The following is a 72,089-nucleotide window of genomic DNA, read 5'->3' as shown; positions in this document are numbered from 1 at the left end:
TTTTAGTTGATCTTGATGTTATGCCTTGATGAAAAGGCTACCCCCTTCTCTTCCTTAAGAATTCAGCCTTTCTTTATCCTAAAATGAGTAACAAATAAATTGATTTAAACTTTTTTTATTATTTACTCTTTAAAAAGTAAAAATTGAGTAGATTAAAGTACTTTACTTCAAATTGGGATTAATTTTAAATTGATATTAGAATGTAAAAATTGAGAAATGGTCAGCCATACAAAGGAGGTTATGGTAAAACTTTCTTAAATTTTATGGAAAATAAAGTTTATCTTTATGTTATTCTAAAAAGAGTAATTCCCACCGTTTGTGCCTTCTAAAAGAAATATTTTTATTTACTCCATGTACATATTCACCTATGAATATGCATGGATATCATTGATATTAATTATTGAAATTAAATTCTATGCATAGAAAGATGCATATTGGAAATCTTTTTATTATAAAAGTGTTGTTTTTATTGAATTTAAATTCTATGCATAGAAAGATGAATATTAAAAAATTTTATTATAAAAGTGTTACTTTCATTAGATTTAATTTCTGTGCATGGAAAGATGCATAATAGAAATTTTTTTATTATAAAAGTGTTATTTTCATTGAATTCAATTTCTATGCATGGAAAGATGCATAATAGAAATTTTTTATTATAAAAGTGTTATTTTCATTAGATTTAATTTCTATGCATGGAAAGATGCATAATAGAAATTTTATTATTATAAAAGTATTATTTTCATTGAATTTAATTTCTATGCATGGAAAGATGCATAATAGAAATTTTTTTATTATAAAAGTGTTATTTTCATTGAATTTAATTTCTATGCATGGAAAGATGCATAATGGAAATTTTTTTATTATAAAAGTGTTATTTTCATTGAATTTAATTTCTATGCATGGAAAGATGCATAATGGAAATTTTTTTATTATAAAAGTGTTATTCCTATTAAATTGATTTTATGCATAAAAGGATTTTCTTTTATATAAAAGTGTTATTTCCATTAAAGTTGGATTTTATGCATAAATAGATGCATAAAGAATTTTTATATCAAAATTAGATTTCTCTTTAATTCTATGTTTAATTTCTACGAGTATTTGATAAGTGAATAAGTAAATACTCTGAGAGAGGAATTTCTATTGTTTTATATTCTCTCAGATTGTAAAGAGAAAATTCAAGAAATCTATCGAAGTCATAATATTCATATAAATGATTAAATCATTCCTCATCAGAATTCGTGATTAATTTAGAAATTGAGTCAAGCGAATATTTAATGAATGAAATTCAGTAAAATAGTAACTGAAATATCACCCCCTTTGAGAAAGATAGCTCAAGAAAAACCTTATCAGACTCGAACCCAGAATCAGACTATGACCAAGACCAAACTCTTTCGTCAGTTTCGAGGAAAGAAGATGTGACCAGTTCAGGAAAATACACTCAAATCTCCCACCAAATCTGAAACTGAGTTGCGACCCTTTGAATGGATCTGAGGATCAAGGTTACAGAATTCGAGGAATTTTGTTTTGGAATTCAGACCTACGATTATGAAGTTTTGGGGATACTCATTTAAGATTTACTCATTGTATTCAAAAGAAAATCAAACTGAAAACTTGCATAGAAACCCTGTTTTCTTAAAGGACTGTCTTATGCTAGAATGCTGGAGGGAGCATTTGGTATATGTGTTTTTCTAAGGGAAGTTCAATTGCAACAGCTGGCGCGGGAAGTGTTCAAAGGACAGCTCACGCGGCAAAGCCTGCCCAGGCCTCGGTACGGTTAAAATGGTGCGCTTCCGGTGGTACGATGGACGAGGGCCGACGAAGCGGTCCCTGAGTGAAGTGCGAGGACACCTAAGGAGGATCCTAGAGGGTTCTAACCAGGTGATGCATGGGCTCGCGGTGCCTAGGACACCCATGTGTATGTTGTGGAAGATATTGTATGATGGACCAATGATTATTATATTCTGTTACTGGATCTTGTTTTGCTGACCAGCTGGTCTGAATGGAGAGTCCAGAGTGATACTGTTTTTTTTTAAGAAACAAGGATTGGATGGAAATTTTGAGTTATGACATCTGTAATCAATAACTGTTTGTCAATGGATTGTTTTATAAGTTAAAGTTTAAAGAGAAGTGTGTACGTATCTGTATTCGAAAGCAAAAGTTAAGAAAGGCATTCAATTATGGGTGGGTGAGTAATTGTCTGGTCCTGTCGATTTCAGTAGTTGGGTGGTGGCTACCGGATGGGGTTAGGCTGGAATCAGTGGAGTTTTAATAATGAAATTGATTAATAGGAATACGCTTAGAATTCGAGTAGTTAAATAATAACCTGAAGACTTCTCAACGGCGGTTGTGCCTGATTTCAGTTTGGAAAAAAGCATTGGTTTCTTCAAGTTAAGTCTGTAATAGTTTTCCTTCTATCTGGTTTAATCAGGTGAAGGATAGCTTAGTCTCTTGACCCCGTTAGTTAAGAAAATCAAAAAGGTGGAATCGTCCCCGTTTTTCGGGCAAGGAAAATTTTTTTGGTTTCGGTTTCGGAATGACCACCAGATTAGTCCCATCATGTCCGGACATTCCAGGGCAAGGCCCTGAGTGGGAAACCCTACCCTGCGCGCAAGAAGAAGCTACTTCCGCTGCTAGCAACCGGGAATCGAGTGCGCGGAGGGGGCAGTGGGATCTCACAACACCCTTCTCATCAATATAACACACACCCACATGCCAAATTTTTCACCCAAAAAAAAAAAGAAAAAGAAAAAGAAAGGGGGACCACATGCTCTGACCAATCATTATGACTGACATTCTTATTAATGTTACAGATGTCGTCCTCTACGACCCCAGAACCAGAAGTCGAGGAGACTCCGGCAATCACCCAGACAAGTACCACATGTTCACCTATGGACAGAACAAAAAGAGCAGCACAAGAGGCCCAAATCTCAACTATGTGGGGCAGTATACACAGGTGTACAAGGGCTCCATTATCAGCAAGGATGTCCAAAAAATACACGGCAAGATAACCTTACAATACCATAGCCCGGAATGTCTACAGATTTTGGAGGAATCAGATGTCAAGGAGAAGCTAGAGAAAGTTGGGCTAGGATGAATGTCTGAGTGTCTCCCCCACACAATCAACACGAAATTACGTGCGGAGTACTTGAAATCATATGACAAGGCCACTAAAAGGGGACAAGTAACAATGGCAGATGGCACAACTAAAAAGGTTCTACTCTCTGAAGAATTGATCCATGAAGCTTTGCAGCTACCGCCGCCAATCAAAATCCATACTCATAACTTTGAAAAGATGCCCTTGGATGCGATGCTTAAAAGGAGTTCATACAATTCAAACGGAGCAGAGTATGAGAATATCAAAAATGAACTAATGAAAAAAACATGCTATGCAATGTCCTTAACTATGCAAGTCAAGCCAATCGACAAGTACAACAGAGTGCCTCTAAACAGAATAGCTAAAGTACAAGAGGAGAAAGAAGACGACTAGGCTTGGTACATTCATAGAGAAATGGAGAACTAGAAGGTACACCAATCCAAAGTATGCAATCCGTACTTGCTTTCTAAGGTGTTGAGTCATGCAGCAAATCTTTGGGTTCTAGAAAACATGCCAAAAGAACAGGAACAACAAGCAGCGTAGTTAGAGCCACCCATACTTACCTCTGGAGAGCTGCAAGAAGGGCAGGCATTGTTAAAAGATACAAAGGAGATTAAGGAATTGAAGAAGAGCAGAAGAAAGAAAAATGATAAGAAGATGAGGGGAATCATTCCAGGAGGAGTCACTGAGGAGTCCGAACACCTGGAAGCAGAGCTGGCTCAAGACATCACCTCTTTCTAGAAAGTGGTGGAACGCCAAGAAGCATGGGGGATTTGCCTTTTAGAAATACTAGTATGCACAGCCTCCGAAGTACCGCATCTAACACCTCCTCCTAACCCTGCTCATATCATTTTCAAAAACCTATCTCCACTTTGTAATTCTATTATATCATATCAGAATGCATCAACAGGAATTAGAAAAAAGAAAGAGAACAGAAGAAGCAACAAGCCCAAGCAAGCGACAAAGGCTGGATGATATGCAGACAAAATCTCGGTCAATTCTTTATTACATAATCTAGATTACGAACGCTTCCTTAAAGAAACTATTGAGGGTCTGCATAGTTTTCTACAATTACCACTCTATGATCTAGAAGGCACAGCTGCAAGAAGTGCTTCCATCTGGGAACAGGAACAGGAGCAGAGGGTATGGCGTTGCCACTTATTAACCACTCACATGCCTAGTGATTGAAATGCTACATTATGGAGACAAGTCTAAGAAGCAAGTGACCAGGTGCAAATGCTCCAAGAACAAATGGCGACGGCAGCTACACATAAAGATGTCATCCTCAAAGGCTTAAAGGCTACAGAAGAGTAGGAAGCCATGATACCAGGTCTTAGAGGGTAACAACCATTGTGCAGAGGATAAAAGAGGATACAGAGCTGAGAGCACAAGTAGAACAAGCAAATAATCAACTCCAAAAAGGATACAGAGCTGAGAGCACAAGAGAATACAGAGCTGAGAGCACAAGTAGAACAAGCAAAGAATCAACTCCAAAAAGAAGTCGAACATACTCAAGAACAAGCAAGGCAACATGCTAGGTAGTTTCAAGATGCTCAGGACAAGTTCCATGCCAAAGAAGAAGAATTCACAAGGACCATTGTTACCACCAAGGAAGCCCTCACAGCTGCAAAACAGAAAGTAATTCATCTTCAGACCAAGAAGGAGCAAACAAACAAAGCACATGTAGAGAAAATTAAAACCTTAAATGAAATGACCACTGCTAAGTCCTTAGAGATGGAACAGATGTCCACTAGTCATCACAATTAGGAAATGGAATAGCTCACACAACAACTCAAAGCCAGCCAAGTATTGGCAATAGAGAGGCTCAAGCGAATATAAGAAGATCAAGCTTTAGAGGCATCAACACAAAGGCCACAGGAAGCTGCCACACGAAGATATGAGGAATTAGATGCAGCTTGAATGGTTCATGAAATGATCATATCAGCTCTTCTGTCAGACAAACACTCAAGAATACAGGAATTGGAGCACCAACTTGCTGTAAGAGAAAGAAGTACAAGATAAGAGCCACCAAACGAATTGAGACTACTGATTGAACGAGCCTCGGAGATAGGTTTGTTGCCAGTGACTCCTCAGGCCCCTCCTCAAACTCTAACTCTGTTTTTATCTACACTAACCCTCTCACTCCTTCAATACGAAATTAACTTATCTGAAGACCTTATCTTAGGTGATTTAACACTAATTAAGCAAAATATAGAATGAGATGCAGACCCAACTATAATAATGGGTATTCTTTGGGGGGGGATTTAGTACTAACAGACCCTAGTGATATATTCTTTTATCCCCTACATCCCATCGTGTTAAACCTACGTAGTTGGTGTTGGGTATCGCAAAACTCATATATCTTAGACAACAGTGTCGACAAACTTGACCTATTTGTCTATGGCATTCTTAAGCTTTATCGATATATGCATAAACATTTGGAAGCCATGATGACTACGGTCATATATCATTTTGATAAAGGACATATCGAATATCCTGATATAACTCCTAAAGGAATCATAGAACTCCAAGAGTTTATGAAAGTTAACAAGCCTACCCACCCACCCTCTAGTTTTGGAGAGGGTCAAGAGGAAACACAAACTTCTACTCCTACCACTTATCTTGTGTTTTCCTTTGTAGCAGTAAACTACTACACCCTTATCCTAGTGTTTCTCCTACTAACCAATCTAAGGTGGGTTGCATTTTCTCTTGTCTCCCTTCTATCCCTCTAGAATTTCCCACTGACACTCTCACCCTCGAGGAGTTACCGGCACCCCACCCGTCTCCACCAAGGCCAATTCAAGAGTTACATCCAATTCAATTGTGCACTTTATTGATGGTGTGATTTATAATGGCCCTAAGGCCATTCTTCCATGCATAATCTTGATGTATTTTTCATTCAAATGTAAAGATTATCCCATGATTACTTACTTGGATATTATCAAAAATGGTAAACAGTGATGTATTTTAAATGTTATCCAAAACCGTTGAGGATAAGCTTGACGGGACCAACTACCCGTTATGGTCCTATATGATGCGGCACGTATTAGTAGCCAAAGGGCTATGGAATGTTGTGGTTGGTACTGATTGAGAAACGTCCTGGTTTCTCTAATGAACATGATACAGAAGGCACATCTACAGACACGGACTCAGTTTCACATGGTGTATTACCACAGAATAGCATACCTCCTACGTGGGAATAAACAAAGTGGGATAGAAGAGATGCATAGGCACATGCGTTGGTTGCTAGCCAACAGGAGGTAAAGATAAATCCTTTCCTTAGTGTCATCAAGCAAGCCTACTAAAACAAGGAAGTTAAGAAAAAGGGCAAATGCAACTATTGCAGGAAACTTGGTCATTACATTAATGAGTGCAGGAAACGGTTGGATAAGGAGAAAAAAAAAGACTCAGGTATGGTTGTAGCTAATGCATTAGCATCTAATGTAGAAAACAAAGAATCTACAAAACTATACACATGATGATTGGGCTTTCATTATGGAGTGCAAACGTGACCCTACGCATAAGGATGTATGCGTGGCTATACATATGTACATGTTTGGTATTTTTATAGTGCTACTAGTAAGCACATTACTTCTCATTGCACTTTGTTCTCATCACGTGAATCTGATCCACAAGAAAACATTGTTATATGTGCAAACAACTCCTCATACCATGTAAAAGGAGTTGGTAAAATTGTTCTCACTGCTACAAATGGTAGAACAATCATGCTCTCGAATGTATTATATATACCAAGGATCAAGAAGAACTTGTTATCTATCTCTGCCATTACTAAGGATGGCTTAGCGGTTGAATTTGTGGATGACAGATATATTGTTCATGATCATAATGACAGCAATACAATTGTTACTTCTGGTACTTTGTCTCATGGCCTTTATAGGCTAGCTCCTATGGGTTAGCTAGCTTGTGTTAGAAGCTTATGCCCTAATTCTATGTGTGCAAGGTGCTAGAGATCCTCCACTGGCTGGGGGTGAAGGGGAAGAAGAAAAACTCACTAAAAATTGATTTTTTTGCTAATTATCTACTAATCCTAATTAATTAACTAATGGGCTCATAAACCTAATTGATTCTAGGCATGGCTCTGATACCATGTTGAAATTTGAGCATAATGATGAGCTATGGTGGATCAAACACTAGAATCAACATCATTAACAAAGTGATTAGCAAATGATTAAGACGTAATTAGTGAATAATTAGCAAATAGATTAATGTAGGCATGGATACTCAAAAACCAGCAAATTCTCATTAGGGCTATGCCTCAATTTATAGAGTTTATATCAAGCATCAAATCCCATTGATTTCTCCATAATTCACTCCCATAATATCTCCACCTTTTTCCTGATTCTCTCCACCTCTTCTCTTTTCCCTGATTATCTCCCAGAATAACTCCACACTCCTAAATTCCCTCATGCTACCCATTATTCTCTCCCAATAGATTCTTCTAACCTTTTCACAGGTTCTTTCACAATTACATCTCCTCTTTTACAGCCTCTATCCAAGAGCTTGTTCCCACACACACCCTATTCACTTGTATATTTCAACAAAAGGCTAGTCACCAAAGCTCAAAAGATACAAATGAAGAAGAAATCTTGGTAGAAGAAGCTAATAGCCGTTAGGCTAGAGAAATAGAAAAGAAGCTAATCAAATGCATAGAGTTAAACCTAACATCAAGATAGATTACTTGGGGAAAAGAGAGATCATCTTGGTATTCATGTAAGAGCTTTTGAGCACTGCTTTCTTATTTCCTTATATTGAGAAATACAAGTGTATAAAGCAATATCAATGTTTGGGCTTCAAAGTACAACCTTAATAGGAACAACCCATTAGCCTACTCATTAGGCTAGATGGAGCCCACACATTATTTACGAAGGGTGGAGCAATCATTTCTATCAAAGACATGTGAAAAAAAAAAAGGCTACAAAGCAATATCAATACTTGGGCTCCAAAGTGCGACCTTAATATAGGAACAACTCATTGGGCTAGCTAGAGGCCACACATTACTTATTAGTGAGGTGGAGCATTCATTTCTAATGCGAGATGCTACATAGTGTCATTTATGCTGGTCATGCACCTCTTTTGAAAACATGTATGTTAAAGAAAGCTATAAAGCAATCTCATTCAATTAATAGGAACAACTCAATACAAACATTCTTAACCTCGGTATCATCATGCCACTTTAAACTAAAAGATTTAAAAGGGAAAAAAATATCTATATCCTCGTTTTAGTTTTTAAGCTTAATATATTAAGGATGATAAATAATCAATGTAAGGCTAGAGTTGAAGTCAAGGAAAAAATTAGGGGCTATTTTAAAGGGGTCTTTGATATTGTCAGACTATTTCACCAGAATTTTTTTAAGGAAAAATCGCTAAAATTATTCTAGTTTTTAGTGGGTTCTGGAGACAAAAAGGCCCATACCTCCTCTATCAAAATGAATAAAAGCAATGCAAACATATAGGAATTAATAGGATTTAAAATTTTGTACATCTAAACTCCTCCAACTTGAGCCATAATCAATGGTTGCATTGCCTACATGGAGGATCAAGAGGAATCATACTAAGCATTCCAAGAAGACATTTGGCAACCTCCATCAATCTAATGCAAAATAAAATATGTGTCCTTGTGTAAACTTTCAAAGAGGAAATTTATATCTCAAGAAAGTGAAATGTGTCCAATATTTAGGGTAAAGCCTTTAAAGGACTAATTGTTATGCGTGAAGATTTTTTTTTTAACACAGCCAACTATTTGCAATTCTTTGTAACCTCAACCCACCACCCCCCATGATGAGGGGTGAAGTTTGCAACATAGGAAATCATGTCCCAATGTATTAGTTACGAAGAAAAAGTATAACCAATTTCCCTTTGATCTTAGCATGCTAATCATAGTTGCTTTTTGACGAGCATCACATCTATTTTTGAGCATTTTGGCTGTAAAATACTTGCAATTTTTAAAAATACCTATAAAAAAACACACTATAATTAAAAAAACTTGCTATGTGGGTAAGGGTGCTTGTCAAAAATCAAGTTTGGTGCCAATCACATGTTAAAGGGGCATGTTTTTTTCCTTTGATTGATAAATTTGAATGGTTGATGCTTTAAAGCACAGTGAGATTGTGCTTGAAAGGGCCATGTTTTTTTTTCTTTGATTGATATTTAATGGTTAATGCTTTTAAGCATAGTGAGGTTGTGCTTGAAAGGGGCATGCTTTTTTTCTTTAATTGATATTTAATGGTTGATGCTTTCAACAAGCACATTGAGGTTGTGCTTTTATTTAGTGATCATGATGGCTATAGCACAAGCAATTCAAAATTTATGGTAGAAGTGTTTTTTTCCTAAACATGAGGTTCTTTGACAAATAATTTTGTGAGAGCAAAACACATAGTTTTCTTGTGGGCCTTACCTTTCTCGCCACGATTTGGTCACATGAAGATTCAAACGGCAATGTTTGTGTGGCGATGTGTCACTCACTTTTATTTCATGATTCAATCTAGTGACATGTAATCTAGCCTTAATGCTTCTAAGTTAGCCATGTGTGTGATCTAGGGTTGCAAAGGCTTATTCTTTCTTGCATCGATCTCTCGCCAAAGAGATTCATTGGCATAAGAGCAAGGTGTAGTTTTGGTGCACTTTCTTTTGGATAGAGCTCTAAGATGATTAATTACCTCTTCTTAGGGTGTTACAAACTATGGGCCCGCCCACAAAAAAGGTTGAGAGCTGTGGACAGGTAACTTTTTGATAAACAATTGGTGGGTGACAATACCCTTTACAGATTGCGGGCATGCCCACGGAAAAAGCATCCTGCAACTAAGAGCTGTGGGTAGGCTATTCCGATCGGAACTGGAACGGTGGTTGTTAGGCTCCAGTCAGCAACACATCAACACTAAGGGTGCGTGGACGTAGTCAGTCTATAAAGAAATGTCAGACGAGCAGGTGATTGTGGTGGGCAAAACTTTTTCATGGGCTTCCACCCAAGTGTATAAACACCCTTAGGTATGCACATCTTAGGTGACCAATGCTAATTTTGGTAGTGCATTAACGCTCACAAAAGAGTTTTACTCTAAAAGAAGAGAGAGAATCTAAGACGTCGATGTGGGGCGAATCTAACGGCAAGTGATTTAAAATTCAAACATAGGGTGATCCGGGGAACGAGTGTGTCAGCCAATGAGGTCACTCCAGGCTTTCCCAAGTGTACTCATCTTTCACTACATAGTCTGAGTGTTGACCTCCTCTGTAGTTAATAGTTGCCCTCCATAGCCAGCACAGAGCTTCTCTCTGCAGTCCCTAGTTTTCCCCTTTTGGGTCTTCGTCCTTTTCTAGCAGCCATGGCTTCCTCCGATGCGCCTCCCCCTGTCTCCGATGCTGCAGCCCCCCCTGCTTCTGATGCTGCACCTGATGTCAAATCTGATGCCAAACCCGAGAAGCCCATTAAACCTAAGAAGGCCCCCAAAGAGAAGAAGCCCAAAAGCCACTCGAAGCCTGCGTCGCACCCCACCTACATTGAGGTAACGTCCTTGGTGTCTAAGATTTCTTTTGATCTAGCTTTCCGTGTAGTCGTTTTGTAGATTTTTTCACTTGATCTGTATCTTTTTTCTGAAGGGACCTGTTCGCTGGTAAATGAGCGTTGCTTGGTGTCTACTAGTTGAATTTAGCGAGGAAGGGGTTGGGGCAATTTGTTTTGGTGTGGGTTCATTTACATTTTAGGATGTTTTCCTTGGACTTTTAGGGTTTACCCCAGATCTCACGTGAAACCCTAAAATCGTTTAGGGGTTTCTCATGTGGGGATTCTGGGGAACGTCAGAGCATATCACTGTGTGCGTTTTCTGATGAGTTTAGGGTTTCATCAAGTGGATTGAGGGTGTCATCACGAGGAAACCATGTGCGTTCTGAGAATTCAGGGTTTCCTGTTGTGGGTTCTGGAAAATTCAGGGGTTTACAGAGTGGCGTCTGGGAAATTTAGGGTTTCATTATGTGGGTTTTGGGAAATCTCGGGTGTCATCATGCAGGTACTGGAATGTTAGGGTTTTGTCTGGGTTAGGGTTTTGTCTGGGTTAGGGTTTTGTCTGGTAGGCTGTGTAATGTTGGGGTTTTATCATGTGATTTCTATCAAATTTGGGGTTTCACTATGAATATTTATCTCTTTATGTGTGGGATTTGAAGCTTATTGTTTTTTGGGTGGATTTTTTTTTATGATGATGCCATGCTCTTACCTGTGTGATTATTTCATGTAGATGATTGTGGAAGCCATCCTTTCACTTAAGGATAGGACCGGATCTAGTCAGCATGCCATAGCCAAGTGCATTGAAGCAAAGCACAAGGCTGGCCTGACTGCCAATTTCAAGAAAATTCTCTCCATCCAGTTGAAGAGGCTCTCACAGACTGGCCAGTTGGTGAAGGTGAAGAACTCCTTCAAGCTTTCGGACAAGCTGAAGAAGCCAGTGAAGCCTGCTGGGAAAGCTGCTGCTGCTGCCAAGCCTAAGCCCAAGAAGCTAGCAAGTGTTAGCAAGCCAAAGGCCAAGACACCAAAGAAAATTAGTATGCCAAGGACTGCAAAGGCAGAGAAGCCTAAGACCCCAGCTACCAAGCTTGAAAGGGCTTCCAAGATGGCCAAGAAGCAAGTAGCTGCTGGGAAGAAGACCCCTGTACCTAAAAAACCAGTTGTGAAGAAGGCCCCTGCGCCGAAGAAGGTCAAGTCGACCAAAACTGCTGCTAAGTCGGCAAAAATTAAAGCCCCTGCAGCAAGTAAGAAGTCTCTGGCCAAGCCTCCATCTGCCAAGAAGGCCAAAAAGTCTACAAAGTGAGTGTAGTTCCTCTACACTTGCAAACAACAATGGTGTTTTTTGACACCCCCTTTCCTTGGGTATGTTTTTCGACTATCTTGTTTTTAAGCTTAGCTAAAGCCCTAGAAAACTTGGGGGGGTATGAATTTTGTTGCACGTCTACCTCTCCCCTGTCTATGTAAAGAATGTGTCTATGTGTTTAGTGTTGGCCCTTATCTGAATTGTCTCTTTTGGTAAGCTGTCTGGTCTGTACATAATCAATCAGTAATGCCCTTGCTTCTTATTAGCAGAGACTGATTTTGAGCTTTTTGATTAAATTCTAGCTTACTGTAAGTGGGTTTGATGATTGGAAGTTTATCATGTTTTGTTTTTGCTTGATTATTGTGTGGACATTATATCGGATGCAAGATTTTTCTATCCTCATTCGTACCTCAATTGAAAATCACTCGTTGCATGGGAGAAATTGTGTCTTCTTCATATGACCTTGCCCCATTACTTTTGAGATAAACCAATTGAATAACTTTGAATGTATAAACATGCCTTGAATCAACTTGTGTCACTTTTTCTATTTATCCATATTACTAAGGAAATTGTAAAATCTCACCTCTAACTTTTGAAGGATTAGAAATAAAACTTTGTTAACCTATTTATTACTAAGCTATGCCTTGAATCAACTTCACATTTTTTCTATTTATCCATATGACTAAGGAGAGTATTTATGAAATCTTTCACCTTCAAACCCTCAGAGATTATAGAGATAAACTAGCTTAATTTTGGATGGAAACCTAGCTTATTTCTAATCTATACTTTGAATTAACTTCTCACAACCTCTGCCTGTATGAGAGTCTTTTAGGTAGTAGTTAAGTACTTGTGGTTGAAGACCCAAGAAAGTTTTTGCAGGGTGGAAATTAATATCTCAAATCAACTTATATCTCCATTCACTACTCTTGTGTCTCATACCACATGAGGTTATTTATTAAGGTATGTAATTGAGTACGATATGGACAAGTTTTTCATATAATTTGTGTAATGTTAAGGTATTTAGTTGAGTAAGACAGAGACATGTTCTTTCACATAATTTGTGAAACATATGTTTAACTAAATGTTGGATTCTATGAACACTTCTACCACATGATAATCCATGGATTGTCTTGCCATTTAAACATCGCGTGGGCAACTTGATCTTACTAGTTACATCAATTGTGCCAGATGTAAGCAATTGATGCCCAATCTTGCTCTCTAGTATTAGATAATTGAGACATTGTTTGATCCATAGAGTTCTATTGTCGCAACAAACCCTTATTGGTCCAAAATGTCTTGCACTCCTTATTATAATGCTCATGGGTTGTCACAATGCATTAAGGAAAACCCTACTCCCCCATGCTTGTTAGGTGTGTACAAATACAAATGCCCAAAGGCACAGTGATCTTTCTCTCTTTGAGAAAAAAAGATGTGAAATGACCCAGTTGGGGTTGCCCTATAGACCCAAAGCTAAATATAATCAATGTGACCTATGCCATGGAGGAAGATAATGAAGATTTGATCGAGTTTTCTCAAACTTGAGCCAAACCGGTTCATGGCATTTTGCCAATAATATATATTTTTTCAAAATGAAGACATGTAAAGACTTCGATCCACACATCAAATGATTTTAAAGGTTAGAAGCTGTGTAGTGAATACAAGGAAAATATCTAAATCCACACCACAAAAGATAATATTTTCAATAAATATGTCCATTAGTTAGCCTTTGTACCAAAAGCTACAAGTCATTACTCAAGGAGCATAGTGCCACCAATAGTATAACTGTTAGCATCAAATGCATAGCAAATGTAATAGTCCATATTACTTCTGTATATTATATAAAGGAAGAGTTTCACAAAGCTGCCACCCAGCAAGAATTTGGAGGTTCAGGAAGAGGAGAAGGAGAAATGAGGAGGTTCGAGTAGAATTTGAATTTGGAGGTCTCAAAAGACGTGCAAATCACGGGCCCACTAGTCAGCCATAAAGGAAAATGTCCAAGCGATTCACATCATTGATCCATTTCCAACATCTCTAGCACATCTTGAAGAGATTTGCGTGGATGTTTACTTTGCTTCCATAAATATCTAGCAACTTGCTTTGCAATCTCACTTCAACAAGACTCAACCAACTTAGTTACATTTTTAAATCAATATGATTTCTCCCCTACAAAAGGAGATAATCTAGAGAGTAGCTCCCAAGGAAATACACCTGGGAATTCAACAAAAAAATCACATCTTCTATAGAATCCTCAAAAGAAAGAATATGAGGTTTCAAGTGCATGGCCAATCTTGTTGCGTTTACAATTTGCTTAACTGGGATTGTAATTGCTCTTTTACATGGGAATCCAATCCATGTATGCTTTCATATACATTTGTGCAAGTTTGGAACCCATTGGCTTCAACTTAAGAGCAACTACAACGAAAATCTAACTAGTTATCTATACTTTTTTGAATCTGTATTACCACACGTCACTTCACATAGCTAAATCCCTTTTTTGTCCCCTGGTTGTGCTTCAATGATCGCTTAGGCATGGTGCTTTTATGTGGTTAATTTAACTTTGTATAAGCCTCCTCTTGTTCCTTGCACAATTCTCTTCTTTACCTTGGGTAGCCTAAACGGCTTGCAAAAAAACAAGCGAGTACAGCATGCCATGTGGCAAGTAACAAGGTAACCAAGGTAAAATAAATAAAGCACATGCTTTATAGTCGTGAAGGAAAAGCTCACTAAGAATATAGCAGAAAACCCAACTATAAAAAAGAAGCTGAAGAACTTAGAAGGGTCTTTGTGCACCTGCAAAATACTATACTCTGCAGAGAGCGAATGAAGCTCCAAGCGCATACAAACAGCTAGGTTTTTTCCTCACTACAAGAAAGCAAGAAGGTGGCAACAAGGAAGAAGAGTTGCTACACCACCTGCCTACTATCACCTAGATTTATCGCCATCTTCAAATAGAGAGGGAGAGGGATGTCTCATCGCCAGCATCAAACTCATCCCCCTTCAATTAGTCCGTTGCATTAACCATCTTACATATACGATTTTATTATTTTTGGTCACTCCATAATCACCCTCTGTCAACGAGCATCAATTTGTATATTTTTTAAATGTTTTTTAGCTTCTCCATCTTTAGATGTTTTCCATTCACCGCCAAGGGGAGCATTTGTCCCATCGCCATCTTCAAAGATAGAGGGAGAGGGGCATCTCATTGCCATCATGGTTGCCAACATCCAACTCATCCCCCTTCAATTAGTCCATCGTTACCCAGGTTGGCCATCTTACATATATGACTTTATTATTTTTGGTCACTCCATAATCACCCTCCGTCAACCCAACATCGATTTGTATATTTTTTAGCTACTCCATCTTCAAACGTTTTCCATTCAAAGTTGACTGTCAAAAACATTATATATATATATATATATATATATATATATATATATATATATATATATATATTCACACACATTAAACTTTAAGTTTTATATCGCCCATCTCCTTGATGCTTTGATTATCAGAACTCAATATATCGCACTTGAGTTCTGATAATCAAAGCATCAAGGAGATGGGCGATATAAAACTTAAAGTTTAATGTGTGTGAATATATATATATATATATATATATATATATATATACTATATATACTATATATTAAAACCATGGACAACCAAGGCACAAGGAGAGCAGAGAAAAGAGAAATCTTGGATTTTATAAAAATAAGAAGAAAAAATCCCTTAGTTTAACCCTTTGTATTATGCCTTTCATTCATAGGTAAATATATATTTATATTGTATTCAACTTTGGTTGCTTAGTGATTACAAGAGACACCTAGGGTAACGTAGAAGACACTCGGTGCCCACACCTTTATTTAGTTTCTCCTTCACAATGGTGCTCGAGGTAAGGAGCCATAGCTCTGCTTCTCTTCATAACTTTAACAAGCCTGTTCTTATGTTCAATGGGGATTCAAAAGTACCTCGCAAATTAGAAAATTACAAATTCTTTACCACATTAAAAAATAAGTTTTGTATCATGAATCAATAAATCAATACATAGGAATAATGGCCGCCTTCAACACTGAAGGTGTTTTGGTCCACTTTTGATATCAGAAGTGCTATTTGGGAAATGGGTAAAGGGCACGTTCTCCTATATTTATAGAATTTCGGGGAGGACTGTGCCAACTCCTCGCCATACTTTATGTATGGTTTTTTTTTTTACTTCACTCACACAAACGAGCACGAAAATCCTATGACTTGGATGTCCATCGATTCCTCACATTGAATATAATCATAGCCTTGATGTTCATGCTCGTTCGAGCTAAGTTGTTCATATAAGAAAGACACGTATATGAAGAAGATGTGCTACAGAAATGGTATGGGTTGGAGTGTCCATCTTCATTCAAGCACTTCAAGATGTTTATATGAAGAAGATGTGCTACAGAAATGGTATGGGTTGGAGTGTCCATCTTCATTCAAGCACTTCAAGATGTTTATATGAAGAAGATGTGCTACAGAAATGGTATGGGTTGGAGTGTCCATCTTCATTCAAGCACTTCAAGATGTTTATATGTGAACAAAAGGACACGTTCTTTCAAAGTATGTTGACAATGCATAGGTGCAAGCAATTAAGAGGATAAGGGTATCCAAGCATTTTAGTTTGATTGTATATCTAACATTCTTGTTCATCAAATTCTATGTGTAGACCAACATCTACCATTGTTACTACTGGTAATACGTTTTTGGTAGTCAATGGGACAACATGCAAGACATTTTGGATTATTCTATGTACTACATCACATACTTAAAGCCCCCACTGCCTCTATGGTGTGAGGGCAAAAGGACAAAAGGACCACATATACAAGAGATTAGAGCAAAACCACACAGCATGAAATATATGAGTGAATATATATATAATGGTGAGTGCAAATATGTACAAGAGCCCTCAAGTGTAAGGTGACTCTAAGTAAACAGACCAGTACAGAAGCAGAGATGATGTCGAAGAGCTAAAGTTGCATCAAAGATTTCACTGTGGTGAAATGGTCTTTTATGCTTCTTAAAGCAAGCTTGAAACTAATATATGACATGTCTGTTCTGCTCAAGGTGCTTTTTTTAAGTTTAAAATTCTTGGTTTTTTGAACCTTTTTTTTTGCTAGGCTCACGTCTCTAGGTTCATGCCTCTAGATTCACTTGCGTTGACTCATGTTTGTTGACTCGTGTATGTTGAATCATGTTTGTTGACTCATGTCTCTAGGTTTACCTATATTAACTCACATCTATAGGCTCATACCATTTTGGTATGAACTAGACTCATGTATCTTAGTTTTTTGGAATAGGCCTACATGTGGCACATACTTTTATGAAATAGGCCTATGACAAGATTTGTATAATTATTAGGTAATAATTCTATGTAATTAATAAGCTTATGATGATAGGGTTTGCATGTAATTAATTATTAGGTAATAATTATGCTTTAATGTCCAATAATTACAAAGTATAGGAATTTACCTTTGAATTTATAGCCTCCTCAAAGAACATCAGTAGGTGTGGCCTTACATTTCTTTAAGATAGTAATAATTGGTTGGTACAATATTAGGTATACCTATCTCTAGACTCCCATCTAGTTGTTGACTCATGTTTCTAGGCTCACATCTATATATTGCACCATGTCAAACTATCAACACTTTTGGAACACGACTGCACAGTAACGGTAACACACTGATCTTTATCTGAAGAGATCTAAATCATCTTTGGAACGTGATTGCATGCTACCGTAATGTGCTTTGCTCTTTATCTAAAGAGATCTCAATCATGAGAATGATGAGATAAAACCCCCTTAATGAACTCTAGGCTCAAATGTGTTGACTCACTTGTTTTGCAAGACTATGGGCTCACGTCTCTGTTATGGGCTACCGCACCTCCCAAGAAGGAACTCCACATAGCCACAAACGGGAGAAGCAATAGACACAACAACCATTGGGTACTTACCAAAGCTTCAAGATCGCGTCGTCCCTTGAGGCTCCCCAAGCTCACTTTGGAAGCTCCACTCCTGCAAACACCACCTCCACATTGTCGGCACAAAGTCGCTCACGCCACGAATGCAAGAAAATCAACCTCTCACTCTCTCATACACGTATGCATGAAAGAGGCACATGTACTAGAGCACTCTCTCTCTCTCTCTCTCTCTCTCTCTCTCTCTCTCTCCAAAGCACAAGAGTTCTCATAGTACAAAGGGGGATTGTGTCATTTCATTATGAGAATTGTCTTTTATACAACTGGCCCTTATTCACACTTGGGCGCCCAAAACTTACTAACTAAGGCCTTGGGTGGCCTGAATCTCAATACAACTTCTATAGTACCTTTTCATGACACTTATTAATGTCCTAAATTGGAGGAGCATCTTCGTGTTGAGATATCAAGCTCATCTAGTGAGGCGATGGACACTGATAACCTGCCTGGGGGATAGGCCCCACACTTACACCACTGGCATGGTTGGTGAGATCATGGGTGATATGCAGCCAGTGGGATGACAGGCTGTGTGACAGCCATTCTAGAGACTGGCATAGTTATAGCGCCAGCTCATTTAGTTGGGTTCACACTATAGAGAACCCTATTATGTATTTGGTTGAGTACCTTTCATATGTGAGTACTCTTATCTTTGTTTATGGTGTGTTGAGTGTTGAGTGAAGAAGAAGATTTCAGCCTCTCACCTTGTGTGTTCTCTATTAGGGTTTTGTGAGTGTGTGTGTGTGTGCTTGCAATAGCTCAAGCTCTCTTCTCCCCTGCATCTTTTCATGGTATCAGAGCCTGGTTCATGCTAAGGGCTGAGCTGCAAGCAAGAGAAGCACAGGAAGTGGTACAAGGGTAAGAGCTTCAACCACTCTTCCCTATTTGTGTTGGCGACTACACCCTGTCGGGAGCTCTACAGGAGGCACCGGCAAACGATCTCTGATTGAGGAGCTTTCTTCACGGGAGTAAAGCTATAGGGCAACTATAATGTCCTATTGGACCAAAATTTTGGGTCAAAAATGCGTTTCGGGTGCGTCTCAACCTCCGTTTTTCAGAAAGCAGGAGATTTCGAGCACTACAGGTAAGTCATTGATTCTCTACAGAACTCTGTTTTAAGAACTATAGGAAGACAGATTGGTTGTGCAGACAACACTGTGTGTGTTGCAAGGAGGTCAACAATTGCCATTGGGTGTATGTATGCACATTGAGGTCACTGATTGTGACATTTGAGTGTAGTACAGTACCGGTGCAGGAAATACAACAGTTTATGCAGGACAAACCAGAGTGCTGTTTTTGGTAAATTTGTGTCTGGCAAGATGTCAAATGATGGCATAAACCAGATAGTTGCTGAGAAGCTTGATAAGAACAACTTCCATGCTTGGAGGTTCAGGTTGACGAATTTCTTGATGGGAAAGGGTTATTGGGACTATATAGAAGGTGAGCATGAGGAGATACCGGACATCAATCCACTGCAGATGTGAAAGAGTTCAAGGATTGGAACCAACGAGCCAGAAAAGTTATGTATTGGCTCTCTATCAGTATACAAGACACCATGATTGGGCACATAAAGGACACCAAGTCTCCCAAGGAGGCGTGGGACACCTTGGTAAAACTCTATGAAACGAATACCAAGGCGCGAAAGGTACAATTGAAGAATGAACTTCGTACTGTGGAGAAAAAGAGTATGTCTGTGAATGACTATGCATTGAAGATAAAGGGTATTGTGGAATCCCTTGCATCTATTGGTGTTTCAGTAGATGATGATGATGACAAGGTGGAAGTCTGTCTACGTGGTCTTGGGCCACAATTCAAGGCATTTAAGATGTCTATTTAGAGACTTGGGAAAACATTCCCAATTTTACAGATTTGGTGTCTATGTTGATAATAGAAGAGAAGAGCTTGGGTGAAGACCAACAGTCTTCACAAAACAAAAACAGTTCAGAGCAACAGGCCTTCTACACAAGTTTAGGAAGAGGACGAGGTAGAGGAGGCCGTGGACGCGGTCAAGGAGGTGGCCGAACAAGTAATCACAATTATGGCCAACAGCAGCAACAACAACAGTCCCAGAATTCACAACAACACGCAGCTGGAAGAGGCCAATTCAGAGGCAGGGGGAGTCAAAGAGGTCGTGGAAATTGGCAAAGACAGTATAATGATACACGTGAATGCTTTTATTGTGGTAAGCCTGGACATGTGCAGGCAGATTGTTATAAGAAGCAGGCTGACATGCAAAATAGGAAATTGCAGCAAAACAACTATGCATTCTCGAGCAGAAACAATGAGGATAATGAAAGGTTGTTTGTTATGCAGCATGTCGTTAATGCCATGTCTGAAAATGTAGAAGCAGCACATAAAGATGATGTATGGTACGTTGATTCAGGTGCTTCGAACCACATGACAAGTCATGGGGAGTGGTTCAAGGAGATGAAAAACCCTGAAAGACCAGGTTTTGTGGAAATAGGGGATGACACTGCTCATCCAATTGCCCATGTTGGAGATGTGCCATTGTCTATGCAGGATGGCAAAGTGAAGTAACCTTGCAGATGTACTTCATGTTCCGAACATAACAAAGAATCTCGTTTCAGTTGGCTAGATGATTGAGTAGGGTTTGCAGGTTCGGTTTAACCCTGATGGTTGGTTGTTATGTTGAAGACTTTAAAGACAAGTGCAGGTTGGTTGCAAAAGGCAACAGAGTGGGCAGAATGTTTACGTTGTTATGTTGAAGACTTTAAAGACAAGTGCAGGTTGGTTGCAAAAGGCAACAGAGTGGGTAGAATGTTTACGTTGAATGTAAACATTGAATGTAAACATGCCTGAAGTGAGTGCTGCGATGTTTGCAAATGGTTCAAGAATTGTTGCAGACACAGACATTTGGCATAAAAGAATTGGACATGTGAATGTGCAGAGAATGAAGTCTATGCAGACTAAAGGAATTGTGACAGGGCTGCCAAAGTTTAAAGTTGAAGGTATGCAGAAAATATGTGAAGCATGCCAATTTGGAAAGCAAACAAAGCATGTATTTCCACGTAACAGAAATGTGAGGAAAAATGCACTAGATGTTGTGCATTCAAATGTATGGGGTCCTGATTTGTCTCATCTGAAAGTTTTTGGATGCATTGCATATGTGCATGTGCCAGATGAGCTGAGAACTAAGCTCGATCCAAAAGCTGAAAAATGTGTGTTTATTGGATATTCCCTTGAGCAAAAGAGATACACGTGTTATAACCCTGCTACACGTGAGTTGAGGGTAAGCAGGGATATTGTTTTTAATGAGATGAGCAGCTGGTATGCTGCTGAAAAAGAAGCTGTTGGGGCTGATGTGAGTGGAAATGTGGTTGCACAGAATGCAAGTCAGCAATCACAATCTTTGAGTGGACCAGGAGAGTCCTCATCTAGTGGTTCAGTTGATAGATCATGGAGTGGCAGGCTGCATCATAATACCAGTCCTGCAAATGTGATTAGTACATCACATAAAGGCAAGGAGAAAGTGGTTGAGCCCCTTAGTATGCTTGACATTTCTACAGGGCATTCTCATGTTGATGGAGAGTCTAGTGGCTCAGAGATGAGCCTTCATGAGGAGCTTGGGATCCCAGCTATGAGAACACTTAGTGTAAAGAAGGCTATGGAAGCCATGAATGCAAAGCTGCGAAGATCTGGGATAGTGAAGAACCCTGTGCAGAGGTTTACCTATGATGGTTATGTGGCACATCACTATGCATACATGGCAAAAGTTGTACATGTTGTAGAGCCCACATGCATTGATGAGGCTGTTGGAAATGTGTGTTGGGAGAAAGCTATGGATGAGGAGATGGATGCACTATATGGAAATGCGACATGGGATTTAGTGAAATTGCTTAAAGGCAAGAAAGCCATTAGATTCAAGTGGGTGTACAAAGTAAAACATAACAGTGATGGAAGCATAAGCAGGTACAAGGCTAGATTGGTAGCCAAAGGATATGCGCAGACATATGGCATTGATTATGAGGAAACTTTCAGCCCAGTTGCCAAGATGGCAACAGTGAGAGTTGTGATAGCAGTGGCTACGTCAAAGCAATGGTCTTTACATCAAATGGATGTAAAGAATGCATTCTTATATGGGGATTTGCAGGAAGAAGTGTATATGTTGCAGCCACCTGGTTATGAGGATGTGAGTCACCCCGAGCATGTTTGCAGGTTGAAGAAAGCCTTGTATGGCTTAAAACAAGCACCAAGAGCATGGTCTGACAATACTTTTGAATATCTTGTCACTATTGGCTTTCATGTAGTCAATGCAGATTTCTTGCTGTATGATCATTTCAATCTTTAGAATCTATGAGTCCTTTCAAACATACACTTGATCTAATGCCTAATCATGAACCAATTTAGCTTCCCTCATGAAAGGTGTGCTATGTCATATGAATCCGGTTGGCGCAGAAAGTCCATTATAACAAATGTATGATGGTCCTTAAGTCTTACATTTTTCAATAACCCCATAGGTCTTGAAGATGTTATGTCTGCCATTTTAACGATTAGATCTGCTCTTTCCAATTCTGGTTTACCCCAGTTTTCCCAACATCGTTTTGTAATGATGCTCACCCCTGCTCCTCCGTCCAGGATAGCCAGTGCTTGGTATTCGTTATGGTGAATTGGGATCGTATCATTTGTATCATCACTCTCATAATATTGGCCCAGTTGATTAACAGGTATTTTGACGAATCTGGGAGTTCCTTCCTCAGGTACTAGAATTTCCTCCGCTAGAGGTGACTGAGTCTCCTCTGCAAACAATTGACATTAGGTTTAATCTTCCCTCTACCCATATCTGCCCATAATGCCCGCGCATTGCGTAACAATGGTCCCAGCGGCATTTTGACGATGGTAGACAATATGGTTGCAAGATTGCCTATGTCTCTAGGCTCCCTAGCAAGTGATGGTTCCTTCCATGTGTTTGTCGCATATTCAATCCTAGGGATTAAAGGGATGAACAATTCTTCCTCTGTTTCCTCAAACATTCTTGCCATGAGGTCACTGTGAGTCCCTTCCTCAAATTCTTCTAGAAGTGGAAAAGGCACATGCAATTCTTCTAGAATTGGAGTAGGCACATCCAATTTCCTTTATCAGCTCATTTCTTGGATACATTGTATCCCTAGCCCTGTTAGCCCTTAATCTGGCTTTGTGATTTCATTGGGACTCCTCAACTAGAGCGTTAGCTTCCTCAAGCTTCCTTATCTCCTCTCGTCAGCGTTTGGGTATTTCCCAATCCCTTTAGGGGTTGCTGGTGTCTCCCTTGTGGTTTCTTGGGTGTGCCCATCCTATTTCGGCACTTGGTCATCTCCTTCCCTTGATTGGGTGTATCCGGTGTCGATGGTACAATGAGTTTACCGAACCTCAAGTGCATGAGAGTGTATTTTGACAGGCAAAACTACCACTCCAATGTTTTCATCTGGTTTGAGAGTAAGGTCATCTCCAATGAGTTTACCAGACCTCAAGTGCATGAGAGTGTATTTTGACAGGAAAAACTACCACTCTAATGTTTTCATCTGGTTTTCTGCCAAACAGTCTCTTCAAGCCATGAACTAGTAGTAATCCATGAAACTGCAAAGAATGGTTCATGTCGTGACGTAGCAGAGAGCAATTCACATCGTGAAGTAAAGGAAATGGTTCACGTCGTGAACTATTTCTCGCACTACATGACTAAGGTTTCACGTTGCGATTTTTTAAGCTCTAAATTGCTTCAATTTGAGTCGGATAGACCCAAATAGTGCAATTAGAGTACCTCTTTTACAACTAGTCTGACAACCCTTAATTCGTGAACTAGCAGTCCGTGAGAGCTGAACTCTCATGAACTGCTAACGCCTGAACTGCTAGGGCGTGAAGTGTTAGGCCATGAAGTAGCAAGTAATGGTTCACGCCGTGAAATAGAAAATAGTTCGTCGCTCATGAAACGCTTCACTGCTATCTCACGTGATAAGATTCTTCAATTTTGTTGTGTAAGATGTGTCATAATAAGGTGCCCTATTTTTAGCAAGGTAATCTTGAAAATCCTAGCACTGATTGTGAAATGCGCTTCACATCGTGAAGTAGCAAGAAATTGTTCACGCCGTTAACCGTTTTTTACACTTTCACACGTTTAACTATCGTTGTGTCAACATAATGATGTTTTGGAGTGTTATTTCCCTATCCAATTGATCCAGAATGGTCGTGCTAAGGATTGGAAATGCAATGCAAGTTATTAACACAACCAATGGCTCTTTATTTTTGTAATTTTTTGTGAGATTTTAGAAAAAACCAAAAAAACAAGGTGTCACCCCTACTAGCTCACGGTAGCACGATTGGTGACAAAAGTATCAAAATTGAAAGAAAAAACCAATGTAGCTTTCCTCTAAGCTCTTCCAAGTACTCACCCACACATTCAACACGCAATTTTCTATAATTTCTTCTCTACCATTCAAACCTTATCTACACAGTTTCTTCACATTGCACCTTCTAAATGTAAAGGCAATGCCGAATCTTGCATAGTGGGAGCTGAAGCTCTATGAGGTTGGAAGAAACAAAGGTGTTTCCCCAGTAGCAGCGGTACCAAAAATGTTATGGCCTACCACACCTTTTAAGCACAGTTAGGTTTCCCTAAAATGCCAAGGCAAAGAGGAGGCTTTTACTTAAGAGTAGGAAGGAACTCCACACAACTACAAATGAGAGAAGCAAATAGACACAACAGTCATTGGGTACTTACCAATGCTTTGAGTTCGTGTCCCTTGAGTCTCCCCCAAGCTCACTTTGGAAGCTCCACTCCTCCGAACACCACCTCCACGCTGTCAATGCGCGAAGTCGCTCACACCACGAATGCAAGGCAATCAACCTCTCACTCTCTCACACATATGTATGCATGAAAGAGGCACATGTACTAGAGCTCTCTCTCTCTCTCTCTCTCTCTCGTGGCACAAAGGAGGATTGTGTCATTTCATTATGAGAATTTCCTTTTATACAACTGGCCCTTATTCACAATTGGGCGTCCAAAACTTGCTAAGGCCTTGGGTGGCCAAAATCTCAATACAACTTTTACAGTGCCTTTTCATGATATTTATTAATGTACTCAATTAGAGGAGCATCTTTGGTAATCCAAAATGGGATTAAGAGTCTCCCAACCCAAGAGCTAGTGGATATAACCTAGTTTTTTAAAGTCTTTTAAGGTTTTTTGTCCGACTTGATGGGGAGTGATCAAGGATCCCAATCCTATAGTTAATGGTGGTTATGTAAGCAACTAAGGGTTTTTTGTTTCTTTTTACTGGATTTTGCATGCTTCTAAAATACCAAGCTCACATGTGTTGACTCACGTGTTTGACTCCCTTCTTTTGTGAGACTATGGGCTCACGTCTCCCAACTCGAGAGCTGGTGGAAGCCCTCCATTGAACCCTCTGGAGTTAGCATGGAGCAAGGACATCCTTCAAAGCCCTAAGAACCCACCATAGTCTACATGAATGGTAATTGACTATACAAATACTAGTACCTATCCATACTTATGGCAACAAGCTAACCAACTCGTGTGTTTTGTAGTTGGGTTCATCATTGAAATGATGTTAGCCTCAACATAATATCAACACATTAGCTACAATGTTTATTAGTTATAGTGCCTAGTGTGTCTCACATTGGGATTTCAAGATATTTATAAGATATATCCTTTTTACTAGTGTGAAATATATGCCATTTCCTTTTAGTATCCCCTCCAAAAGGAAAACATCGAATTTCATGCACCATTCTTTTTTCAAGGATAGATCTTGGGTTCATCCTTTCATCCAAACATCAATACTTGACATTCTTACACATTTTGAGATTAGTCAATTGTTATCTTGATTCTACCTTATATTTAATCCATATACCATACAAATATGATAATTTAGCTATTGACTAGCGGTTTACCAAGAATTATATTATGGATTTTGATTAATAAACCAAATTAGTGCAAGATTAACCATTATATAAATTGAATGTTACTTGCTTTATTTGGGATCACATCCATTTCATACATTCAAGAGAACCCATATTGAGCTTTAATCTTAGGAACCAACTTCCAATATACTCAAGGGAATTATTGCACTACTAATCTACGACATTCTAGTTTGTTCCAAGTAATAAACTATATAATCCAAATTGTATAGAAGCTCGCCACATCCTTGCCTCTCAATAAAATCATATGCTAATTGAAACATTGTCATTAGAGAATAATCAAAGATTCCTAATGGATTTTTTTTCTAGATTTATTTTTGAGGACTATAAACCAGTCACTAGATTCTATTTAACCATATGCTAGTTAAAAGATTCCTTATGGATTTCTTATAGATTTATTTTTGAGGACTAGAAAATAGTCACTAGATTCTAACATAAGTAATATAAGCCCTATCTAAATGTATGACCTATCAGCATTATTCTCAAATTTGAATGTCTTGCTACCTATTTTCAACTCTACAATTTCTACAAGTATCTATTAATAAAGACAAATCAGCCCAAGTCATCTATAACCAATCATACAAATCAGAATACCTTTTTCACATCACCCTTTCAAATAACTTTCAACTCCAAAGTATAATCGGATCATTGCCATACTAATACATCCTTTCTTCCCCACCAGGAAGATATTATTCAGACACTAAGAATAATAAGAACACTATGATGTTTAATTCAACTATCCTTGAATATGCAACCTAGGCACAACAAATCCGAGTAAGTGCTTGAGCTTTCCATTTGCTAGCTTAAGAGGATAACGAAACACACAAATCCTTATATCAATTAAGAACAACTTCTCATCCAAATTTTCTTTAGCTATTCAATATAGTACCTGAGATTTTCAACCATAGATACTCCTCGTAATGGGGACCTTGCAAAAATAGGGGAGCTAGAACACATTGTTGGAAATCAATGCTTCACCCTCGTCACTACAGGTGATGGGTTGCTCTATTTTGTAAGGAGTAGCCATTTTGTAGAGGATCAAGTGCCCACACTAGCCCGCGGTTTAGACACTGGATCTTGGCCATGTGTGGCAATTTATGATGCATGTTATTGTGGGCCAAGCGGCTACACTCTTGGGTACAAGGAGATCTTCCCGAGACACCTAGTCATAGTATATATGAGTGCCTAGATAACCTCGAATGGGTCTTAAAGCTATGTGAAGATTGCAGGTCTTCATTGTAGTCTAATATGGTTCTAGTCATTTGATGTGGTTTGTTTGGCTCATATGGACCAATGGCCAACATTGGTTGACCTATGATGATACGACTAACCATGGCTACTATATATAGAGTAGTTCGATAATCTTCATATCATATCAAGACCATTGAGTTTAGATCATTCTTCATTGCATTGTGCGGCCTTATATGTGTATGACAATCTTTCTCTAAAGTCTACCAGGATCACCATCAAAGCTCCTTGCCAGAGTGCACGAGTGGTCAGATGCCATCAATTCATACCTTGGTTTGCAACCGTAATTCAATATTAGCACATCAACCCAACTCAAACAAGACAATTGAGCTTGAATATGGGATGCAAAAGTCTCAAAAATCTAAATCTCTAAACTCTTTAGTGCAACGCTCTTTGGTTTTAAGTCATTCAATACCATCAAAGCTCCTTGCCAGAGTGCACGAGTGGTCAGATGCCATCAATTCATACCTTGGTTTGCAACCGTAATTCAATATTAGCACATCAACCCAACTTAAACAAGACAATTGAGCTTGAATATGGGATGCAAAAGTCTCAAAAATCTAAATCTCTAAACTCTTTAGTGCAACGCTCTTTGGTTTTAAGTCATTCAATTTTTGTCAAGCTATAGTTGTCTTGTTTTATTAACATCTCCATTGTGATATACATAATTTTTTCTTCAATGTTGTAATTATGGAATCCCTAGTATAAAACTTTCCACTAAACAGAAGAGGAGAAGTCTTTATTCGCAAAATGTGCATACACTAATGTTATAAAAGATTATGACACTAGCATTAACAAGAAAAGTGAAGTCTTTATTCACAAAATGTACATATGCTAATGTTATAAAAGATTATGAATTAATCTTTTATTGCACATGCTAATGTTATAAAATGTAAATATGAATTAATGATAAGAAGTATTCCATTTCTCAAGAATTACGCTTAAATTTCCTAACAACATTCTACGTTCTTAACTAAGTTTCACTACTGTGAATATCTAAACAACTACTCAAGACACACAATTTAATATTGTGACAATTCACATTCTTGGAATTTTTGTATACAAGGCATCATTCCATCCTGACAATCTTATGGATTAAAAGTTTTAGCCAATCCACATGGTCAATTTTCAATGTTATTCCTTTCAATTAGCGTGCATACCCAAGCAAGTCTATCCTCTAATTAACATATAGCTAACCTTCTAACTTTCTAACTTGAGAGGCAATTTGAGATCAAAATCTATTTCTTGAATCTCAAATTAACCTAGAGCTAACATAAGGAATGATGGCACTAATTCCTTAATATGAGTGGAGGCCAATTAGGGCCCCTTTAGGTGGAGCGTGAGAACAGCCCCTATGTTCGTGGGGTGTGAAACTGTTTTGGGCCTAAGCAAAGACAAAGAGCCTAGAGTGGGGTGGGGAGGAATAGGTGGGTCCGATTTCTCTTCTTCCAAGTTCCCCCCATAAAGAGTCTCTGTCTTTGAATCAAAAACTCCTCACGGCGTAGGCTGTGTAGCCTGTCGCGTTCAAAAATGGCGCCCCCTTCCTTCCCCTCACACACACTCTCTCTTTCTCTCTCACTCTCTCTCGCACACCCCCGCGCGCGCACACAAAATAGTCTCCTTTTCGCATGCTGCAAAAGAGGGCTTTCTTCACAGAGCTAGAGTTCGATGAAGGAATTCTGAAGACGGTAAGCTCTCTCTCTCTCTCTCTCTCTCTCTCTCTCTCTCTCCCCCCGCGCGCGTGGGCTGTTTTCTTTTTGCAACAGGACACACCATTTCTCCTTCTCTTTCCCTTCACTATATAGAAAAAGGCTTAGTTTAGTTTGTGCCCTTAGCTTGTCGGTTAGAACCCACGAGTTCAAGCCCAGATCTAAACAATTTTAACGATTTTGTCTAGGCCATAAACTTTGAGAAGAAGCCTAGAAACCTGGCTCGAGAAACACCATTAGCTGATCCGATAGTACAGGAATTGCCGCCTTCAACTGCAGAATAATCCATGAATGGAAGATATTTTGTTAAGGTAGACTAATTTTGCTTCTTAGTGGAGTCTGCTCATGTTATGTGTAAGGCTAGATACAGAACAGTTACTAGCTGGGGTGTTGGACATGCAAGATTGCCGATTGATCTAGGACAGGCAGCCATGATGGCTCTCCTTCTGACGCTTGGTGTTGTTTTGTATCCACCTGGGATGGACCCCATGATGGGTGGACAGGCAAGATTGCCTATTGATCTAGGACAGGCAGCCATGATGGCCCTCCTTCTGAATATCCACCTTGGATGGACCCCATGATGGGCAATTTTGTCTGCCCAACACCCCAGCCCGTGACTGCAGAACAGTTCCCAGCTGGAGAGTTGTACAAGTACATCCTGGACGGGCAGCCACGATGCCCCTCTCTCTGGCAGGTAGCCTTGTTCTGTATCCAGCCTAAGCTGACAATCATGTTTCTACCTTTCATTCCGGCAGGTAGCCTTGTTCTGTATCCATCCTAAGCTTACAGTCATATTTCTATTTTTCATTTGTAAATAAAAAATTTAAGAAGACATCTGTTTTTTCTACTCATGCTACATATTTATTCCAAAAAAAAAAACATTAGATAATTATTTTTTCACTATGTACAACAGGCTTCTGGTTTTTTGGGTTTGTGGAGAACCTTTGTGAATACATTCACCAAAGAGCATTGACCTGATTTTGAATGATGGGTTATCTGGAGTGGCAAAATATATGCTCCAAGCCAGTGGGAACAGATGCAAACAGAGAGCTTGAAGATATTGTACTTTCTCATCTCAAAACCAAGGATGAAACCTCTGTAGGCAATGGGATGGACAATGAAGAAATGCAGCATGTTGAGTCCAGCGATGACAAAAGTAAGAAACTCATCGTGTAAACCTGCACATAAAGGATATTCATTTTGATTGTGTGCAGCCATCTTCAGGATGATGGGCAGTAGAACTGATCATGATGTTGGTTGCCCATAAGCAGATGGCTTTAAAAAACTTTCTCAGCACTCAGGAGAATTTGCATCAGAGTGGGCTGCCGAGATGATGTGTGGCTCAAAACAAGGTAATGGCAATGACGAGGATTCTTCAGGAGAACTCTTGGAACAACATGTAGTATGCCTATCTAAAGAGCCGGTTGCAAAGGTGAGTATGCATTTTATATGTCTGAGAAGGAATTGTCGTGTGTCCCATGTGTGTTGAAATCTATGCTTGGCTATGCTTGCATTAGGATAATGGTGATGCAAATGAGATGATTTGACTGTGTATTAGCAATGAGGGGGATTAGAAGATAGAAGGCTTTTCAAAGAAACATGGGCTGTGCTACTGTAGGTTCTATTGTTTTGTCAGTCCCATTATGCATTGCATTCTGGCTTGCCCTCAGTCCATCCGTCATGCCTTCGTGCCGTCTCTCCTTGGTTGTGTGCTCACTCTGCAAGGATCCTTGCTGTGCCCATATTTTTGTGCCTCAAGAGTCTCTCATTGTGCCTCAAGGTGCCTTCAGTGGGTCTCTCCTATTCCGAAGCCTGTTTCACTGTTCTATGTGTCATTGGTCCTTGACGTCTTGGCCATTGATGCTGTGCCCAAGTGTTACATGCATTTACTGTGCACATGTGAGCTCAGCATTTGTGACAAATGCTTCAAGGCAGTAGACGCACATCCAAGGACAAGGCCACATGCAGTATGAAGAGATCAACAAAAGAAGAGATGGAGATTTGTATGGGCCCTTTTTTTAACGAGGGCTGGTAGGCTGGCCAGTAGTATGTAGGCGATCAGTGCCAGGTATGACTGTATGCAGGGGTTGGAGGGCTGCGGCTATACAAGAAGTCCTTTGCCTTGCAATCAGCCCTCCTTTCAGCTGCATATTGTGTGCTGTGTAGTGCGCAGTTGGTACAGCAAGACATGATTTTCCTCATATCATCTAATCTTTATGTGGAAGTAGTTTAACATAGTCGGTGTTGTAGCTTTGCAAGGACCATTCTTTGGGGGAGAGAGAGATATGCTTGAAAACATTTTAGTTTAAGCATAAATGTAAAGTTTATGTGAGGTGGTTGGTTCAAGCTGAAGGAGGCCATAAAGAAGGGCATAGGAAAGCTGTGAAGAAGACATGAAAACTGTTGCCATCTCCTGAAGGGTCCTTGCAGTAGATCACACAGTATTATTACAGTTCCAAACTACATGTGGTGTGTTGTAGAGTGTATGCCCATATGTTGTCTCTTGCACCTCTATTTCAAACCCCAAGAACCCTCAAGAATTTTGAGGTTCCTTGGAGCTGCTGCATCAGCCCATTCGCTTGTCTATGCTTCTTGTACTGACTTTTTACTAATGTAGCATACTTCATATCCAATTGAAAAAAAGACAATATATCAGGCAACATAACACATCCTGATCAGATTGTCATTAATTGAGTCAACGTTTTCTTTGAAATTGTGGTGTACATTTGAACCTTTCATGTGCCTTTTCACTCGTGTATGTTCAGACTGCTAATGGCTTCCAAACATTAACTTGCCCTCATGAGCAGGCACTCAAAGTGTATCTACTTGAAGGAATGTTTATGCTTAAGATGCAACTTGAGTTTTTGAGCACGTGTTTGTTTTGATTCTCTTCTGGTACCATAGCTGTAGGATTGTTATGACTTTTGTTATTGACATTTAGGAGAAAGAGAGTCATGTCAAGGCTGAGACAAAAGCAGATGAGGAGGTTCCATTGACAAAGCCAAAGAAAATAACAACACCAGATACATTCAAAGGAGAAATACTTGCATCCTCATCCCCCTCTTGTTTGAAATTTGCATCAAAATGTGCAGAACAAAACATTGCAGGAGAAAGTTGTCTACACAAGAAGACACAAAATACTGAACAAAAAAGGCCTGCTGAGATCAGGAACAACATCAACAATGCATCATTGCAGAGATCGAACACTGTCGGTCCTTCTCGTTCAAAATTCACTATTGTGAGGCCTTTTGCGCTTGCCACCGAAAGGAGGGCCAGAGGGGGATCTCTGGATAATGAAGCAGGCCACAAGGCCTATAGAATTCATGGGCTTGGCCCTTCTAAAAGTCTGCCTTGCAAAGACTCTCAGGTGAGCTTCATCTGAGGTGGATTTTGGTCACTAGTGCAAGATTGTCTTTTCTATGTTGACCTTAGCTATGTCTTTGACCACATGAAAGCAAGGGTTCAATGCCTTTCTCTTTATTTATCTTTGTGAAGAGGCATAGGGACGTCAGTTTTCAACTTTTGTGTCGTGATCTTCTTTCCAGAGTTTTAAGTGTTTGGTCTGCATTACTGCAGGTCCTCAAAAACCTTGGTCAGAATTTTTTTGTGGCAAAGTCAATTCATTCAGAGAGTATCAAGTGAGTCTATCTCACGTTGTACCTGCTTGTGCTTTGGTTAACATTATCCTTTTTTAAAGGCATACATGCTGCAAGAGTTCACAATATATGCATTTCTGATGCTTCCAGCTATAGAACTATTGAAAGCTGAATTTAGCTAGCTTGTAATGGACTTAAAACCATGACTGGCCGATTGCATAGACTCATTTTTTGATACAATCGCACTAGATTGGTGGGGCTACAGGTCTATATGATATGCTGGTGTAGGTTGTGTTACGAGATAACATGGAAACACTATTCAACAAAAATATGCTTACTAGACTTGTGATAAATTTATGCATACCATGCAGCTTACTGTTCAAAACATTAATCCTTTGGATGAGATTTAGTGCTTTGCGTTGAATCTTGAAATGCATTTCAATGCTAAGATAACTAGTTGTCGTAAAGATGGATAAGCCGGGAAGAATAATTGCGACATACTTCTCTTGCAAGGTCTTCACGAATATAGTAATGGTGTAGTATGCAAGATGTAAAGCTGGAAGCCAAGATGGTATAGCCTTCATGCAATGGAGTGGCTCTTAGCTTGCTTGCTGTGAGTCATGTGTCCAAATCAATCCAGCAAGATGCCTTCTCCATGACAAAATTGGGTTTCTTTGTGTGTGCCCTCTGTGTCGAGGAGAAAAGGGTTGGTGTTCTAACCATGGTTTTGTTTTCCTTGAGAAAACAAGTCTTTTCAGTGGGAACAATCTCCCTTGTGGGGTTTGCAAAGAGTGGAACACTGGGGAAAGGTGATGCACCCTGAGGAGATGGCATTGCCGCATTTCAGAATGAAAGTAGGCTGGTTATGAGCAGCTGAGTGAAGAGGGCCCGAGGCACCCTGCACAGTGTCTGGCCTTGAATAAAGACGTGTAGAAGCCAAAATCCCTAGCAGTCAAGTGCTAGTATAGGAGATTGAAAGTGCGAGTTCTCAAGGCTCCTCCCAGGCTCCCTATACTCCTGCGCAAACCACCCCCCCCCCCCCCCCCCCCCCCCCCGCTGCCCTGCTGCACACCTGAGCGCCTCTTCCTTCCAGCCCTTCTGCCCTCCTTTCACCTTGCCCCCCCCTCTCTGTTCTGCTGCGCACATCCCTCTGCCCACCATTTTCTTCCCGCTTTCCTTCCTTGCCGCCGCTTCACACCCCTTCTCTGTACTGCTGTGCACCTCCTTCTGCCCGCCATTCCCTTCCATCTTCTCCTGGACGCAGAGTTACTGGACCTTCCAGCTTTGCCCTTGCTCCTTCGCCTGTTTTCTCTCTCTCTCACCTGTCCTGTTGCCCTGTTTAGCCACCCGTCCTCTTCGCTTCCCTCTCCTCCCCTTCCTGCTTTCCCCTCCGCCCCCTCCTCTTCACCGCCCTTTTCCTCTGCCTTGCTCAAGTACGGATTACTCTCAATCAGGGTTCAAGTCGGCCTGCCAACTGAGTCAGTGTTTAGCGTTGTTGAGCCTGATGCTTTGATACCAATGTCACATGCGGAAGCTATGGGAGTCTTCTTTCAGCCCTAAACACTATCCTGGAACAACCTGATGCAAAATGCAAGCAAGAGAGATGGAGAGAGAGCTGAGTTTCAGTATATTCATGTAGTACAAAAAAGTATACAAGTCTTGGCCAGCCTTTGGTTGCCATCAAAAGGTTTAAGGTGGTAAACACCTACTCTGTAACTCTAATCCTAAGTCTAGTGACTCAGTCCATGGAGGAGTGAATGATCAAAACATGAGCAAGTGGGCCCTTTTATAGGCCATGAACTCCCTTATGGACTGGCCAACCGGTTGTTGGCCAGGTCCTGGACAAATATTCAGTCATTTGCTGCAGCCTGCAGCCGACAGAGACATACTCCCTTCATGAACTGGCCGACAGCCTCTTGAGTCCTCCACAAGGTCTTCCCGCCCATACTAACAGCACAAGCTCCATTGTCTGGTCCAAAACTGGTTCTTTATGTGTTGCCCTTCAAGGATCAGCCGTGAGATTAGCATGTACATGTGCATGCACATGACAGCCTTACATCCCTATGTGCACATCCAGCCCATCCTTGTGCATCAAATTGGTGCAGGTTGTCTGCCCAACCTCTGCAACCCGCCTGATCCTGTGCCCAGACTTCTGCTTGTTACCGAGACTTCTGTAGCACTGCCTGAGCTTGCTGATGCATTGTTTTGTTGCCCGGTCTTAGTTTGTTGTGCACTTGCTGCCTTGCCTGCTTATGCCGCCCGAGTACTCCTTCTCTGGCTACCTCCAAGCCCATCATGGGACTGTGCCCGTGTGGGCAGCAGCAACAGCTTTGTGGCTGCGCTTTGGCCTCTCTATGGGCCTAGTCACAAGGGCTGGCTTAGCTGCCTTGGCTGGGCCACCCATGGCTGGTCCTAGGGTTGGCTATGGGCTGGCCCCAAGCCACCCTAACCCTTGCACTAACCTGCCATCCTCGGTGTTGCACCATGATTGGCCCACTCTGTCGCCCCTTTATGGGCACCATGGCTGTCCATTGTTGCTTACAAGACCACCCATCACCTGGAAATTCTTTGATGAGATAACAAGCCTATGGGTACCTTGTTTCATGTTTACAACATGTACAAAAAGGTAGATCCAAAGTAAGGTCTCTAAAATAAAGCCCTTACGAGGTTTCATGGGCCCGATATCGTACGCATCGCATGACCGTGATGAATTGTGGCTAGCGGCTCACCACCCAATTGTAGGTTTAGTACTTGGAACCACCCCCGAGCTTGAGGTTTGATGTCGTGGGGCTTGCTTGGTACTAATGGTCCCAACCTAGCGTTCCATACCACTAGGCTGAACCACCCACCTTGCAGCTCCATGGCCATGAAGTCTTGCATGCCCATGGTAGCCCTCCTGTCTACCGCATGAATACCTCATAACTCATAAGTGCCACCAACCTAGCGTTCCATACCACTAGGTTGAACCACCCACCTTGCAGCTCCATGGCCATGAAGTCTTGCATGCCCATGGTAGCCCTCCTGTCTACCGCATGAATACCTCAATAACTCATAAGTGCCACCAAGGTCACTTATATAGCAATAATTTGACTATTATTGGCCCTTGCTTTATTTATTAGCTTTTAGCTATTATTAGTCTTAGGCTATTAATAATAAGCTCTTAGCCAATCTAGACTTCATCTTGCTTGCGTCCTTAGTCCACATGTGAACCCTCGACCTCCTCGGGCCCCAATTGAGTCCTAAACCTAATTTTGGGTTAGCACGCATCCCTAGTCTCGGGTTAACCTAACCCTAGACTTGTCGGGATGCAACACTTTCCACAAACTAAACGGTGAAGAGAATCTTGTCTTGCACTATCATGAAATGCATTTGGTGAGAGTAGAGAAAACCCTACTTGGAAGTTACGTGCATCCTGCACTTGGATGCCACATGGACTGTTACATGCGGTAGCTCTGGGAGGCTTCTTTCAGCCCTAAACACCATCTTGGAACATGTTGATGCAAAACGCATAGAGAGAGAGAGAGAGAGAGAGAGAGAGAGAGAGAGAGAGAGAGAGAGCTGAGTATTCAATATATTCTAATGTACAAATAGGTAGCCATAGGTTGTTTTCTTGAAAAGGTAGATGCCCTAATCTATTCCTAGTCTATGACTCAGCCCTCGGATGGACTGAGTAATCTAAACAGTGAGCAACTAGTGCCTTTTATAGGCCTTGGGAAGTCCTAGTGGACTGGCCGATTGCTGGTTAGCTAGGTCTTGGACAAAGTCCATCAGATTTGCTTGATAAATGAATAATCCCTGAAAAATCTGGTTGAAAGTCCTTCCTCCACTATTTCTTCCTTGCCCAAACCAGTGACACATGCTCTTAACTCAGGTTTTGAACTGGTTCTTTATCTTGTTGCCTCTTTAGGATTAGCCTCGGGATCAGCCAGTGCATGTCTTCATATGACATGTTCATATCTGAACAAGAAGGTGAAGGACCTGGAGTGGAAACTGGTCCCATGTGAGCCCAGCCCGGGACGAGTCAGCCAGGGTTCCACTCCATGCGTCCAAGGTTAGGTGTGCATTGTCTTGCACATGAAGCAGTGTCAGTTCGTAATGTGGGTCTCCCTTTGGAATGATGTCAGATGATATGAGTGTTGGGTTTGCAACCGGACACCAAGCGTTTGTAGAAGCATGTAGGATTGCATGTAGAAAAGGGTCTAGCCCTTAGGGCTACCCTAGAAAGAGTGTCAACTCTTGACTCGGGCATTGGGTAGTAGGCCTTAGGGCCTAGGCCACCCAAGAAGGGCTAGGAAGGCCCTAGGCCTTGTCCACCAGCCTATAGAGGGGTTGTCGGCCAGCCCAAGGGGCTTGGCTAGGTAGCCGACAAGCCCTAGAGTGAGCCCAGCCAGGCGGCCAAGCTTGAAGGGCTGCCCAGCAGATAGGTGCAGCCTGGACAGCATGCGTAGCCAAATTGCTGTGAAAATGATTGCATAAAAAAGCATTTATTGCTATTACACATGGTCATGGGAATCTCAAAACAGGCCGACCCTTGTTTGGGCCAGCCGACATCTGTAGAGGGTATAAATACCCCATGCTGAAATCATTCATGGTGTCTCATATTTCATAAAGGGTTGTTGCAGTCCAAGGGCTAGGACAGCCAAGGTGAAAGGTGCAGGTCAAGAACAGATCTTTGGATCTACACATTTGTGTTATTTTATATCATTCTAATAAAGCAAATACACCCTTCATGGTGGGGGCCCTACAGAGGGTATTTGGGACCCAATGCTCTCTCTCTCTCTCTCTCTCTCTCTCTCTCTCGTACATCAGATCTTGGATGACCGCATTTGTCAGCTATGCTACCAGGAGGTAGAGATAGAGGAACACTACATTTGCCGATGTACAGTCTATTATGAGATCCGAGGGAGATATCATTGCCTCTTTCGAGAGGGTTTTGGGCCGTTACGCAGGGTCATGGAGTTTGAGGATCGGAGATGCGTGGGATTGTTTCTACTTGAGCTCAGGAGACACAGAGAGACTCTCTTGGCAGACAGGAGGCCGAGCCATGATGTACCTAGACAGAGGACCCTGACAGATTTCTTTGGCACCAGCAGCAGCAACCCAGCCCACACACCTCCTGATACCTCCTCTATTGGGCCATCAGGGCACCGAACACGCTCCCAGGGAGTCACCATTGATAGAGCAATTATCTTATGTCGTGCTCGTCGGCCACGTCCACCAGGATCCTGACCACGGCATCCTCACCATCGCCAGAGCGGAAGCAAATAAGCACTAGAGTGTGTTGAGTAGAGAGTGCAAGAGAGAAAGAGAGAGATATGGAGCAACTATGCTGAATATACTGAAATGGTATAGTCCCAAGCAAGAGACATAAAGTGTCTCATACATGAGGGAGCAAAAGAAAGACTAGGCAAGATGAAAAAGTGAGAGGCTAGCCCACCTATTTATAGGTAAGAGAGGTTGGCCGACTGGACACGATGAACTGGCCGATTGAGTACAGTGCAGCTGGTCGACTGGGAAAATAACATCTAGCTTGGGAAAAATCCCAGAAAAATATACAAAAGAAGGGGTGGCGAGCCCACTATCAAGGGCCATGAAAAGAGACCAAAAGGGACACCAAATATGGGCAGAAACTAGGGATGAATGTGCTAACACCCCCTCTCAGCACCATATGCTGAACATATTCTGAGAAGCCGAAGATGAGGAGCCAAGGAAGCTTGAGAAACCGGCTTGGTGAACAAATCTGTTGCATTCTCCACTGAAGGACAATACTCCAAATGCAAATCTCTAGCAAGAACCTATTCACGAACATAGTGATACTGTATCTCAACGTGTTACGTACGAGCATGAAACACAAGGTTCTTGGCGATGGCGATGCAACTCTGGTTGCACACACTAAAGAAGAGTAGATCCGGTAGGAGGACAACCAAGCTCCTTCAATAATCTCCGCAACCAAATCGCCTCACATGTAGCACAACAAACCGCATGATACTCCGCCTCTGTAGAGGAAAGCGCCATAGTAGGTTGCTTTTTACTACCCCATGAAATGGCTCCAGACCCAAGTGAAAAAACACAACCAGTGGTCGAACGCTGAGTATTTGGATCTCTAGCCCAATTTGAATCAGACCATCCAAGAAGAGTGCATCCTTGGCCATAGAAGATGCCAAAGTCCAGAGTGCCACGCAAGTATCGAAGAACTATGAGAGCACACCGCCAATGCTACTGACAGGGTTTGGATGCGAAGGGACTCAGTAACCGACGAGAACTTGATATTGTCCTTGATCAATCCGTGGAGAAGCATCAAGAAGAGAGCTTCTCACTAGTATCCATAGGAAGAAGATTTTGGTTTGCATCCAGTCATTTGAAATCTGTCAAGAATCTCCTGTGTGTACTTTTGTTGAGAGAAGAAAATGCCCTTCAGGGTGTGCCAAATCTCAAAGCCAAGAAAATAATGCAGAAGGCCAAGATCCGCCATCTCAAACCCTTTCTCCAAAGCATCCATGATTGAACGGATCCTCACAGAATAAGAACTTGTAAAGATGAGGTCATCAACACAGACCACAATGATAACAATCAACCCCCTCCCAAGGAGGATATAAAGGTTCGAATCTGCATGAGAACGTCGTAGGCCGAGCTTCTGAAAGAACTCATCAATCCGTTGGTACCAAGCCCGCGGAGCTTGCTTCAAACCATATAAAGCTTTCTTCAGTCGGTACAGTTGATCTTGTTTTCCTGGAACAACAAATCCCGGCGGTTAATCAACATAAACCTCTTGCTCTCCATTTAGGAAAGCCGACTTGACGTCCATCTGGAATACGGGCCATCTATGATGTCTTACAAGAGCAAGAAGGGTGCGAATGGTAGTTATCCGGGCCGTCGGAGCAAATGTCTCATCGAAGTCGACTCCAAGGCGTTGAGGATAATCCTTGGCAACCAACCTTGCCTTGTGCTTGTCCAAGCTGCCATCAGCTCGGAACTTCGATTTGAAGATCCAGCACACACCAATCACCTTACGCTACAGTGGCCTAGGCACCAAAATCCAAGCGCCATTCCGTTCAATAGCATCCAGCTTTGCCTGCATATCACGACGCCAAGGCTCATGTGAAAGAGCCTTGTCCACATAAGTGGGATCAGAAGGACCATGAATGATAGAGGACATAAGAGCATAGCTAACAAACATGTTGCCCTCATGAATTTGTTTCTCTGAAACTTTGGAAGATCGCTTGAGAGAACTAGGCGGAGGAGCAGAAGGAAGCTCACGTAACCCAGAATCATGAACTGTCTGAAAGTACCATCCAGGCACATATCTGCTCGAACTCGTTGGAGGAGGAGCAGAGTCATCATCATCTGACTGAGAATCCACAACTGGAGGTGTAACAAAAGCAGACAGAGCAAGAGGAGGAGGAGGAGGAGGTGGAGAAGGAGGCAGAGGAAGAAGAAGCTCAGCACCTCCCTTTGAAGATGTAGGAGTCTCATCGAACACCACATCACGGCTCACAACAACTTTGTCGGCCTGTTGATCATAAAGACGATATGCCTTGGACACAGTGCTGTATCCGAGAAAAGTCATGCGTTGAGACTTCAAGTCCAACTTGGAGCGATGCTCCTTAGGCACATGTACATACGCCGAACAACCAAATACATGAAAATGAACAATAGAGGGCTTCTCGCTACTACCTAGCATAGCATCACCACTATATTTGGACACTACACATTCGGTGCACGAGGTCCCATACTTAATGATGAGAGTGGTGTCTTTCCACCACAGGTATTGCCATTCTTTTTGTGACGAGGCCTTAGATAATTTAAAAAAAACACACTGTTCCTTGGATATTGCAACGGACCAAACAACCCACAAAAATTAAAAATTAATTTGTGTAAATAAATATGTATATTTATGTATGTACACACACACACACACACACACACACACACACACACACACACACATTTGCTGATTGGCCATTGTTTAGCCCAGACACTAGTATCCAAGTATCCTACTGTTCCACATGGCTGTCATAGGCAGCCCGTATTGAGGTGTCACAAGTACCATATGTAATTCAAGGGTCAGTGCGTTGGTTTGTTACCAATCTTTCTGTATCTTGATCTTGGCAGGCAGCAAGAAAAGGATTCTGGAAAGCTTACACTACATGCAAGAGGGGACCATGATAGACAAGATATATCGTCTCTGCCTTCAGTGTAATTTCCAAATCTTTTTTGGTGATCCCCTTTTTTTTTGGGGGAAGGGTGGAAGGAGGGGGGGGGGTGTGGAGAATATGGAAGCAAGTGTCGTAAAAATGTGCACGCTCTCGTACATGCATGCTTGTGCTTGTATTCTCAAACACATGTACACACTTGCAAACATGCTCATTGTTTTATATGCTCAAGGTTTGGCTATGTGAATTTTGCTAGAGAATCTGGCTCACAGGCTCCCAAGGCCAAAACAAATGTTCACTCAAGTGTGACTGGTTTCAACTTTCGGTCCGATGAACGCGCAAAGGAACGGAAAGAGGTGTTTTATTTTCTTTCCATTCTTTCATCCCTTTTTAATATTCATTTATGTAAATAACTTTTTGCAACCATGTTGTATAGGATTTGGCCCTCTGAGGGATCCAGTTGGGTTTGTAAGAAGATGATGTTTATTTTCCCTCAATGCAGTTCTATTCAAAATTACAAGAGAAGTTCAATGCCAAGGAAGAGGAGAAGACACAAATGCAAGCAAAGACACAGGTGGACACTTTAACTCCTTTTTATTGAGTCCGAGAGACAAAGAAAGAAAACTAAAGTAATGTCAGCAGAAGGCCAAAAAAAATTCTACGAGACACATTAAATATTATAAACATCATGTTTGTCTTGAGCTGGATCTGAGAGAGAGAGAGAGAGAGAGAGAGAGAGAGAGAGAGAGAGGTTATGTACTTCTGCGAAAGTCCTGAAGGGTCTATGAGTAAAAGAGAGTATATGTGTTCTGTATGTAATTGGATCCCAGGAAAATCTAGCTATCCAAAACAAAGAACCCACGTACTAAGTGATTCTCCTGCATGTACAATGGAATCAGCCCAACCAATCATGAAGTCTCCTCATCATCAATAGCTGAATAGGTGGTGTCTGTGTCAACCTCTTATGGTGGGGGTGCTTTATGGCATTGGTAGTACATCCCTGATCTGGAGCTGGTGAAAGGGGTCCATATCTCGAGGCTCACGGGTGCCCAGCTGTCTATAGAATCTGTCTTCTCTCTCATGACATCACATGTGCAGGTAAACACTACATGTTTGGCATGTGGGCCTGTGGCGTACCCTGCCACTATGGTTGGTGAGTGCCATAGTTGGATAGAAATAGTGTTAATTCTGCTCTGTATGGTTCTTATTGTTCATAACATACAATACTTTAGAAACCTTTTATATATATTTTTTTCATACATGGGTACACACACTTTTTTTTAAAGTAAAAACTAGTGTTCTATTAACAAGGAGCAATATACATGGAGAGGATGTACTTAAGAGAGATGTCATCCAAGAAAGAAAGCTAGAAATAGTGGAAAAAGACCTCAAACAGTCAGGTATCAATAGTCTCCAGTTGTCGACAATCATGTAGAGACTGGCGAAGATTGGCACGAAAGAAAGCATAAGCATCTAGAGAAGGTTGTCGAAACATTATAAGGTTCCTAGCCTTCCAAATAGTCTAGTATGACCAACAAGTTGCCAATCATGAAATTTATCTTGAATATCCAACTGTGGGGTGGGTTCAAAAGGCCGCAACAAGGTAGTAATAGTTTTCCGCACTGGCTTGTGATGGAGACCTAAGTTATGTTTTAGACATGCTTGTGGGAAAGTCAACATAAATTCTTCATCTATTACGACTTCCGTCACAGTGTTAACTCCAAAAGCCGGTCTTTCGTGGTTCTTGTATTACAAGTGGTTGGGGAAACACTAAAGAGCAATGAATGCTCAATCGAAGAGAAGGCCTTTTGTGGTTCTTGTACCGCAAGTGGTTGAGGAAACACTGAAGAACAATGAATGCTTTCCATGGAAGAGGATTCGCAGTCAATGCATTTCTACCATGCCACTTAATAGAAGACAAAGCTAATTTCCAAGCACGAAGAAGTTTGTAATGGCAATCATAGATGGTTTGACATCAAGCAAGCGGATAATGTTTTCGAATTTCACACATTCTTCTAACAAATTGAATGAGTACTTTACTACTCTCAAGATGAACCCTTTAGTAGATACTATTCACGCATCATCGAGAGAATTCATGGTTGAACCTTTAGATTTTACACTACAACATAGTCATCTAGGTATATAATTCAGTCGTATTAGTGGACATGCAAATTTCACATTGTGAAGTTTTCGTTTAAGTTACGGCCAGTTGATATTGTGCTTATTCTTTCTATCTTTAGCGGTGCATTTGCTCTATCAACTACTTATTTGCTGTACTAATTCTTTCTATTTGCTACTTCCCTTAGTGCTAGGCTTCATTATGTTTGAGTGTCATGCATCTTCGGAGGTTTGACAGAAACTCAGTACGAAGGGCTTTGTGTGAATATGTGCTCTTATGTGTGTTTTTATGTGTGTGTGAGAGAGCATATCTTGATACAGAGTTCTACAAAGGATTTTCTTGTAGTGCCTTTGAATGGTTGTGATATATTACTTGGAAAGCCTTGGCATACACGTATTGATCCATGCAAGGCTTACAAGACTAACAGGATCACCTTCATGCATAAAGGCCGAGAGCATGTAATTGATTGGTGAAGATGGTGATATCATTTTCCTTGTATCTCATGTATAAATTAAGAAAGTAATAAAAAAGAGTGTTTTTGCGTACTTGATTTTTATACGGGATCATGTTGAAGAAAATAATGTATATGTAAACACTCTTAGTAATGATAGGTTGAAATTATTGCAAGAGTACAATGATTGTTTTGTTGATGAGTTACCAAATGAGTTGCCACCCGTACAACCGGAAGATCATCGCATTGATCTTGTGCCGGGTAGCTCACCACCTAATAGGCCAACCTATCGTGTAAGTGTATCCCAAAAAGAGATCATGAAACAGGTGAATGCGCTTCTTGAGAAGGGTTTGGTTCAGTCAGGCTCTTCTCCATATTGTTCACTCGTCCTCTTGGTTCAAAAGAAGGATGGATTCTTTCGTATGTGTGTGGATTATAGAGCTTTGAATAAGCTTACCATCAAGAATCGGTTTCCGATTCCACGCACAGACGATATCCTTGATGACAAGTTGGATGGATCGACATGCTTTAGCCGAATTGATCTCAAGAGTGGGTATCATCAAGTGCGTGTAGTTCCTGAGGATGTACACAAAACTGCTTTCAGGACAGCATTTTGGCTTTATGAGTATCTTGTTATGCCTTTTGGTCTTACAAATGTCCCGGCTACATTTAATATTATGATGGATCGCATATTCCGTGGGTACAGAAAATTTACAGGTGTCTTCTTTGATGACATCCTAGTCTTCTTGAAGACCGAAGAAAAGCATAGAGCTCATTTGGCCATTGTTTTTGAAGAACTCCATAAGCATAAACTCTTCACAAATGGAAAAAAGAGTGAGTTCTTCTTATCAGAGATACATTATCTTGGGCATATTGTGTCCAAAGATGGAGTGCGGATGGATCCTGCAAAGATTGATGCAATTCGGAATTGAGTTCGGTGCATGAGATTTGTAGTTTTCTTGGATTATGCTCTTGCTACTGCAGATTCATTCAGCACTTTGCATGGATTGCTTCTCCTTTGCATGATTTGATAAAGAAGAAGGCCACATTCAAATGGACTGATGTAGAGAGGGGTGCATTCCTCCAATTGAAAGATGAAACTACTCATGGTCCAGTGTTGATTATTCCGGATTTGTAAAAGCCTTTTAGTGTGGAATGTGATGCATCTGGAACATCTTTATGTGCTTGCTTGCAATTGAAATTCCATGTTTTCATGCTTACTTCACCAATGTGTAGTTCTGGGTAAGGGGACGCTCGCCCGCGAACCGTGCGTGTGAAACTGTCAGTTGACATGGTTTTGTGGCATGTGACAGGTGGTAAGTATTGGTCATAAACTTAGCCTTAGGAGTTAACACTAATTTATAAGTGAGCGTGTACACTTCATTAAGTTTTGGGCGACTAAAACTCACTTATAAATTATGACGAGCCCGGTGTTCACACACACTGATCTCCTGAGGTGGACAAAACCCAATGTCCACCGCCTAGATCTTATCCCCTTTGTACAAAGGGAGTAATCAGCCATGTGTCCTCTCTAGCTTGCTCCACAAAGCACCTGTCTGCCACCTACATTGGACAACTCACCACCTCACTACTCCTCTCTCTAGAGATAAGCGCCTCCTTCATGAGGGCATTTGGACTGTATTTTTTGCACTTCTTCCCAACTCCATATCCAAGATTGCTAAGGTGTTTCTCGAGCTTCCAAGAGTGTTTTCGGGTCTCTTACATGCCGAATGACTGAAATTCGGCAAAACAGCTCTCTTTATTGCTATAATTTCTGGTCTTTTTGCTGAAAACCCTCTCCTTTCTCTCAAGTTGAATCATAGGGGAAGCTTTCCTAGGGTTCCCTTCATCCTCTTGAAGACTTTTGTCGCGAAGAAATGTGACAAATCAAAGATCTCATCACTCCAAGGACTTCCATCGCGAAGACTTCCGTTGTCATCGACTCTACTTGCAATTGGTAAGCTTTTATGCTTAAATATGGAAGCAAGTAGCAAGAGAGAGGAACCGGATTACAAGATCACACACCCTGTGTAGTGTTCTCTTGTCCTACATGCTCTCTTGCAGATTGTTGCTACCATGTGTTGGTGGAACAATAGAGTGCAGATGGCAAGAAACATGGGTACTTGAGAGGGTAGTATGAGTTGCAAGTCTACATCGACAACTACTTGTTTGCAATTTTGTATTCAGGTATGGAAATCTGGTCAGAAATGCCCATGACACTATGTACTTGATTCTCCCAAGATCAATATACTTTATTTGAGGGAGGTGTTGGCCGCAATTTAGCAAATTTTTTCCTGTATTGAGCATGTGTCCATCAAATCTTAGTGTATTTAAGTGTATTGATTAGCATTGTGTTCATCTAAGTTACACACACACACACACACACACACACACACACACACGCACGTGTATGCATGAAGGCACGTATAGCAGGTGCACAGGAGTAGAGGAGATAGTGGCGAAGATCGGTGTTGCAGTGATAGCAGGTAGAAGGCGATTCTATAGAGCCGTTCGCAAGCGCAACATGTGCGTGCGTGCACGTGCACACACACACACACACGTGTGCGCGTGCACACTGCATACATGTTACATATCGACATGCATACATACATACATACATACGTACGTACGTACATATACATAACTTTTTTTTTTGGGGTAAAAAGGAATGTCCTATTACTTCACTGACAAGGAATGAAGCCCTCAAAAGTGATGAAAATTTCTTCAAGAACAAGTCTAATCGTGTCATGTGCATGATGCACATGGACATTTTCATCCCAAGGCTAATCCCTGAAGGCCAGCAGATAAATATATCTTTTAGGGCTTGAGTAGGGCATTGGAGGCCACCAGAAAGGATCCCTTTTGAATCAGGACCTGGGAGCACCACACGGTTGGTTGACAAAACGAGGGTATCCACCTTTTTGTACTTTATGAACATACTGAAAATACAACTATCTTTCTTTGTTCTCTCCATCTCTTCTTTGCGTTTCGCATCAAGGTGTTTCTATGAAAGGTGTTTAGGGTTAAAAGAAAACATAGAGCTTCCGCACATGTGACAAATTGCAATTGGTCCATCACTTAAAGTCTATGGCAATCATAAAGAGCTTGGCGCAAAGATCAAATGTGTGCCAGATACAAAAGATAAGTACATACCCCAAAATGAGTAGAGATGATGGTGTACATACGACGCAAGGGAGAAAAAGCCTCCTAGTGAGGGAAAAAGTGCCTCGATGCTCCTAAGTGTGTACACACACATCACTACCATATAATGCTACAGTCGATACTCAAGGTTCGAGTGTGAGAAGAGTAGCTCAAAGAAAAAAACTATCTTGGAATTTAGTCACATTAAAGGAAAAGTATGATGTAAAAAGCGGTCAATACTCAAGATCAAGTGTGAGAATAGTACCTATAGAAGGCATGTGGAACAAAGAAAAACACTTCGTTGGCATTTACTCACATCAAGTAAAAAGTAACTATATTTCACATGTATAATGTAAAAAGTAATTGTATTTCACATGTATAATGTAAAAAGTTGTGATCAACTGTGAGAATTGTACCTAGAGAAGATAAGTGGGAGAAAGGAAAACACTAGCTTTGCCTTTAGTCATCGAGGAAAAAACAATTGTATTCCACATGTATGGATGTAAAAAGTGGTTTATAGGAGTACTTGTCAATCTGTGTGGAGTGAAAGATCAGATGATTGTGGTCAATTGAGAATGTCCAAAGTGCCCAAAGGCGTGTCCAAGCAAGGAAACATGCATAATCAACTAGTCTTTGGTAATTTCTCCCAAAGATCTCGAAATGCTTGGCGAAGCAACATCGTGGAAGCTTGGTAGTAGCCAAAGAAACGGATAATCTATGCAGGAAATCTATGGTATTTGAACAAGCCCATAGTAAATGAGACACTGTCTCATTGTGATTTGAGCATCTAAAGCAAGAGGCAAAAGCTATCTTTCTTTTGGTTAGAGTTTAACTAACAGGTAGCACTCCAACCAAGCATCGCCAAAGGAAAACTCTGTGCTTTAATGGCAATTTATTGGTCCAGATCATTTGGAGATTTTATTCTACCACTTGGCTGTCTCATCCATATTCTAAAGCTTGTTTGAATAAGCAACAAACCACGACTAATGAATAATCAATGTGTACATTTGGGCACAACACTTTGAGAAAACCAGTCTCATCTCTTTGCAACATCCAATCTAACAATTTGCTCTCTCGAATGAGAGGAGGAACGAATTCAAATTGATGCAACAAAGCTCTAATTTTTTGCCAGACATGCATGTAATGCATGCCTAAATTCCATATCCTTTGCGCCTGCGATAATGTAAGTATTCTACCATTCCGAGAGACGACATCCTAGATTAGATGTATATTTTTAGTGGAAAGAAAATAGTCTTTCCTTGGCTCTTGAACTACCAGAGGTTCTAGAAAAACTCTGCTCCAATGAATGCTCTCCAATCTCAGTGAGTTACCTATCTCTGAAGGTCTTCCAAACCAATGCAAGTACTTCAAGACTTTTTTCCAATCAGGTAAGTATTAGTCTAGTTGTGAAAGAACAGCTTGCCATCTTTCCTTGCGGCTTTCCAAGCGGCAACCATTCAATATGAATTAAGGTTTAAACTAAATACTTACTACATGCAAAACCCATCAAATGTCTTGTTAGGCAAACAAGTGATGCTATACACTTGTCCATCAGGGTGTCCCCCCATCGTTGGACGTCACAGGCTTTTTATTTTTTTTGGAAAAACGATCCTTCTATTAGTTAATGAGAAAACGCCATAAGGCTACAAAGCTCACCTCACAAGGAGGGATAAAAACACACAGTGAACACCTGAGCTCCACCCCCGTGGCTGGCCGCTCTCTTGGGGGGGCTACCTAGTAGTACATGTGGGAGGTGAGAAGAGCCAAACTGGAGGCCTATAGTGCCAAGTAACATCCTCGCCCCTCGCGATGAGGAAAGGGCCAGGCTGCCAAGTGCGGAGGAAAGCCTTGCGGCGACCTCTCATGCGATCCGAGTCGCCCTGAAGTTTCCCCCAGTGTCCTCTCAAGGTGTGAATGATGTCCACCCAGAGGGCCTGTATGACCTCCGCCGGTGGAGTCGCTTGGCGGTCAATGGCCTCCCTGCATCGGGCTCTCCATATGTGCCAAGCCGTCATGCTGCTGATCATCTCCCATCTGTGCCCGTCCCACTCTTGGGAGACTGCCGAAGAGAAGTCTGGCGTCGGAACCACCGCCATCGCCCTGTCAGAGACCTGGATGGTCGCACTGCCAGGGACGTCCTCATATCCAAGGGCCGGGCCGCTGTCCATGGCCCAAGCCACCGCACCCCACGTCACCATCATCTCACCTGGCGAGCCTGCAAAAACCATCCTGAGAGCGCGCTGCCAGACCTGCTGTGCCTGTGGGCAATCCCATAAGCAATGCCGCTGCGACTCCTGTGCATGGCCGCACCGAGGGCAGGACGCTGGGTGTCTGCCAAAAGCTAGCCAGGCCCCCACAGCCAGTCCTCTATGCGCTGTAAGCCAGAGAAAAAGCGTCACCTTCCGGGGCCGGAAGCTGGCCCAGAGGCGCTGCCAGAAGTCCCTAAGAAAGGCAGGGGAGAGCCCCTGTCTCGCCGCCAATGCTCGGCCGTCGCCGGGGTGCCCGCTATCCTGTGCCTCTGAATCCGCCGCCCCAGCCTCGCTGTGTACTGAAAAAAGGGGATGCCTGGGCTGGTAGGGGCCGAGTAGGGATCTCTCCAAAACCACTCACCTGGATCCCACTGAAGGCGAATAAGAGGCTTGCTGTCCCAAGCCCATAATCTCCAAGAACAGTCCTCCCCTATCGAGGCCGGTGAGGGGTCTACATGCCACTGTCTCTGATGAAAGCCGACCACCCGCACCCTCTGAAAAATACAACCCTGGAGCTCATCCAAATCTAGTCGTGTCCTCTGAAGCTGGCCACTCTCTCCCACCTCGAAAGTGAGTGGGGCGACTCTCTCTGCTGTGTCGCAGACCGCTAGAAGGATCTCATGCCGAGTAAAGACGCCCATCCACTGTGGAGGTGGAGGGTCCTGTACTGGGGTCCGCCACTCCCGGGGGATGGCCGCCTCAATGTCCTGTCTCATCAACTCTCTGCCCCTCATCCGGTTGAGTCTCCTCTCTTGAGCCTCTAGAGGCAGTTGCTGAAAACATATCCAGTCGTCTAGGGACTGGGCTGGGCCGGAGCTCAACGGGCCCCACGACACGTGAGACCGCGATCCAACCATATGACCACTGGGAAGTCGGATCAAGGGGTTCCAGATCAATGGCTGCCTCAGGCGCTCCTCATCGGTGCTCGGGGGAGTCTGGAAGAGTGACGGCCTCAGATGCGCCCAGGCCCTCAGAATGCAGCTGCAAAACGCTCCTCGAAGCCAAGGCCCACTCCTCTGGATCGCTGCTCTGTAAAGATCCACCTGATGCTGGGGGTCCAGGGGCCGCTAAGAGAAGGAGTGCGGCTGAGAATCTTGGAAACAAGAAACTCCTTCCACGGCTCAGCGCTTGGTAGGAGGCCACGAACCACCAACTTGCCAAGCAAAGCTCGGCTTTGGCAAATCGGATCAACAATGCCCAGGCCGCCTCTCTTCCTCGGCTGAGTGATCACAGCCCATGCCACCTTGGCCCTGGCGGGCCGCCCGTCGCCACCGAACCAAAGAAAGTTCCTGATGAGCCTCTGCACCTGGCCAATGCATGCTCGAGAGAAGGCCCAGCAAGAAGTGATGTACCACATGGTAGCAAGCAGAACCTGGTTGGCCACAACCACACGGCCAGCCAGAGATAAACGAGCGGTACTCCAATACAGAAGCTTCTGCCGAATGCTCAGAAGAAGGGGGGCTATCTGTTGTTCCGGAGATATGTCGATGCCCACATAGCATCCCAAATAGCGCACTGTAGTGCCGGGGGGCAGTCACTGAAAACCATCAATTGGCCTCCAAGTCGGCGGGGGCATAGAACTGACCCACAACCCACACGACTTGTGCCAGTTGATCAAAGCGCCCGAAGCTCTGCAAAACCTGTCCATGGCTGAGGCGAAGCGGCGGAGGTTCTCCTCTCCTCCCTGAAGATAGACAGCAGTGTCATCCGCAAACTCCGAGTCTAGGAGCTCCTCCGAGGTGCGGATGGGGAGTTGGAGGCCCCGCAAACCTGTATCCTGTGCCGTCAAAAAAGTGCTCATGGCCTCCGCCAGAAAAAGAAAAAGAAAGGGCGCCAAGGGGCACCTCTGTCGCACCGAGCGCGAGAGCTGGAACCTCTCTCCGCGCACGCCCTGTATCAGCACCTGGCTATGAGCCGATGTGTAGAGTGCAGAGACCCCACGGATCCATTGAGGGGGGAAGCCCATCCTCTCCATAGTGCCTTCCAAGAAGGCCCAGTCCACCCGATCATATGCCTTCTCGAAGTCGAGAAGGAGCACTGCCAGATCCTCTTGCCGAAATCTAGCCAAAGCCGTAGCCTCCCAGAAAGAGAAGATGTTATCCAGGATGCTCCTATCTTGGATGAAGCCTGTCTGTGTGGAGTGGATGATGTCCGGAAGGTGAGGCTGAAGCCGCCTGTTGATCGCCTTAGCTAGGACCTTGTAGGCCGTGCCTAGCAAGGTGGACGGTCTCCACTGTCCAATCTCCAGTCTGTCTCCTCCCTCTTTGGGGATCAAGTGAATCAACCCCTCTGCCATGCTGTCCGGCATGTCTCCCGTCTCCATAATCTCCTGGAATGCCAATCTGAAACCCCTATGTAAGAGACCCCAGTACCTCTGGAAGAAAGCCACTGAGAGACCGTCCTCTCCTGGGCATTTGCCCCGAGGAAGTGCCTGAAGAGCCTCCTCCAGTTCCGTATCTGAGAAGGGGGAGAGAAGGGAGTGCTGCAAATGGGCCGGCACAACCGGTCTCGTGAAGCTCCAGACTGCCTCCCGAGCCTCTCTCACCTTGTCATCTGCTGGCTCAGCAGAGAGCGGATCCGTGTAAAAATCTGTGGCTATCGCCCGAACCTTGGGGGGATCCACCACAACCTGGCCATCAGCCTGCCGAAGACGCCTGAGACCCTCTCGCCCGAAGCGAGGCCCTGTCGCCTCAAAGAAATCTCGAGTCACTCTGTCTCCAGCCTGTGTCCAAAAAGAAGCCCGAGCATGGAATCGGAACTCCACCCTCCTCTCCTCGATGGATCTGATCTCTGTGCGAGCTGACTGCATCTGCTCTGAGATCCAAGGGCTCGTAGGCTCCCTCTCCTGGAGTCTCTGAAGGGACGCTAGACTCCTCCGCAGGCTCCTCTCTTGCTCTCTGAAGGCCTCCAGACGATCCAGGGCAGCCTGTCTGAGCATCCTACTGATCTCCTGCAAGCCCTTGGCAAGATCGCTGGCTGCCGATCCTCTCCTGAACTGCAGCTCCTGCCAGACCTGCTCAACTCTGGTCACAATCTCGGGCTCCTCTATGAGACAATCTGGAATCCGGACGCTCTGGCCTCGCTCTCCTCTCGTAGGGTCCTCGATCTGGAGAAGCACTGGAAAGTGGTCTGAAAACGAGGAGCCTGCAAGTATGCCCACAGTGCCACCTCTATCACAAGCCCACTCATCAATGTAAAACCTGTCGATGCGGGAAAGGTTAACTCCTGTGGCCCGTCTATCCGAGCGCGAGAAAGATAAACTCCCTTGCAACCTGCCAAATTGCGAGAGAGTCCACGGATCCTGGCCTCTCACCTGCAGCACTAGTTCCTCCCCGGCAGCGAGCTCCGGCCCATGAATGGTCTCCTGGCTGCCCCCCATCCTGTCCTCTGCATCCTCTAGCATGTTGCAATCCCCCCCTAGGCACCAATGGTCTGCCATGGGGAGGGACTGCCTAATGGTGCTCCAGAACTCGGCTCTCCCGGTCGCCCCATTAGGGGGCGTAGAAGTTGAGGAAGCCAATGCGGTCTTCCCCAACCCGAAAGGTGATCCACTGCGCTCGACCCTGGACCAGAGTGCCAGAATCCACAACCTCGGATAGAAGTTGCTCACTGACTGAGATGCATACTCCACCCTGGTTCCCCTGGGAGCCATATGTCGGTGACCAAAAAGTGTGACTCCTGCCTGGCAAGATCTTCCCGCAGGTGCGGATACGCCTGCAGAAAGGTGGTGTTCCTGGATGAAAAGGATATCTATGGGTCCTCCAACGAGAGCCCTCTGGATCTCCTGGCGAAGTCTGCCCCGACCAATGTAGCAGCGATGTCCACCAAGACCCTGGATGTTCCATGAGAGGATCCTCATGGATGAGCTATGGCAAGTGAAGCAGCCGCCACTGGCTCACCCCTCTCAGCCGGCCCGGATGATCTGCCCTCCACTATGTGAGTCTTGGGCGCCGGCTTGGAGGGAGAATAGTCACTGTCTGTCCGGGTGCGGAGTCTCTCCAAAAAAAGGGTGACCTGTCTCTGTGTCCAGCCCCACTCCGCCTTCGCCCTGTCCAGGGCATAGGCGTGAGACCAATCCTCTGCATATATGTATCTAAAGGTAGGTTGCACCCTCGGGGCGGCATGGAGGAGAATCAGTAGCACCGCCTCAACTGAGGTGTGGACCGGATCCGCCCGCCAATCTCCTATACCAAACAAGCTCATGCGGGCTGAGTGTAATCGGGTCTGCAATAGGTCCGTGAGCCCCAAGTCACTGAAGTGGTGAGAAAACTCCAGTATCTGATCACGCAAAACTTCCTCTACAGAGTTGCAATCCCATGCTGTGTCTGGGGCAACACTGAGAGGAAAGGAGAAGGCCACCATGCTGCTCACCACTGAAGGAGAACGAGAGGGATGGCACACCACGCAAACTCGCAAGGGCGCGACCAGTGTCTCGAACGGGCCAGCATCCAGCTGGAGGCACCTGAAAAAATCGTAATCCACAGGGAGCCCCATCACACGCGGGGGCCCCCCAGGGGAGGCTGGAGAGAACTTTGTGGCGGGCAAAGCTAGGATCGCCATCTCCACCGGCCCGGAGTGGCGGTGGAACAGCCGCTGGACTGAACTCTGGCCTACCCAGCTGCGCTGCCCTGGGGCAGTGGGTGGTCTGGCGAAGTATCCTGGAGAGGCCGAGGGAGGGATGGGGGCTCGCGGAGAGGAGGGGGGAGAGCGAGGAGAGGATGGAGAGGCATCTGCCAGAGGATAGGTGTCAGGGGGGGCCGCCGGGGGAGGCGGGAGGGGGGGGGCTGGGGGGGAGAGGGGGGGGGGGGGTGGAAGGAGTGCTCTCCGGGTGAGGGGAAGAGGAGCCGGGGGTCGCAGAGTGCGGCCCAGGATCCTCAGGAATCTGCTCCATGGAGGGGACGGGGCCTCCCGCGGGGGGAGGCGGAAGCGGGGTCTCCACGTGGGGGGCTCCACTGGCGGCCTCAACGGGCATTGAGTCTGAATCCTCGTCCATCGGGGTGGGACCTGCTGGCCGCCTATCCCTGACTGGAGCATAAGTGCGGGTAGGTGCCTGGGCGCCAGCCGGAGTCACCTGTCCGCCAGCCTGTGCTGCCTGCTGGCGTCTGCGACGGTCCCTGCGGGCCGGGCGTTTCCGCCGGCGAACCTCCTGCCATCCGCCAGCCTCCTGGGTCTGCGCGGCCTCCTCCGTCGGGGCCTGCTCGTCAGATGATGGCGCCTGCTGAGACGAGCCAGGGATGTCCGGTCTCTGAGGTGGATGGCCACCCCTCGGGTCTCCTGTTGGGGGTCCAGAGGCGGCAGAGCGTGAAGGATGAGCCCCCTTGCGGGGACAGGCGCGTGCGAGATGGCCCATCTCCCGACAGGTGTAGCACTGGCCGGGGAGGCCCGAATACTCCACGCGCTGTATCAAATGTCCTCTAGAAAGACAAGGGAGGAGGATCGTCTTCGGGAGGGACTCCGGTGACGGAACCACAACACGAATGGCCGGGAGTCCTGCTGCCCGAGCTATCACTGAAGCCGCTGTCTGAGGCGTCTCCACCACCTGCCCGAACGCCTTGCCAATGGATGACAAGAGGGGCAAGTACTCCTTACGGTGTCCAAGAAAGCAGATAGTGATGGGAAAACCTGTCGTGCTTGCTAGCGGGTCAGAAGCGGGGTCGAAACCGTGAGTCCATCGCGCCAGGAACGCCCGGGATGAGCGGAGGGCAATGGGGCTCCGAGCCAGCACCATCTGAGCTGCCTGGGGGGACTCGAAATCCACTTGGTAGTAGCCACGTCCCAAAAAATCGACGCTGACGATCTTGGCAGGCACGCCAACGAGGCTGCCTTGTAGAAGGTCGCGAAGCTCTCTCTGCATCGGACGGCTACCCACTATCTTGCAGACCAAGGAGGCGGCCTCAAGAGCGGATACTGTGGAAACAAACAGCTAATGATCTGTAGCTGTGAACTCCAGACGGAGATCGGAATCGGCAGGGGTAGTCGGAGCGGCTTCCATGGAGTCCTCCAGAGGGAAAAGGCCAGAAACCGGGGTCACCAACGGGAGGGACACAGCCCTACGAGGAAACGGAGAGGCGGAAGGTTAGAGGATAGCGGGGGCGGGGTGGGGGGGGAGGGGGGGGGGGAGCTGAGGCGGGGGATAGCGGTGGGGGGAGGGGCGAGACGGAAGGGGAGGAGAGGGAGAAGGCGGGGGGAAGAGGCGCGCAACGGAGGAGAAGGCGGGGGGGGAAGAGATGGCGGGGGAGAGAAGCGAGGCGGAGGAGAAGGCGTGGGGGGTAGAGATGGCGGGGGGGGAAGAGATGGCGGGGGAGAGAAGCGAGGCGGAGGAGAAGGCGTGGGGGGTAGAGATGGCGGGGGGAGGAAGAGATGGCGGGGGAAGGAAGCGTGGGGGAAAGGAAGAGATGGCGGGGGAAGGAAGAGAAGGCGAGGGGGGAAGAGATAGCGGTGGAAGGAAGCGAGGAAGCGGGAGAAATGGCGGGGGAGGAAACGAGGAAGGAGGCGGAGGAGGAGAAGGCGGGGGGGGGGAGAGAAGGTGGGGGAGGATGCGAGGAAGGAGGCGGGGGAGCGAAGGCGGGGGGGGAATCGAGGCAGAAGGCGGGGGAGAGATGGCGAGGAAGGAGGCGGGGGAGAGGACGGAGGAGAAGGCGGGGGACAGGTGGGGGGGAGAGGGGGGCGCAACGGCAAGAAGCAGCGGGAGGGGGAGAGGCGGAGCTCGCAGGAGCAGATCGTCAACCTCACTCACGACGAGCCGGTCGTTTTGAGTACTCACGTCATAGGCTTTTTAACCAGGCATTGCCCAAGCATTTAAAACTAGACATACAAATCAAAATCAAATTCACAAGCACTTATGCTTTCAATTTGAGCTCATCAAGGAAAGCTCCATCTGCTAATGACGTCTAGAAATATGTCATGCCATGTCAATGGGCTTCCTAGGCTCGTACATGTCAATAGAACACTTGGCATGACATGCACACATGTCAAATGGTGACCCATCCATGGCCATGTACGTGCACATGGTTTAATTTTAAGCCTGGCAAATTAGGGATTTGTGACATTCCTCCCAGCTTCTATTCAATTGCTTGCAATAATTCTTATGACAAGGTATTGGCGAGTGATCTTGCCTCCACGGCTTTTTCGCTCCTTGTGAAATACTATCTGTTCAGGCTGCAACACCTCCTCATGCTCATCCACTTTTGGTGGATCTTCCAAGACAAGCTCTATTGGAGGTGGTCCTTCATATGGCTTCAACTAGCTCATATGGAAAGCGTTCTTATGGAAAGCGTTCATATGGAAAGCATTGTGCATCTTCCAATGATCAAGCCTAAATGCAACATCATTTCTTTGTTTGGTCACTTGGAAAGGACCATAGTACTCGACAACTTAGGTTACCTCCCTTCTTGTCCAGGCCTCTTTCCAAGGCGTGCTTTTTCAAACTTCAACAATACCCAATCACCTTGTTCTCTCTGTACATGGCTTCTATGTTTATCTATTGCCTTTTTATGCTTTTCTTGAGACCTTTGTATAGCTGTTCGGACTTGTGAAAAGGCAGTTTCCAGATCTCTTACATATTCATCAGTTGCAAAAATCTCATCCTTTGTACGTAGAATGGGTGGCAGCACTACCTTGCCATAGATCATCTCAAAAGGTGCCTTTCCAATGGATGAATGCACTGTGTTATTGTAAGCAAATTCAACGAATGGCAAGTTCTTTTCCTAGGCTATTTTCTATTCAGCCACATAGAATTTCAAAAGATCTAGCACTGTTGAATTTACAATTTCATTTTGTCCATCAATTTGTGGGTGGTATGTGCACAAAAAATTCAGCTTGATGTCCATGCTATCAAACAATGCTCGCTAAAATAAGCTTGTAGTCTTGGGATTTGTCCCCAACAATTGATTTAGGTATCCCATGGTGTTTGAATTTCTAGGAAAGAACTGATCTCGCCATGTGATTTGAGTATATAACATGCACGTTCGTAAAAGGTGATTTTGGACATGTTCTTGGATTCATCTAGGTATATGATTTGGCAGAAGTGCCTTGCATCTCCAGAGGTTTGACAGAAACTCAGTACGAAGGCCTTTGTGTGAATATATGCTCTTATGTGTGTGTGTGTGTGGACAGTGGAGTGCGTGTGTGAGAGCATATCTTGATACAGAGTTCTACACCCACTATTGGGCACTGATGACGTTTGTGGGGATGTCGTAGTATCTAGTCCATACTATGCATAATGGAGTTGATGGTTATATAGTCTTGTGGGTTGACTACCATGAGTATATAACATGCACGTTCCTAAAAGGTGAATTTGGGCATGTTCTTGGATTCATCTAGGTATATATGATTTGGCAGGAGTGCCATGCATCAATTTAGCCATCCACCAATCACATGCAGTGTCTTTGAGATGCATACCCATATGGCGAAGCATAGACTTCTCTATATAGTCACCATCAGTAAAAGCAACCTCAAGTTGTTGGACAAATGCAAGTGCCGTACTAATGTCTCTCTTGCCATTGTAGGTGTCAAATTTCACATCCTTATCACTTTCCTTGAAAGTATGAAGCCTTTTAGATGAAATATGTGAAACAATAGGTTCTTTAGCAAGAGATCTCTCTTTTTCTTTCCGCATGTTGAGAATCGCTCTTTGTATGTGGGCCCCGATCCTTATGCATATGTGAAGTAACGTGTTGGGATTCTCCATGATGGGAGACAAGTTTTTATGGCTGATGCATCACACTCTTGTCCTTATCACGGTTTTCGGCACCTTGCATATGCAAATAAGAGCGTGCATGAACCTTGGGATAAGTATATCCCATTTGGTTGCAGTAAACTAGAAATTCTTTTTATCTTGCAACTGTGGAAGCATAAACAGATGCAAACTCGTAAGTCTCACCATTGAGCATACACTGCACAATGAGTAATCTGCCTTTTGGAGCATTGTAAGCAACTACCGGTTCCAGTCTCGTCTTACAAGAAGACACACACTAGAGAAAGTAGAACAACCAGCATAATATATACAATACAATCAAAGAATCCAATCCGGCCAGCCAAAGTATGTTGCTTATGTTCCTGAAGACATAATATGTTTGGCTTCATTCTATGTACATAGTCCCAGCCATACTCTATTTATTCAAGTTGCTTAAACCTTGTACATTATAAAACATTTTTTTGAGACGTGTTTTCATGATCATTTTTTTGAGAGGTGCGAGCCATATCAATGTCAGCTTGCATATTTTGTTGCATATTCTGTAAAGTTTGCATTCCACCTTGAACTACTAGAGCCCAAAGCTTTCCTATATCAACTTCTGGTAGATGTTCTGGTCCACATTTTGGATCGTATTGGTCGGGGTCTGACAGAAATACATATACATATGTACATACTACATACATACACTCGTGTGTGTGTATGTATGTATGCATGCATGCATGTGTACATTGTATACATGCATACAACTGTGTGTATGTACATACAAACCTCTCCTTCAAGGATCGAGAAACCCATTAAAAACCCGTACTGTTCTCAGTGCTCTTGGACGACATCACGTGTGCAGGTGAACACCACATGTCTGGCATGGGGTGTACTCTGCTGCTGTGGCTGGTGAGTGCTCCCAGGAGCGGGCTGGCCCCTTGGAATGCTAGTTGTCCTTGGGTGAGGGCTTAACGAATGAATTATAGCAGTCTAAGTCGTGTCATGCAGTATCTGCGTCCTGGCATGTAGCCTCAGGATTCAGCTAAGTCTCCCGGTGGTGACACAACTCTAGCAAGAATAACCCCCGATGTAGTAGTATCACTCACCTCTCTGAAGAGGCGATAGAACCTCCCTTGTATCTCATAATATGGTGGGCATCTGAACAGGAAGTGCTCCTCTATCTCTATGCAGATGTGTTCCTCTCATCGTACCCTTTGCTCTTCTAGAGAGAGAAAGAAAGAAAGAAAGAAAGATGTATTAACGTCTGCGAAAGGCCAAAGTGGCCTATGAGACTAAAACATAGTACACAGCTGATGGTGTCTCATCAAAAGTAAGACAGAAAGGACTAAAAAAGTCCTAAAACAGTCCTAAACAGCTATGAAAGGAAAATACTCCTATTGAGGTACAACAAAAGTATATAATATCTACAACTAGCATAACATTGGTGTAATCTGCTCGTCTCTTGTGGCGGGTGATGATGGCTCTAATCCACCGCCGGTGATGAAGCGGCCGTGGACGAGGTCCTGGTAAGCGTGGGCATCTCGCTCGACAAAGTGCTATGGCTCTGTCAAGGGTGACTCCTCCTGAAGGACGTCTCTGGGACGTCTGGCTCTCTGAGGGGGTAGTGGAGGTCCTGGTTGTATCTGCCGGGATGGTCCTGGCCTTGAAAAAATCTGTCATGGCTCGTTGGCGGGGTGGATCCTGGTGTGCTGTCCTGGCTCGTAGGAGAGCCTCTCGATGGCGTCTGAGCTCCGATAAGAAAAGCCCCAAACACCTCTGATCCTCAAACTCCATCACATGTTGTAATGGTCCAAAATCCTCTCGGAAGAGACACCGGTATCTCCCCCGTATCTCATAGTACACAGTTAATCGGCATATGTATTATGTAGTGCTCCTCTGACTCTCACTTCTTGGTGACAAATGCGGTCTTCTGGCTTCATCCCCTCGGATCTGTCCAATGGCACTGCGAATGCCATGTGTGAGAGAGAGAGAGATAGAGAGCCCCGCTTAACGTTGACTTTATTGATCTAGAGAGACCAATCAACAGAGAGACTTGAACCTAGGTGGGTCCATGTCATCCCAAGGGCAATCCCAGTAGCCATTTCTACCCCACGATGGGTGGCAGAAAGGAAGTGAGAGTGTCCTCTTTTACACACACCCCCGAGAGAGAGAGAGAGAGAGAGAGAGAGAGAGAGAGAGAGAGAGAGAGAGAGCGATGCGTGCGAACACACAAGACACACACAATGTGTGTGTGTGTGTGTGTGTGATGTCCAGGTTTAAACTCACACCCCCTGCTGGGCAGCATGGGACAATAGCCACTCTGGCAAGGGCCTGTTAACTGGACACTTGGATAACCAAGTCTCTTTTCCTGTGTTTCAAAAACTGTCCTAATATAAGGCAGGCTGCCCAAACCTTTGCTTAAAGGCAGATAACTAGGGTAAAGTTCTTTTTGTTGGCTTTTTTTCTGCATATCTAACAATGTGTCCTTACCCAGCAAGAAGATGAAGAGGCAATTAAGGTGCTTCGTCGAAGCTTGACATTTAAGGCGTCGCCTATGCCTAGCTTTTATCAAGAGGGTCCTCCACCTAAAGTCGAATTGAAGAAGGTTGGTATCGCAGGGATGCTTGTAATATCATACATTGTAGATTTTGCATATACTCATTCTCTTCTGTTTTTGATAAGTTTGAGAGCCTGCATTGCCGTTTGATTGATGCAGATCCCAACTACACAACCGAAATTGCCAAAATTCAACACACGGAGCAGCCGTGCGGGCTCAGAAACTGGGTCAAATGAGATGTGCAGATCTCCTGGGCGTGAGGTGGAGCACAGCAGCAGTGACAGCCTCCAAAAGCTAGTGGAGGGAAATGCCTTTGACGGGTCAGGTAAAAGCAGAGTTGGCAATGCAAAGAAAACCATAATGCATTGTCTGTCAAAGCCCCCTGCAGAGCTGCAATTGACTTTGAAGTCTACTGCCAAGAACAAAGATTCTGAATCACCTTTCTCTAATAAGGGAGGGGCTCATGCTGTTGGGGAAGCAAATGAGAGGGTTAGTATGGCTCTGGTTATGGGAAGTCAGCAGATGGTACGCAATGCAGAAGGCAAAGGGACTTGCAGTGAGAGAACTAAGGCAAAAGAGCCCCTCAAGGGAACACTTGCGAAAGCAACCACCGAAAGGGCTGAGAGAGCTAAGGGCAATGGCAGCAATAATGTACTGAAGAGTCGTGCTAACATGGGCTCAAGTGTCTCTTCGACTTCTAACAAGATGAAGCCTAAGGTCCAGCCGTTGCCATGCAATGTGAGTGAGGATTTGTCTCTGCAAACAACCAGAAGTACAAAGAAGGAACGCTTGAAGGCTTTGACACCCTATTTCCGGAAGCGTGAAAGCTTTGGGAATGCGATGCAGTCAGCAGCACCCAATCAAAATGTCGCCGTCCATGTGGATGCAGATGCTACAGTGGGTATATGATACACTCAGCTCCTTGTGCTCTGCCTCATCAAAAGTTTGACCCAATACATGCATAGCCTTCCTTCGGTCATTATAACTGAAGCACAGTAGAGCAAGACTGACCGACCTGACACTAAACTCTGTATCGACCATCAGGATGGAAAGTTTTCGCTGTGCAGTCAAACCATAGCACTGATTAGAGGAGCAGATTAAAGAAAGGCTTTAATCATTGCTTTGGGTGCAAAACCCTTCTCCAATCATCAGTATTTCTGGTCTCCATGTGAATTCCAAGAATAACATGGAAACGATGGCTAGTTATGGATGGCCATGCATAGGCCTTCAAAGCTTAATGGCAAACTATCTAAGGATTTAGAGCCTTCAGGTTTAAATTTTTTAATCCAGATGGTTGCTCCGAAAAATGCTATGCTAGTACAAAGAGGGTGCACTTCCACAGTGTCTTCCTTTTCCATGATGCTTATTATTAGGCTTTTGCTTTGTCAAGACTATAGACCTTTTCTTTAAAAAAGTGGGTGTCGATGGGTTTTGAATCCAATGACGTTTTGGTAGGGAGTGATGTGATTAACCACGTTGGCAAGAGCTTCACTGACAAAGAATGGAGTTTAACGTAAGGGTTTCGTTTCTTCTTGTAGTTTACAACATTGATCTAGTGGTGTAGTTTGAAATTTTGATTGGTTTACTACTCTTTTAAGCTAACCACACATGGAGCAATTCTTGGATTGTATATGTAGGTCTTTGTGCTTCTAGCATTTATATCCATGCTACTTACATGGGTTACAACTTGTCACATGTATAACATCAATATTTGCTACTTGATTTTTAAACCTTAAATAGGGAGTACTTGAATTTTATTATCGGAACTCATATGCTTAGAAAGAGGTATAGTTTATTTTTTTAAAGAGAAACTTAAATAGGGAGTTTGTATGAGTCTCATGTACGTAGGTGATGTTTTTTTTCTATGGAAAGTGATTTTTTCAAGCAGAAACCAAGTTCTTTGTAATATTTGAAGTAATATTTGAAACATGAAGTAATATTTGTAATATTTTATTTTGTCATCCTGCATAGACAATGACACTCTAACATGCACAATAAGATGTGTAATATCATCATCTATTTTTACATAACTTGGTTTTTTCATTTTCTACATCTTTAAACCATTCATCTCATGACTGGTCAAGTGGTTTGATGTATTAGAATCCACATATCATATATCTTTAGATTTTAACATATCTCGTGTTGTGGAACTGAGCATGTGTTGTATCACAAATAATTGCTCACTTATGTCATCACCATCTTGTTTCTACATCTATAAACCATTCACCCCATGACTGATCAAGTGGTTTGATGTATTAGAATCCACATATCATATATCTTTAGATTTTGACATATCTCGTGTTGTGGAACTGAGCATGTGTTGTATCACAAATAATTGCTCACTTATGTCATCACCATCCTGTTTATTAGATGTATAGTTGTCTTGTTGTAAATTTTTACTTTTAATGTTAGTGTTTTTTCTAGCAGTCCTTGCCATGTGTCTTGGTTTGCCACAATAATAGCACTCTGCTATTTGCACTCTAATTTTTTTACCAACCACCTTGGTCCTTTCAGCTCCTCTTGTCTTTAGACTTAGTCTCTTTCACTTGTATATGATTGTTAGTCTCTTTCATCTGTATATGATTGCTCTACTGTGAATCATTGGATTGTTGTTGTCCATCGTTTTGGTTTTCATGTCGATTATCATCTTGACCTCGATCATAACCTTTATCTCTACATCTATCTAAATTGGAGTAGAAGGCTTGTTTTGACGTGTTCTTGTTATTCATAATTTTGGTTTCTATGTCGACCATCATCTTAATCTCGACCATGACCTCTATCTTTATCTCTAGCTAAATTGGAGTAGAAAGTCTGTTCTGATGTGTTCTTGCTTTGTGAAAAGTCTTCACAAAGAGAATTTTTCTCTATAATCAGTATAGATACTAAATCCCGAAAGTTTGGAACATTCTCTTTGACTGCAAATGGAGGTCTTGAATGGCTTGTATACGTCAAGTTCGTTTAGACAGACGCTCATTAAATCATCTTCCATCGATATATTAATAGATGTAAGGGATTCAATAATGTCTTTGATCTTTTAAGACATACTTATTGATATACATGGTTTTCTTCTCCATAGTATGCAACTCTTGTTTTAGCTGATGTTTCCTTGCCTTTTTGTTAGTTTGGAATATTTGCACCAGGTTTTGCCATGTAACTATGAGCATCTTGTATGTGTTCTATCATTGTGTATGTGATATTGGTTGAAAGTCAATACATGACTTTCCTTGCACCCTAGTTTCATCCTTGAACGTCTTTATATCTGTTAGAGTGGTATTCTCTTCAAACAACTCTGGAGACTCCTTATTTTTTCTTTCGACATAGTTTTATCCGTTATAGGAAATTTGTCATTACGAACTTCCAAGCATGGAAGTTGTTCTTATCTAGCTTCTAGCTTCTCACTAACAATCTGATTGAGTTCGTTAGACAACTCTAGGGTTTAATATTATTAAATCCATATATTAGCTTTAAAGTGCTAATCCATATTTAGTGGTGCTAACTAGTTTACACATGTACCATATACACACAATTAATTACAAAGAGATAACACATTTGAACAAGAGATTAAGCACATGGTTATAAGATGTTGAATCAAGAAGTTCAAGTGGAAATGACTTTAATTAGAAACACTTGTAATTTTGTAGTACTCTAGTGACATGGTTGGTCACACTGAAAACAAATGATGCAAACATTGAAAACATCCTCTAGTGACATGATTGGCCACATTGAAAACATATGATTATGGTTGGAGTTCTATGATGGGCTATGGTGGCTAGAGTAGGATAACAACCATGGAGAGAGAGAGAGAGAGAGAGAGAGAGAGAGAGAGAGAGAGATGTATACACAATGATTGGGACTCAAATACAATGATTAGATTACATAGAAAATAGTAGAAGTAAAACGTACTTATAAGGTGATGGAGAAAGAAAAGACGTGGTGGAGAGTGGATAGTGAGATGTAAATATTTTAGGGCGTGGCATAGCTAGCCCCATGTTCACATAAAATGCGTGGCTATAAATAATAGATGCTAAGAGGGGTTTCACACGAGGTGCACACACAAGATAGAGATGGTTCACGCACAAGGCTCTAGATATCCCAACACCCATAACATTGATGTATGTTGGATGTCAATGCTCCATGCTCAGGTAACTATGCATTATGAGCACGATTCCCTTGTAGGTCCCAATTTAAACACCAGATGGTGGTTAAGTGATGCCAAATAGCTAGAGACAATTCTAGAGAAAGCTTGCACAACTAGCTAGGCTAAATGCATGTCCGATTGGTTATTTCTTTGGAGTTGAAAAAAGAGGCATTGTTGTGCCACTCAATTGAACCAATAATGAGATGCGCCCAATAGGGTTAATTAGCTTGGGGATGGAAGGGACACTCCATGTTTCCTAGGGGGGCTTATCAATCCTTTGGTCCAAAGGGCTACTATACCATGCCCTATATGGTTTCTACCACCCAATTGTTTGAATTGTTGGTGGTCATTTAATGGCTACATGCTATAAAAAGCACGCATGGAATCTATATTAAGTAACATTTCTTTTTTGCTTATATTTCTTCACTTTGTCCTTGGTTTTCTATAGCTCTTTCCCTTGTTTTTGATGTTTGGTGGAGTCTTGTTGTCTCTTGCTATATAAAAGCTCCTTATCTTACTAGAGGGGTTTGGCTTGTTTTTTTGCAAGATGAGAAGGAGAAAGAAGATTGCAATGAGTAACATGTATGTGTAGCTTATTGTGTACATCTTGCCAGATTTTAGGTAGAAAAGTTTACATCTTAACCAATCTAAACCTCTATTTGTGTGTGTGCACACGTGCACTTATGGATGTGTGTGTGTGTGAGAGAGAGAGAGAGAGAGAGAGAGAGAGAGAGAGAGAGAGAGAGAGAGAGAGAATGGATTTTTGGCAAGATTCCAAATGGGTCGGATAACCCATAACATTCAATTTTTCTTTATCTTTTAAGGTGGACAGGGTTGTTGCATATCTGGTTTACTAGGAATGCCTTGCAAAAGTTGGTATTACAGCTCACATAGGTTATATACAAGGGCTACTATTGTGGCAAGTCTCTTCCTTGTGGTTAGCTCATTTAGTGGAGAATGACACGGCTATATATTGGATGAGGGTACTTTGAGCTACACTTGTGGTTTGGAGTAATTATTGAGGGATAGCTAGTATATCATATGGTGGCCATGTGGCCATTTGTAAAGTAATTTTTGGTTATATATCTTCTATTACAAAAAAGAGAGAATTTTCAAAAGTGTGTGTGTGTGTGTGTGTGAGAGAGAGAGAGAGAGAGAGAGAGAGAGAGAGAGAGAGTTTCTGATTTGTCTTTCAACATGCAGGTAAGGGGTCTAGCTTCTTATAGAGTTTATAACTGTAAGTTAGCAACAACTAGTGGAGGTTGAGGCTCAATTAAAAAAACATTTGGATCAAGAAATTAATATGCTAGACAGAGTTTACATATGCGAGCCACATGCCTAGCGAGGCTAAAGAGGTTTCAAGATTTCTAGTGATCATGTATGCAAAATTTCATGTATGTCTTTATAAATTGCTCACTTAGTATGCATGCATGTATGAATTAATTTCTTTCTTAGTATGCATGCATATGTATGGGTGGGTGGGTACTTTTTCACCCTCTCACAAATCCTTGCGCATATGTATGAGGGATTTCTCTCTTTCAAGAAAGCAAGAAAGGGAGCATGCATGCATACTAAGCGAGCAATTTATAAAGACAACAAAACACAATTTATAAAGTCTTTCCTGCACATCCATCCAGAGAAACTATGGATTTCTTGCTAAAAACAAGCCACATAAGGTTATTATCTTATACATCCTCCATGCTCGAGTTCTAGCATTTATAAGATCCATGGCTTGGATACTAATGTAAGGTTTCCACACAGACTGTGACCAAGGCTTATTCTAACAAGGTTTCATAGACCTGACATCGTACACATCACATGACCACGATTATGGCTAGAAACTCACCACTTAACCGTAGATTCATTTTCTCCAACCACCTCCGAGCTTGATGTCTAACTAGCACGAGCTTGCTAGCCAGCTTGCTAGGCCACCCGACAGGTCGCTATCCACCAGACTTCTGCATGTTGCCTACTGCCTATCCCAAGGTTTGTGTATCTCTTCAAGCTGCTACTTGTTGGGTTGCACTACTTTTTTATACAATGCTGCATGTTTTCCCAAGCACTATATGTGGTCTAAATGGGCCTTCTTGGCCACACCCCATTATAGGTTGGCCTGTGCACCTGGTTGTACATACAAACCCTGATCTGTGCATGCAAGCCTTGGTTTGTCGCCTTAGCCCTCCTCTAGGCTGGCTTGTGTGTAAGCCTTGATTGGTCACCTTGGCTGTTGTGTAATACTATGCATTCATAAAATCATATCATAACATTACATGGTAAGGCAAGGGTATCCACCATAAATATGATGTACCTCCTCAAGGTTTATATTACAGGACCTTTCTCTAAGTACAAGATTTCAATAAATTTTACAAATTACTTTAAATAACAAGTTAGTCATCAACCTTAGAAGAAGAATTAAACGGAAAACTTAAACAAAAAAATATTTATGAACACAAGATAAAAGCATTGGGTCCAATCTGCCCCCCCCATATGTAAGACCCGCGGTCTCACATATGAGTATTTCAATGATTTATTAAGATATGAAGTAATTTGATAGAATTATACATCTTCTCATTAAAGGAGAAAAGAGAAGATAGAAAGAAAATAGAGCTTCATCCAAGGAACCTGCAATTCTTACAAACCATGTTTAATCTCTCTCCCTCGCTCTCTCTCACTCTCACTCATGAAATAATTAAACCATATAAGGAAAACAATAAGAGAACTAATACTCCTTGTAGACATTTGCCTGTCTCAGCTTGTCTTGGCTCCCTATATACAAGTATAGGCCTGCAACTTGCAGCCACTGTAGCTCTTTGGTTTTTAGCTAGAATGTATAGTCGAGTTGGTACTTAAAATTACGGGAATAGGCTTGTTCTACAACTCAGTGCGCGGGCCGTTTCACTAAATTTAATTGTATGCAAAAATTGACCTACTTTTTGGAGATCTTTATCATAAATTTATTTTCTTTATATTTCTCTAATTGTTTAGAGATATTCATGTACTCTCATCTCTAACTATAATTTTTTATTGAATAAATATAATTACATTCTCAAGAAAGTTCACTCACATAACAGTCCCCTTCCTCCCGGTTTTAAGAAAGCATAGCTTGCAAAACCTGGTTTAGAAATTTGACAAAAGAAAAGTCCAACAAACCAATAGGGTTGTGCACATGGTACATTAGATCATACATTACCAACAAAGTGTGTTTTCCAAGTCCTACCAAAATCATCAACAACAAAGTATGCATGTTGTTAAATATATTTCTAAAAAAAAAAACAGTTGATAAGAAGCATACCCATCATACTAAAAGCTTGATATTGTTGTTAAGATATCAACCATTTCGATCCATTGTCTTATATTCATGCCATATTCACCCTGGCTAATGAGCAACACATGCTCACACTCTCTCCAACTATACTAGTTGTCCACCATCACACAATGTCAGCAGCTCACAACTACTAACACCGACAGCAATCATGAGTACTAACCCGTACTCAAATCCATTTTTCTCTAAGCCGCCATGGGCATCCCCAATGACCCCAGACTAGTGTGTGGCTGAGAAAACCCTTCCCTATAATTACTCACACCATATCACCACCATCACGTCCTAGCCATTTCTGGCTTACAAGCACAAAGCCTGACAATCTCACCAACCTACACAAGGTTGTCCATTCAAACACATTCACATTAGCAACACATGCTAAAGTTACACGACATCACATAAGCATTAAATCTAACACTTAGTTTCAACTATCCCTAATTTCATATATCCTACACATGGAATATTCAAAATCACCCAAGTGCCATGCTTCGAACATAGTAGTAATTAGGAATCCCCAATTAACCAGAGAAGGATGAATGAACAAACCATGACATCTCTCCTGTCTGGGATAGCAACTGTACTCAATTGCATCATATCAACTGGCCTGTGTTTGAAAGTAAGATTGGGTGAGGTTGAGATAGGTGGGACAAAATCGTTCAAGTATCCATTTAAGAATCGACAAATAGAGTATAACTGTTCTAGAAGAGAATGCAAGAGTATAACTGTTCTTGTGGTGTGATTGAAATTATTTGTCAAAATAATTTAAAACTCCAAGAGATGTGAATCGTTATGCTTTCTTTGGATAGGGAATATAAAGTTCTTGAAGATAATTTGTGAGAAACTTAACATCATAACAATGAAAGATAAATTGATTATGGATACAAGATAATACATACTAACCTCAAGTGTTGAAAAGTTATTTGAGAGGATATGAGATTATAAATAAAAAATAGATAGAAATGACTTTTCAATACATTGAAAGTTTAAATACAAATATAAATATGAATGACTAGCAATAATTCTAACAATCTTGATTAATAAAATGAAAGCTTGAATCTAACTATTTAATAATAATAGTTGAGTTGGTACTTAAAATTACGGGAATAGGCCTGGTCTATAACTCAACGTGGGCAGTTTCGCTAAATTCAACTGTATGCAAAAATTGGCCTACTTTTTACGGATCTTTATCATAAATATGCTATTTTTATCATAAATGTTTTTTCTTTATATTTCTCTAATTGTTTAGAGATATTCATGTACTCTCATCTCTAACTATAATTTTTTATTGAATAAATATAATTAAATTCTCAAGAAAGTTCAGTCACATAACAGTTTAAATTGGCTAATAACACTTCTAGTGACGTGGATTTTGGGACTGTACAGCCAAGAGTGGAAAATGGTGGCGGCAAAATCTAGTTGTGTGCATGTGGTAGCCATCAATTTGAGATAGAAAACCATGCCTTAAATGGAAGGAACCTATTCCTGGTTTGATGAGGGAGGTGTAGATTTGTACTAGATGGAATAATATGTGAAGAGCCAAGATTAAAAGGGCAAAAATGATGGGACCTTGGCTCAAACAATGGTAGTTGCATGGTTGGAGATATGTTACTCTATTCTTGGTGTACAAAAGGATCATCATGTGATAATAAGCTTATAAGTCTCTACATATAGATATAATGTATTAACCATATAATTTTTTGGGTACAAAGAAGGCTATATAGGGAAAGTGCAACACTTTCCTAGATACGCTAACTAGGAAATATATTGGGGTGAAAGCATAAAAGGGTGCCCAAAAAAGTACTCTTTTTGGAAAAAGAAAATTTTTAGTAAGTACACGTTAAGTACTAATTCTTATAGATTTTTATGTTTTAAAAAAAGTTTGGTAAGGTGAAAACTTTTGGTGGCCTAAAGAAAATTTGAGTTGAGAATTCAATTCCATGCACACAGCGCCACAAATTTAGTTAGCAAAGCTCATTTTTGGTTGCTCTCACAGATTCCCTTGGTCAGAGGATCGTGTGACATGGATTGCACCCTCTTTCTCTCTTTCTCTCTCTCTCTCTCTCTCTCTCTCTCACACACACACACACACACACACACACACACACACACACACACACACACACACACACACACACACAAAGGTCTCTATGCTCTCCCTCTTTTTGTTTTGACATCTGTAGCCAATAGCAAGCTGGTACCTGCTCTCTCTCCCTCCCTCTCACCTGTCCAATACTATTTGTAGATTATGTAGATCTTTTCCACACAAAAGAAGGTGCATCACATTTTCTAGATACATCGTAAATTTCATAGTTTGATCTGTCTATTTGGGTGAATATATGAAATCTAAATCCATCAAGTAAATCATATAGATTAATATGTATCACATGCCTCTCCAATAAAAAGTACTAATAATTATCTTTAGTACTAAATTATACTATTTGTATCGAGTTATTCTATTAGTAATAAATTATAATATTAGTAGTATAATTAGTACTAATAGTATAAATTATACTCACTTGTCTTATTGTTGTTTTGCTTATTAGTATTAAATACTATTAGTATTAAATACTATTAGTACTAAATAATACTACACTTGAGAATTCCTATCTATTAACTTTTATTCTTTTATATAGATAACCCTTTGTTATTGATTGACTATATAGGCAGAGTTCTACATGAATTTGAAAGAACAACATCCCTCAATCATCATCGGCTTCCCTGCCTTTTATAACCTTAAGCCATACTTCATTAGAAAATTAAAGGAAAGGAATACTTGTTGTGTGTGTGTACCATGCTCGAATGGATTTTTCTCTGTTGTTGTGAACTCCATAAGACTAGATGTGGTCTCCCTACATGGGGACATGTGTGACTATGCATGCATGGTCTACAGACATCTAGGGGGTAAGAAAAGTGCATTGCCAACACTAGCACCTACCCATGTGTAATGGAACTATGGAATTCTGCAAAATATGTCCAAAGGAAAAGGTCATCAAATGGCACAAGATGGAGTGCTTGCTTGGTGAAATACAATAATTGTCTAAGGCCATTCTTCTACTCGCACGAACTCAATGATGCAAATGGTGCATCGATGTGGAAGGAATATGAGTATGTCAATGCTGAGGCGCAGACCTAGAGGGGTGTCACACAGAAGAGAATAAAACTTGTATACAAGGAGATAGCCCCTTCCATCATCATTCCACAATTTTGGCAGCACCTTAATACTTTTATCGCCTACAACTTTCGTAGTTACTAGCAACACTCCCAATTCATAGAGTGCATCAAAAATTTTCCTGATGTTGTGGTGGTAGATCGATTGTAGACGTTGCAGAGAACTACACATTCAAAGTACAGAATAAAGTCCAACCAATGCATTGGGACAGTGACCAATGCACCGTCATAGTTCACATATGTTATTGGAAGCAGATGGTAGAAACTGAGAAGCAAGCCATCATGTATATATTTGATGAGACAAGATGCATGGCACATTATTTGTGTAGCAAAGTTTTTTGCTCCACAACCAATTGGTTGGAGTCTTAAGGCATGAAGTTTAGACACCATTAGGTTTGGTCAGATGGGGCAGCATCACAATTCAAGGCAGCACACCTGTTTTACTTCATTGCGAGGTAAGGCTTTCGATACATCCCCAATACATGATATTTCAATAACTGAAATACATTGTGATTCCATTGCCATATATGAGGTATATTTTAATTTGTAACAATCTCTTTTTCTTGGCATTGCTATAGGTACTACTCCCTGAATTACTGGCCTTTTATATGAGGTATATTTTAATTTGTAACAATCTCTTTTTCTTGGCATTGCTAGGTACTACTCCCTGAATTACTGGCCTTTTAGATGATAAGGAACTACTTTGGTGGTGGGGCCATGGAAAGGGAGATCATGATGGTGCAAGTGTAGCCATAAAGTGTGCACTGACTACAGAGCAGTTAGATGTAGATGAAATAAAGCTATAGAATGCACATGATGATGTGGAGTGGTTGAATTAGAAAATAGGAGATGATGATGTGGTGTTTTGTAGGGCGATATTGATTAGACAAATGCATGGGCATGACATACTATCAAGGGGTCTCATTCCACACATTGTGTCCTAGAGATTTTAGTAGCAAATATCATACATAGAATCTGTTTAGAAGCTTTTCCTATTTTTGTTCATTCTACATGGATGGAGTACGGGACAAGTGCACCACATTTTCTCATGTATGTTCATGGACTTTGAAGAAGCTGGAACCCAACAATAGGCAAAATGATAACATCCTTGAGCAAGATGATATATTGTACTCAGATAAGAATGAGAAATTGGTTGACATGGTAGAGATGGGTGTATATTTTCTAGTTATTGAGTGCACTTACAAATGAAGACAGTGAGCACTATTATGTGGTATTGTGCAAGCAACTTAGAACAATCATCTCATTGTAGGTGAAGGATGGTTAGGGTAATGTTTTCAACATTGGTGAGATGAAGTACTCTATGGTATCTATTATGCAAAAAAAGTGGTTACGTCCTAAAGGATGCACCAACTACTATAGTACATGATGATGAAGTGGTGGTTGTAAATTTCCGAATGATCCAAGAAAAGCACAAGGTGAAGGGATACAAAACTCTATATTGTGTCCCCTCGAATGGGCACAACATGATCCTAGATAAGATAACCTTCTAAAGTATTGTGGTTCGGGGTTAATTGTCCCATTCATTATAAACACATTGATGGTGGAATGAGAGTAGTATCTGTTACTTTTTTTATCAATAAAAAATATCCATTTTTATTTGTTACTTTCCCTGAACCAAGACTCTAGAAATAACAAGTGATTACCAAGAAAATCTTAACAATTATTCACTTAATAAATCAACACAAGTGATTAGTAGTAAGTTTTTCATTAAGTCAATAA

General features: G+C 42.3%; 2 protein-coding genes across 3 annotated transcripts; both read left to right on the top strand.

Annotated features, from left to right (window-relative positions):
• The first annotated feature begins 10,301 nt into the window (after positions 1 to 10,301).
• Positions 10,302 to 12,172, top strand: LOC147623266 (uncharacterized). Its single transcript, XM_086821365.1, has 2 exons — positions 10,302 to 10,611; positions 11,338 to 12,172. The coding sequence occupies exons 1-2, from the start codon at positions 10,432 to 10,434 to the stop codon at positions 11,905 to 11,907; spliced, it is 750 nt and encodes a 249-aa protein (XP_086677491.1). The 5' UTR covers positions 10,302 to 10,431; the 3' UTR covers positions 11,908 to 12,172.
• A 16,391-nt stretch (positions 12,173 to 28,563) lies between these two features.
• LOC147623265 (uncharacterized) lies at positions 28,564 to 61,625 on the top strand. 2 transcript variants are annotated; one of them, XM_086821363.1, is made up of 10 exons: positions 28,564 to 28,760; positions 29,695 to 29,937; positions 30,053 to 30,213; positions 31,723 to 32,148; positions 32,358 to 32,419; positions 40,490 to 40,573; positions 40,787 to 40,886; positions 41,033 to 41,104; positions 59,662 to 59,772; positions 59,884 to 61,625. In XM_086821363.1, the coding sequence occupies exons 2-10, from the start codon at positions 29,766 to 29,768 to the stop codon at positions 60,631 to 60,633; spliced, it is 1,938 nt and encodes a 645-aa protein (XP_086677489.1). In that variant the 5' UTR covers positions 28,564 to 28,760; positions 29,695 to 29,765; the 3' UTR covers positions 60,634 to 61,625. The 2 variants fall into 2 exon arrangements, with proteins under 2 accessions (XP_086677489.1, XP_086677490.1); XM_086821364.1 differs by lacking the exon at positions 40,490 to 40,573 and having other exon boundaries at positions 28,625 to 28,760.
• The last annotated feature ends 10,464 nt before the right edge of the window (positions 61,626 to 72,089 follow it).

The sequence above is a fragment of the Cibotium barometz genome, chromosome 27 (assembly GCF_041138505.1).
Source record: "Cibotium barometz isolate CiBa-2024 chromosome 27, ASM4113850v1, whole genome shotgun sequence".
NCBI lineage: Eukaryota > Viridiplantae > Streptophyta > Polypodiopsida > Cyatheales > Cibotiaceae > Cibotium > Cibotium barometz.
This window is presented reverse-complemented; position numbering and strand designations above follow the sequence as displayed.

Excerpts from the sequence above, each read along its gene's own strand:
- LOC147623266 (XM_086821365.1), top strand. The coding sequence starts at position 10,432 with ATGGCTTCCTCCGATGCGCCTCCCCCTGTCTCCGATGCTGCAGCCCCC. Across the intron at positions 10,612-11,337 it reads CGCACCCCACCTACATTGAG|ATGATTGTGGAAGCCATCCT; the intron begins GTAACGTCCTTG and ends TATTTCATGTAG.
- LOC147623265 (XM_086821363.1), top strand. The coding sequence starts at position 29,766 with ATGATGGGTTATCTGGAGTGGCAAAATATATGCTCCAAGCCAGTGGGA. Across the intron at positions 41,105-59,661 it reads AAATGCAAGCAAAGACACAG|CAAGAAGATGAAGAGGCAAT; the intron begins GTGGACACTTTA and ends GTCCTTACCCAG. Across the intron at positions 59,773-59,883 it reads CTAAAGTCGAATTGAAGAAG|ATCCCAACTACACAACCGAA; the intron begins GTTGGTATCGCA and ends TGATTGATGCAG.